This window comes from Microtus ochrogaster, unplaced genomic scaffold (genome assembly GCF_000317375.1).
Source record: "Microtus ochrogaster isolate Prairie Vole_2 unplaced genomic scaffold, MicOch1.0 UNK62, whole genome shotgun sequence".
NCBI classification, from domain to species: Eukaryota; Metazoa; Chordata; class Mammalia; order Rodentia; family Cricetidae; genus Microtus; species Microtus ochrogaster.
In genome coordinates, this window is record NW_004949160.1 from 982,084 (window position 1) to 1,037,200 (window position 55,117).

At 51.5% G+C, this 55,117-nt stretch overlaps 1 protein-coding gene across 1 annotated transcript; it reads right to left on the reverse strand.

The window, feature by feature from the left end:
• Positions 1 to 21,334: 21,334 nt before the first annotated feature.
• LOC102000029 (cytochrome P450 26B1) lies at positions 21,335 to 39,162 on the reverse strand. Its single transcript, XM_005369832.2, has 6 exons — positions 37,686 to 39,162; positions 34,214 to 34,438; positions 26,708 to 26,983; positions 26,382 to 26,537; positions 24,880 to 25,164; positions 21,335 to 24,505 (listed from the first exon to the last, which is right to left on the reverse strand). The coding sequence occupies exons 1-6, from the start codon at positions 37,887 to 37,889 to the stop codon at positions 24,113 to 24,115; spliced, it is 1,539 nt and encodes a 512-aa protein (XP_005369889.1). The 5' UTR covers positions 37,890 to 39,162; the 3' UTR covers positions 21,335 to 24,112.
• Between the last annotated feature and the right edge of the window lie 15,955 nt (positions 39,163 to 55,117).

The following is a 55,117-nucleotide window of genomic DNA, read 5'->3' on the forward strand; positions in this document are numbered from 1 at the left end:
TGGAGCCTGTCCTGGAACTAGCTCTGTAGACCAGGCTGGTCTCGAACTCACAGAGATCCGCCTGCCTCTGCCTCCCGAGTGCTGGGAATAAAGGCGTGCGCCACCACCGCCCGGCATTTCAAGTACTATATTGAATAGATATGGAAAGAGTGGACAGCCCTTGTCTTGTTTCAGATTTTAATGGATTCGCTTAGAGTTTCTCTTTGTTTAATTTGATGTTGGCTGTTGACTTGCTGTAAATTGCTTTTATTCTGCTTAGATATGTTCCTTGTATCCCTGATAGATAAATCATGTTAAATCAAGATGGATAGACCAAGATAGATAAATCTACAGAGACAGCTGAACCAAGCTCGTAGAAACTCATGAACTCTAGACTGACAGCTATGGAGCCTCCATGGGACTGAACTAGGCCTCCACATGTGGGAGACAGTGGTGAAGCTTGGACTATGTGAGGGGCCCTGGCAGCAGGACCAGGATCTATCCCTGGTGCATGAGCTAGCTTGTTGGAGCCCATTCCCTATGGTGGGATACCATGCTTAGGTTTAATGTAGGGCAGAAGGGCTTGGTCCTGCCCCAACTTAATGTGCCAGACTTTGTTGACTCCCCATGGGAATCCTTATCTGTTGGGAGGAGGGAATGGGGAAAGACTGGGAGGAGGTAAGGAGGGCAGGAGGAGGGGTGAGAGGGAGAACTGTGGTTGGAATGTAAATTAAAGAAAAAATAAATAATAAAAAAAAACTAAAAAAGCATTCATTCTGAATGTACTTTGAGAAATTATATAACTCTACACAGCCATTAATCCATGTTCACCTTGAAGGAGACACAGGTATTTCCATGTCCCCCAAAAATCCCCATGTGGTTTTCTGTGCCAGTCGCCTCTGCACACCCCCCCCACCCCCGGCCCTGGCAACCCCAGACTCTGTCACTGTAGGGCACGTAAATGGTGACTGCTAGAAGCCAGCTCTACCTAAGGCTCCTTCAGGAAGCTCCAGGCTTTCCTGAGAGGCACCTGTTTCACACAGCTACAGCACAGCAGCACTGAGCAGGTCCCGCTTTCCTGGCCCACTTGTTAGCTGCTGGGCATCTGGGCTGGGCATCTGGGCGGTGTCTAGTTTGGGCCATGTTGGAGTAAAGTGGCTATGAGAGCTCACTTGGAAGCACCTGCATGGAGGTATTCTTTCCCTCTTTGGTAAACGCTGGGAGGGGTTTGCTGGCCTCTTGGTCAGAAGTGAGCCACACTGCTTTGCACAGTGGGTGTCTTGTCTTATGTCCCCAAACAACATGTGTCAGCTTTTGAGCTTGTCCTCAGTGATGTTTAACATTCCTGGCTGTGGTGAGTGTGGCTGTGATTTGCACTGTACTGAGAGACGGTGATGTAAATCAGCCATGCCCGTTTCATTCAGCAGCCATAGGTCGTTTGGGAAGAATTTTCTCCTCAGATATTTGCGCATGATTTAAGATTTATTTTATCTATGTGTATGTGTATGTGTATGCACATGTATGTGAGGTGCCCACAGAGACCAGAAGATGGCGCTGGATTCCCTGGAGCTGGAACTACAGGTGGTTGTGAGCGGCCTGTTGTGGGTGCTGGGAACCGGAACTGAATTTGGTCCTTCCTTTGCAGGAGCAGTGTGTGTTCTTGGGAACTGAGTTGTCTCTGCAGCCCTATATTGCTCTTTTGTTTACCCCTCGAGATAATCCTGGTTGTCCTGAAACTCGCTTTGTAGACCAGGCTGGCCTTGAACTTACTGAGATCCTCCTGCCTCTGCCTCCCAAGTGCTGGGATTAAAGGCACATGCTACCATCGTCTGGCTACATTGCTCTTTTCTTAGACTGGGATAGTTTGGGGTTATAAGAGCTCTTGGATTATTCTGGATACAAAACTGGGGTGTTCCCTGGCTGGCCAGCCTAGGCGACTTGGCAAGTTCTAGGCCAGTGAGAGAATGTTTCAGAAAGAAAACCAGTATCTAAGGATAGAAACCTGGGGATGTCCTCCAGCTTCCACACACATGCACTAGAGACGCGTGTGTGCACTCAAGCCCACACTTACACACACGTACATAGGCAAAAAGAAAAAAATTGTAAATTTGACAGAAGTAGCTGAGCATGGTGGTGCATGCCTTTAGTCTCAGCACTCAGGAGGCAGATGCAGGGGATCCATTGCAGATGAATCTCTGTGAGTTCTGAATCAGCATGGTCTACATAGCTAGTTCCAAGAGAGCCGGTGATAAAGTAGAACCTTGTTAAAAAAGGAGGAGGAGGAATGAAAGAGGGAGAAGGAGGGAGAAAGGGAGGGAGGGAGGGAGGGAGGGAGGGAAGAAAACTGACCAAGTGGGCTACTGATTAATGGTGGGGTTTAAAAAAAGGAAGGAGGAATTGGGGGTGGATTGTTGGGAAGAAAGCTTGCCTAGTGCTTGCACAAAGCCTGGGTTCTATCCTCAGCACCTCATTAACTGGGCACCCATGTAATCCTAGCACTGGGAAGACAGGCAGAAGAACTAGAAGTTCAAGCCCATCCTTAGCTACACAGTTAGTTCGAAGCAGCCCTGAGCAACAGAGTGAAGCCCTATTTTAAAGAACAAAGGAACAAAAGGCATCATGCATGATGGGGGTCCAGGGCCCCTGAAGAAATAATAAGAAGGGGCCACTTTCATGCCGCTGCTTGGGCAGGGAGATGGATGCAATGACCAGGCACTGACAGGTGTCTTAGCTCTGCTCCCTGCTGCTGTGACAGATACAATCTCTGACTAAAGCAACTTAGTGGAGAGCTGGCTGACTCGGGCTCCCAGTTCCCACTGACAGCCTGTCCATTACATCCTCAGTCAAGAAGTAGGGAGGAGCAGATGCTTCGCTCAGCTCACCCTCTCACGGGCATGTCAAAGAGCTCTCTCCCCAGACTGCAGAGTCAGGAACAACTGAACTCTCTTTTACACTCATTTTATTATTCACATGTTGGGGTGCACTCCGGCAAGAGGACCCCTTGCTGGAACCAGTTCTCCCTTCCCAGAGTTTGGGTCCTGGGGGTCAAACTCAGGGTGTTAAGCTTGGCAGCAAGTGCCTTTTCATCAGTCCTAGACCATATGTATTGATTAGTCATTTCGCCCAGCGTCTGACCTACCTCTGTAATCAATAATCAGCCTCACACATATTTGGATCAGGGGCCCTACTTTCTGGAACTTTCTTCCCTGTAAGTCTGTTTTTGTCTTGTGTGAGGGGAGCCTTTAGCTGTGTTTGCTATCCGTAAGGCAAGCCTGTCTGAGGTGCATGCAGCAGCTCTCCCAGGGAACCGTGCAGGGATTCTGTCAAGACATTTCTAATAAAAATCTCACTCAGATACTGATTGGGACTTTGTCTAAACACAGATAATTAGAATAGTACATAATAAATTCTTCCTAATGTCCCTCTGTCCCTCAGTCCCCTCTCTTTGTCTCTGTCTGTCTCTTTCTTCCCTCACACAGGGGTTTGTGAGAGGGGGTGGAGGTGTGTGGAAATCAGAGGTCACCCTAGGGCGTCTTCTATCTGTTTTCTAGGCAGGGTCTGTCACTGAACTTGGAGCTCACCGTTTTGGTTCCGCCCAGCCAGCCTTCACCGACCTCCATTCCACTCCATGCCCAACACCAGGGGTAGAGAGAGGCATATTCTCTCCTGGCTTTTACGTGAATGCTGAGGATCTGAATTCAGGTGGCCATGTCTGTGCAGCAAGCATTCCACCCGCTAAGCCACCCCTTCCCCAGTCCATAACATCGCTTTTCTTCTGTAAGTTTTCTTTGGAGTTCTGCAAAGTCTTTTCCTTTACTTTCCATAGACCTCATATATCTCTTGTTAAGCTTATTCCCATAAATTCTGCTGTCGCAGTGACTGCAATATATTTCTGCAGTGTGCGCTAACAGTTGCTCATTGTCAAAGGTGTGGGGTTTTATGGCCATATGCCCCAGCTTCTCATTTGCTAGCTGGGTGACATTTTCAGTTGATTTTCTCATTCAGATGCTCAAATTAAAAAACCGTATCCTCTGAAAATGACGGCAATAATATTTTCCCTTTGGGAATATTTATGGCCCTTATTTTATCTTCTTCTTTAATTGCTTCACTAAGCTTGCAGAGTTAGCGGGTGCAAGCGGAGCAGGGCACCTTTGTCTGGGCCTGAGGCTGCCGTCTCTCTGGGAAGCATTCTTTATGCCTTCATTTCCAGAGACATCACCAGGAAAGGCTAGCCACGCCACAGAGCTTTCCAAAATTCTCACCTGCCAAGTCTTGTTTTATGCCTCGTTTTGTGTCAAGAGGTTCTCATTATTATTATTATTATTATTATTATTATTATTATTATTATTATTATTATTATTATTATTATATTCATGAATCCCTAACCCTAAAACACTTTCCGAACATGTGTTTGTGTGTTTGCAGATGGCAGTGAGGGTGTGCATATGATGGTGGTGATGAGGGTGTCTATGTGTATGTCTGCACATACTTATGCAGGCCAGAGGCCAGCACTGGGTCCTCCTATTACTCTCTGCCTTGTTTTTTGAGACAGTGTTTCTCACTGAACCCGTAGTTTATTGATTGGCTGAACTGACTGGCCAATCAATGAGTCCCAGGGAACCTTCTGTCTCTGCCTCCCTAGTGCTAGGGTTACAGCCACACACCTCAATGCCTGTTTTGTTGTTGTTGTTCTTTTGTTTTGGTTCTGTGCATGCATGTGTGGTGTGTGTGTGTGAGATAGAGAGAGAGTGTGTGTGTGATGTGGATGCTGGGAATTCAAGCTTAGGTTCACATGCTTGCACAACAAACATTTTACCCACTAAGCCATTGCCCCAACCTCCCTTTCCTGGTTTTACAATAGCAAGTATAGTCAGTGTTCCACAGTAGAGAAGTGAAAATGACCAGGATTTAATCTCAGACTTTCTGGGTTACAGAGATGGCTCAGCACCAAGGAGGGTGAAGGCAGGAGGATTAGAGGGGCTTGCCAGCCTAGACAAGAACTCTCAAGAGACCCTGCCTCAACAGCAGGAAGCTGGAGCATAATCAAGGAGGACACTCAGCATCATCCTCCAGCCTCTGCACCTCCCAGAAGCACGCACCTTGATGCTGATATGCTCGCACAACACACATTCACACATGCACACACATACAACACATACACACTCACATGAGCACACAACATAATTCACACATGCACACACACTCACATAAACACATAACACAACACACAATAAATAAATAAACTAACTCGGGCCATTTTCAGAATCTAAGGTCTCTCTGTAACGAGCTTAAGTGCCTTGTTGATCCGCAAACATAGCTGTTCACTATAAGCGATGTCATGAATTTAACATCTGCCTGGCTAGGCTCAGTCCTGTGGCACGTGGGGCATTACATGGCCATAGTCAGTTTTCCAATTGTCTGAGTCTGAAGATTTTTCAGTCTTTCTGTTGTTGGACTGGGTTTCTCCTGCCTGTCTGTTCGTCTGGCAGGCTTTGGCACTGAGGTGCTTGTCGGAGCTGCTCCTCTTTACCTCACTCTATCTACACAGAACAAAGGCGTCCGACCCTACAGGCTTGAAACTGCACTGACAAGGTCTGGGTTTGTTTGTTTCTTTCTTCTCCACCTTCTCTGCCGTCCCTCGGTTTATTAGTCTGTCTCGCCTTACGACCACTTCTTCAGTCTAAGTTAGCCATTTATATTTCCTAGAAAAATCTCCACTTCATTGGGATTTTCAGGTTTATTAGCAGGGAGATGAAAGCTATTTCTGCATTTTTTTATTTCACTCGCTCCCATTTCTCATTTTACACGCTCATATTTTCTCTCCCCCTTGATCAGGCTTGCTGATGGTTCCTGAAATTCATTGGTCCTCCTAAAGAGCCAGACCCTGCTTTTATTCATCAATTCATGTTCTATTTTCTAACCCATTAGTTTCATCGTCTGCTTCTCTCGTTTCCTTGGGTGACGGTGGTTGCTTGCTTCCCTCCCTCTTTTTCTCTCTGAAAAAAGTGTTTGGCTCATTTATTTTTCTAGTTGCCCTCACTGTTTATCACTCTGTTCTGGACAGCTGTCACCGAGTCAGTGAGGTGTACAGTTCCTCTTAGACATGGCAGGCACTAAGGAATCTAACTACCCATGTGGCTCTGAATCTCCCCTGTTCTTAAGTTCTGATTAGAAGAGGTACACAGTCCTGTGTGACATCCCAGAGGTCACTGATGGCGTGTCTCTGTGACCTCGTGCAAGCACAGTTTCTGAGCATGTCCTCAGCAGTGACTGGGGAGAACTTGCTGTCTCAGATGGCTCCAGAGCCCAAAGTGCACATGTGAGTGTATGGTGTGCATGCATGCACTTGTTTGTGTGCGTGTACCCGTGTGTGTGCATGCGCGTACCCACATGTGTGCATGCATGCGTGTACCCATGTGTGTGCATGCGTGTACCCGTGTGTGTGCATGCGTGTACCCGTGTGTGTACATGCATGTACCCGTGTGTGTGCATGTGGACTCGTGTGTGTGTGCATGCACATACCCACATGTGTGCATGCGTGTACCCGTGTGTGTGCATGCATGTACTCATATGTGTGCTCGTGCTTCAGCAGGAGAGAACAGGCTGTTTCCTCCTCAACTCTCAGAGTGGCCCATCACAACTATAGGCTACAGTGTGTGTTCGTCTCCCTGCCACTCTTGGGAACTAGCCTTGCTCCCTTTTGTTCACTAACCCTGTCCTCTCTCGTTTCCTCTTCTCCACTTCCCTCCCTTCCCCTTTCTTCCTCTCTCCCTCTACAATGGTTTATCTTCATTGTCCACTGGATCTGGAGTCACCTGGGAGACACAGCTCTGGGCACGTCTGTGAGGAAGTTGATGGAGAGGCCTAACTGAGCAGGGAAGTCCACCTTGAACATGGGTGGCACCGTCTCATGGTCTGGGGTCCAGGACTGGATAAGGCGGGCAAAGGGGGAAAGCCAGCATTCCCTGCTCTCCGACTCCTGGTCTGAGAAAGTGTCTGAGGTCCCAGCTCTGTATTCCGGCCTCTAACAACTGCCTATGCCCTCCCACCCTCTCAGACCTCAGATGGTGAGCCAAAGGCAGCCTTCTCCCTGAGGTACCTGCTGGATAGTTTGTCACCGTGAGAAAGGCAGATGAATACATGCTGTTTAGAAGCAGACAGTTTGAATGGACAGTGGGGACAAGCTCTTCCAGAGCCCCCCTCCTCAGGAAGTTCCAGCTCTTCCTCACATCATTGAACAGGGAGGACTCCAGGGATGTCATCAGGAACCACTTTGCCTTCCCCACTGTCTCTGAACTAATTACCTTGGGTGAGGTGTTTCATAGAATGGGCACTTATTTCCCTCAGTTCGGGAGCCTGGGAGATCCAAGATCAAGTGACCGTCAGATCTGGGATCTGGTGAGGGCTCCTTGCCTGCTCTGAAGAAGGGCAAAGGACAGCTGGATTCCCTGCACTTCTGTGAGGCACCGATTGGCCATGCCCGGAGGCCGTCTGTTTACAGCACTGCGCTAGGGAGAAGGCTGAACAGCTTCTCTGCATTCAAGTTGAAGCACTCACGATCAGATTTCTAAGCTCTTTGTGGTAAGGAGCCTTAGGCTTCACTGTTGGGCTGAAAGCTAAAATGGGCTTGCTTTCTTCTCTCACGTTTATGTAGAAAGGTCCAAATAATAGCATTGGGTGATTGTGGCTCACAGTCATTGTGATGACTAAGGCTTCAAAGGCGGTTTTTGTTTTCTTCTTTATCTTTATGGGGGTTTGCACAGTGGGCACTTTAGAGAGGGTGGCACATAGCGGGCAGCTGGGCAGGGTCGGTGATCGTCCTTTTCTGTCTCACACATTTATCTACCTCTTTCTGACCAGTAACGGTGACCTGTAACCCCACCAAGGTTGGGGTACAGTGGAGGAGGTGCTGGTCTCCAAGGACTGCTCTGCTGAACATAGACAGATGTGAGTTCATGGCCTGTTGAGACTCTGTGGAGAAGGCCAGATTGCACCGAGCAGCACCAGTCTCAAAGAGGGAGGGGCTACAACTTCTTCCGTAGCTCTCTTCCATTTTACATTGTCCTGATGTCACCAACTGGGCCCATCCTCCCTTTCCTAATGTCTTTTGGGCAGTCTATAGGCAGCTCCAGATCAGTTGATGGCTGCTGTTCTGGCACAGGAGAAGCTGGTGAATGCACACCTGCCTCACAGCTGGCTCACTCTGGCCTGCAGGGAAACCTAAAAGCCACAGCTCGCCCCACAGGTGTCAGATGCACTCGCCTGAACCTTGAGCTCAAGTAGAGACCTGAGTGGGAGTCTGAGACTCACTGGCTTTCATAAGAAAGTCTCCACTCAGACTGTTTTCCTCCCCCACACCCCCGTCATGCCTCTCCGCAGAGTGAGTACCTAGCCCGAGAGTAGCAGGTTGGAGCCAGCACCCCTTCACTAACTGTCTGCCCATTGTGTGCTATCCTACCCTAGATACAACAGAAATGACCCGTGGAGCTTTATGAAACAGTGGTGCCCAGCTCCGAGTCCCCGCTTTCCCCTTTGCTTAGTCTCCAGATTATTGCAGAGAACCCTCGAGAGTGAGAACTGACATCCTCAGGCCTAATGTGTTTCTGGAGGTCCTTGGAGGCCCCTGGACCTTCCCCAGCAGCTCTAGTGTGGGCTAGAGTCCCTACACAGCTCCTAGGAGGAGCTCCTTACAAGGAGCATTTCCTCTGCCCTAAGGCCCTGAGGCTGCTCACTCTTACAAACCCCAAGACCCCCACAAACACTTGAAACTTTGGTTTTCAGAACCTTGTCTCTTACCATCTCTAAATTCCCTAGCATCTGCTGGCCTTGCCTCTGTTCTGGAAACGTGAAGAAGGTGACTTTTTATACTTGGGCTGCCCTACGGCCTCTAGGTGACCAGAGATACCCTCCCAAGCTTCACCTACTCTGTCACAGCAACCCTAGTGTGTCCGGACACCTCCAAATGTCCTTTGTGGTCAGAACCAGTCCACGCCCCCAGCCAAGAACTGAAGGAGAGCCACACAGACAGACACCCAAATGGCTCACAGGTGGATTGTTAGTTCATGGAGCACCCGCCAAGTGACTTTTCTGTGATGAGAAACTCAGCAAAGAGCACAGGGAGTGAGAGGGAGAAGGGCAAATGCCCTCTAATGACTTACCATCAAGTCACAGCTAAAGCCTGTAAAAATAAATAGGCCAGAGCGAGATAAGGGGAGCAGGTGGTGGCTTACAGTGGGGTGAGGCAGCAGGGAAAGTCCCATCCCAGGGAGGCAGGGAAGGCTCTTTGCAAAGGTGACTTTTAAAGCAGGAAATTTTAGGGCAGGTGAGTCAGGGAACTCAGGGGTCAGGGTGGAGGGCAGGCAGCTGTAAGCTGAGAGGGAGCAGAGGCCTTGAGAGTGTGGGCTGGGCTGTGGCAGAAGTGTCTTCTCCTCTCTCCTGACACAGTAAAGACATCCTGCAGGCCTGGGAGACGCTCTCCCCTGTTCAGATGAAGCCGTGGCCCCTCCACTCTCACACCATCCCACTTGCTGTAGCTTTCAGTGACCTTTGTCTTCACATACGGAGAGCCACGTGTTCAAACTTCCACCAAGATGCGCGATTTCTGAGTTTCTTCTGTCTATGTCAGTTCTTACTTTCTGGGTTTTTGTTTTTTAATAATATTTAGGATGTGTCTTTACTATAGATTAGTGTTTTGAGAATAAAAATAACATTCTTCTTTTTTTCAGTTGCTTTTTATTTGTTTTCTATTACGTTATGAGTGATTGGCCTTCGCAGATGTTTATACCGAGTGCACACAGAGCCTGGGGAAGCCAGAAGAGGGCGCTGAATTCTGTGGAACTGGGGTTACGTTTCTTCGGGAGCTGTGCTCGGAACCAAACCTGGGTCCCCTGGAAAAGCGAAAACTGCTCTCAGCCACTGGACCATCTCTCCAGCTCTGCCCTCTTCTTTTCCTTCCAGCTGCATCCCATACACAAATAAGATTTCTTTGGTTTGTGTTTTCTGATTTTTTTTCATTTGTCTTTCTTTCCTTTTTTTTTCTTTCTTTTTTGCTATTTTTGTTTTTGTTGCTTTTAAGACAAAATCTCAAGATGTATCCCTGGCTGCCCTAAAACTCACTCTGTAGACCAAATTGGCTTTGAACTCATAGAGATCCTCCTGCCTCTGCCTCCCAAGTGCTGCAATTAAAGGCGTGCGCCACCACACCTGACTCATTTCTGACACAGGGGTCTCAGGTATAACTTAACCTGACTGTAAACTCACTCTGTAGCCCCCAGATGGCCCTCAACTCCTGATTCTTCTGTCTCCACCCCCTGAATTTTGAGTTTGAACCCAGGGCCTTGGGAATGCCAAGCAAGCGTTCCACTAACTGAGCTGTGCCCCTGCCCCTCATGTCATATTTTTTATACTTGCATGTCATCTCATGTTCTGGCAAGCAGTTTGTTTACGTTTTGGTCTTTTTTTTTTTATTCCACCTGAAATTTTTTTCACCTGCCCACAGCACTTTATGTTTGCTTTTGTTATGAAAGTGATGTGCTTGGTGCTGCTTCTAGAACATTCCATGCTTTGCATTTCCTTGCTTACTTTATGATTTTTCAGTCAGTTGCTTGTCCTCAGCTCCTTTGTACATGTTTGTAGGCTCTGTGGCTGCGGATGGAGGAGCCGATAGTCTCCTACGCGGTCTGAGAAGTCCATAGCAGGTATGGCACTGGGGGGATGGCTCAAAGATTAGGGGCGCTCCTGGGGCTCACAGCGCACACAGAGACACACAAAACAGTGCATACATGTTTAAACACATAGCACACGCAAGCGCTGAGGGGCCAGCGCTCGTCTGCTTCTCACATTCCTCTCAGAATCATCACACGGAATCTGCACGTCTTTTCCTTCAAGAATGGCTTTTGATGTTTGCGTCTGATTTCACAACCAAGGCTCTGAACAATGATTTAGACATCAGCCTCCTCCTCCAGCCGGGTTACTCATGCCTCTGTCCTTTGTCCCACCTCTACCATTCCTGGGTTCTTGCTTTGACTCATTTGTCAGCTCACTAGTAGATCTTTGACCATTATTTTTCAGAAGTTTACATAAGTCCTTACAAGTCTAAGAATGTCTCCTTCTTGACCTACATACGAGTGATATCATAGCTATTCTTTAAAATTTTGTTGATTATCCAAATAAGGCCCATGTTGATTCATGGTGAAATTTACAATTGCGTAAAGTGACGTCCTGGCAAAGCCAGGAATCTCGGTAGAGAGGCTCTTCCTCGCCTACTTAAAATGGCTTCCTTCAAGCTTGAACAAGAGACTATGTAGTTCTCAGCATTTTGGAGGCACCTCAACGTCAGTGTTAGGGCTTTTACCTTTCTTCAAATCAGAGAAATTATTTCCTGTGATTTCTTTTTGTTTGTTTTTGTTTGCTTTTTATTTTATGTTTTGATTATAGAAATAGAAACTAATAGCTGGGCATGGTGGTACACACTTATACTCCCAACAACTCAGGAGGCAGAGGCAGGCAAATTTCTGAATTTAAAGCCAACCTGGTCTACATAGCAAGTTCCAGGCTACCCAGGGCTATGTAGTGAAACTGTCTAAAAAACAAGAAAGAGGGAGTGGGGGGTAGTGAATATTTAAATATTTATTTACTTGTATTATTGTAAACTATGTGGATGGGTGTGCATACGTGCACGTGGGGCCAGAAGCCCTCAGCTGCCAGAGGAGTCAGATCCCCTGGAACTTGGAATTATTGGAGGCTGTGAGCTGCTGGACGTGAATCTGGGTCCTCTGCAAGATCAGTACACACTCCAAAGTGCTGAGCCATCTCTCCAGTACCTATAAATACAGTTTCAAGTAGAAACTTTTAATTAATAATTTAAAGAATTTCCATTGGTATATGACTCACAGCTAGATCAATAAACACATGATTTGTAGGTTGAGCCCTCCTCCATTTCCTCTTCCTCTTCTCCTTCCTCCTCCATTTCCTCTTCCTCTTCCTTTTCCCCCTGCCATTTTCCTCCATCTTTGCAGGGCTGGGGATTGAACCCAGGGCACCACACAAACTCAGTAAAGGCTCTACACTGAGTGGCACCCACTCTCAATCAGTGCATATTGACCAAGTAAACAAACACAGGCTGCTGGATTCTTCCCCTCATTCTCTACACCTCCCTGCTGGATGAACCCATTGCTTAGGTTCTGTCACTTCTCATTTTCCTTGGAAAGTCTCAAACTCAGTTTCCTATTCATTTGGTTTCCTGCTAATAGTGAATTTTCACATTAAAAACAACTTTTCTAATTTAGGGTATCTAATTCTTTCTTTCATTTCCTCCTCTCGTGCTGTGCAGCCACTATTTCTTGACACGGTGTTCCAGTCCTTGCATTCGCTCTGTTGTGGTCATCCTCCGAAGTGTGTCCTAGGGCCTCCCCTCTGGCGTCCTGGATGTGTTGTTTGCTCTGATGAACCAGTGACCCTCAATATGGAATGATGACCCTTAACTTCGGAGCCTAGGACCTGCCTCCAAGTTCTCACTTAGATAGTTATTTTTGAGTTCTGAGGATGCCCTGTAGCTAATCCTGCTCCCTGGAGGAGGCCCCTCTTGAAGAAAGGAACAAGCTCTCTTGCTAACATCGTCTTATGGCTGGACCACCTTGGGGATGGACCCTTCTGGTCCCTCCAGCCTTCTGGTGACAGCTAACCCCAGCAGCTGATTGGAAAACCTCAGACCCACATGGGCTCCCAGGCCAGAGATACTCTACTAGTGGTCCCCAAATTCCTGACTGAAGTGCGATGTCCAATGTCCTTTTGTATGTGTGTTGCTTTTACTGCTCTTTCAGTCAATGGCTTAGTAGAGTAAAGAGGTAAGAAATCTGGAGAGAGAGAGAGAGAGAGAGAGAGAGAGAGAGAGAGAGAGAGAGAGAGCGCAGTGTCTAGGAGATGTCATATAGCAGCCTAAGAAATAACATGTTGTATCGGTAAGCCACAGCTTCATGGCAATACACAGATTAATAGAAGTGGGTTAATTTAAGATGTAAGAACTAGTTAGGAATATGCCTGAGTCATTGACCAAAAACGGTGTTGTAATCAATATAGTTTCTGTGTGATTATTCAGGTCTAGGGGGCCAGGAAGCAAAAGAGCGGTCTCTGTTTACATAATGGTACCCAACATGGGGCTCAGACCCATGACCCTGAGAGTAAGAGTCTCATGCTCCACCAACTGAGCTATCAGTCTCTGTTTACACCTGACCCACTGAATAACTAGAGTTCAGAGGGTTTGCTGTCATTTAGCGCACCACGTGCTGGGCTCAAAATGAGCACAGACACAGCGTTCTCTCAAATAAACCGACTTTTTGAATAAATACAACTTTTCCTGCTTCCTTACTGTCAACGTTTTCACAGGTTCTGTCAGAGACGGAACAAAGCTTCAGCTTTTCTACTCCCTGGAGAAGGAGGCAAGGAAGGGGCTGCCATGGTGTTCATCACCCACCACAGGCTAAAGTGTCCAGGCAAGCAGAGGTTCCTAAGGCTCACAAAGCTTGGTTCTGAGTGCCTTGTCACAACATGGAAGGGCTTTCCCATGGGAGGCACAAGTCAGAGCTCCCCAGGATCCCCACAGTGCCCCCTCGGAAGATAGCTGATCTTTCATTTCAGCTGCTTCAGTCCTTGTCTGGCACCTGCACCACCCAGCCAGGAGTGTGAAGGCTCCACAGCTTCTTCTCTTTCACTGAAGCCACCCAGCTCATCAGACAAACTAACTAGAGATGTGGTCTTGGGGGCTACTGTTAAACAGTTAGAAAAACTCAGAGACAAAGCTTAGCATCACTTTGTATAGTCACACCTTCCCAAAGACTCTTTTACCTACTTCTGAGGAATCTGGCTTCCCAGAGCATCACCTTTCCTCCCTTAGACTCAGGTGCTTCATCTGTTAAGGGGACAGTGAGAACCAACACAGTGCATACCCACCTTCTCTGGTCTTCACAATCAGAGTATGAGGATCCCAGTAGAGGGTTACAAGTTGGGGGTCCCTGACAACCAAGGGGAGCACACAACAGAAGGCATATGTGTGTGGAGGGAGACAAGTCAAGGACCAAAGCACCCTGAGCAGAGGCCAGGCTCAGAAGAAGGTCACCCACAGAGGCTGCACCTGGCTCACTCTAGAACTGGGGTGGGAGCAGGTATGTTTCCATGAGCTGTGGTCTTACAGATCCACATCTAGAATCTGGCCTCAGGGCCACGGCCCAGCAGGAGCTATGGTCAACTATAGGACAAGGAACACTTCGTTGTTCTGCTGTGGACAGCCACAGCCAGGTAAGGCTAGCACCACTATAGGAGGAAACAGGAACCTGTGGGGAGCCATAGGTGGAGGAGCCTGGAGAACATTCTGGAAGGTGGTGTGCTCTCCCCAAATGAGGCCCTGGAATGTTGAATTCAGGTAGCCATTGACCTCTCCCTGGTGCTGACTACTCTATGACTCTAGAGTTTGAGAATATTCTCGTGTCCATTCTATTAGCTCCAGAAGATGCACTGGTTTTCCCAGACAAGAAGGACAGTCTGCTTGGTCCCAGCCTGAGTCCATCTCACCCTGGGCGGGATGTTTGTGTAACAGCTGGTGTAAAGTAGACAGCATGTGGCTGAGCCAAGAGAAGAGAATGGGAACTAAAGACTGACTTTTCTAAAACTGAAGGAATGAAGGAAACCATGGCTTCCTTCTCCTAAAACTAGTCCAGTGCCACGGAAACCGGGGTAATGGCTCCTGGCAGGAGGAAAACAGTCTGCTGAGAAAGACAGTCATCTTCCCCACCAGACCTTCCCACAGCCCTTGGTCTTGCTACCACACTGATCCCTGCTCCCTCTGGGTCCTTCTGTGCTGTTCCAACAACACCATCTCTGGAGAAGTCCTGTAGGCCTAGAGAGCCTGGTCATGTAATTTGTCTGTTCAAGGAGGAATAAGATGTTTTCCCACAGGAGGACTGCTCTGGATCCTCTCGTATGGAGACCCCCGTTCTACCACCGTCTCCCTCTTAAAACGTCTCCTACTCCCTTTAAGCCACAGGCCTTCCATGCAGCTTCCAAATCTCCCTCCCTTGACAATAGCAATCCCAAGACGGGTTCTGTAGGTTGTGGAAAGGGACTAGGGCTTTGTGATTGGCTGCTGGGTCCTTTTTCTTGCTGCCCTGGGGTACAGAGGAAGGGGAACATACTTGGAAAGGGGGAGGAAGGTAGGAGGTATTGAGATGGGCCTGTCCCTAGTATACTCCTAGGGTCCCTCCGAGCTGTAGCCTGAGTCTAGCTCATGGATCTCCCACCCATGGCATGCTGGGAGGTTAGTGGAGCATGATGGAGGAGGGGACAGAATAGGGAGATGCACTGGACTACTGGGGCACTCAGGGCGGGCCACCCTCAGTGCCACCCTTTCCCAGCACTTTCACTGTGGGTCCACAGCCTGTCAGTCAGCGACTGAGTCACAGACGCCCTGGGCTAGGGGCTCTCTGCCAGAAGCCTGACTCACTGTGGATGACTGGTTTGGCTAGCCCGTGCCTCTCCTTGTCACAACATGCCAAGGGTCTGCTGGAGCTCCCTCCTGGAACACCCCGCTCCCAGAAGCACCTCCCACTGGGGAACCCCTCTTCTAGAAGCACCCCCTTCTGGAGCACCCTCCTTCTGGACAGTTCCTCTCTCACTTGCCCTGTATCTGGTCTCAGACTGTGACAATACCCATTCAAGTATGCAAGGCCTATGAGGTGATGGAGGGAATTCATTCTCTCGCAGTCGTCTGGATGTTCATGAAGCCCTGCTTTATCCATGCAGCACCCCAGCCTCTTCAACTCCTTAGGGAGATAAAAAGCTACACTCTGGTCTGGTAGTAGTTCAAAGAGTAATTTTCCCAACACCCCCCTCAGTACCACCATTGGTCCTGAGGTAACGTTTCCTATTGAGAAGCAGCACAGACTTCCAGGCTAAGGAAGTGACATGCCCGTCTGAGAGCTGTGGCTTGGGAGTGAGGCCTGGGGCCAGGAGACTGAAAGCCAGATGCTTAGCCTCCACCTCCAGGGTAGGCATCACCCTGTCCCTCAGAGGTGAGGCCCTCAACCCTGGGAGTGGCACTAAGAGCCACAGAGATCACTTCCTGGCCCCCAGCCTTCCCACACCCTGTTGCCATCATTTCTAAGCCTTCTCAAAGCCAGCACAGAGCCAGCCCTGACCCCCAGGTCTTTTGTCAAGACTCCCCACCCTATATTCATGCTGCCAGCCGGCCCCTCGGGACACACCTTATGCTTAGCCCTTTGGTCGCAGCCCACACATGCCCCGACTTTTCTCTGCACTCACGTCACCCCTCCCAGCCTCCCGGGCACAGCTCCTAGTTTGCCATGCTAAGGTGCTGCAAGAGGCAAGATCACCTCTAGCCCAGGGGCCACCAAAAAGCCAGAACAGGGAATGCAGGGGTTCCCCCCGACCTCCACCGCTGCCCACCCTCTCAGAGCCCTGTCACTGAGGCCATTCTCTGTTGCCTCCCCCCTCTTGAAGAGGACAAAAGAAGACCATTCCCCCAAACTAGGAAATAATGCCAATGCCCCAGGCCCACCTGCAGTGGACTCCACTCGGCTGCCCGGCTCTACTATCTCCAAGCCAGGGGAGGCCCCCTCACTCTTTCCAAGCCCAGATAATACCTCCGAGAGAGACTACTGTGGAGGAATCCTGCCTTCCAGATGTGGGACCCTGGGCATGTGACCTGGCACTCAGAACCGTTGTAAAAAGGGACCTTGGAGCCAAGGGCAGAGGAAAATAAAGAATTAAAAGCCATCCCAGGGAGTAGGGAGGTAATGCCTGTAGCCATGCTGAAAACCTGAAGGTAAATTCTCAGAAGCTTATAATCCCAGAGCTGGAACGGCAGAGACAAGAGGAACCCTGGTATTCAGTGGCCAGCCAGCCCTGCCTACTTGGGGGTGGGGATGGGGGGTTCTAGGCCAGGAAAAGCTATGTCAAAAAAAACAAGGCCCCCACTAACGAAGTGACTCAGCCCTTAACTTGCTGCTCTTGCAGAGGACTTAAATGTGGTTCCCAACACGCCCATCAAGAGGCTCACAACTGTTTGTAACTCCAGCTTCAGGGATCTAATGTTCTTTCCTGGCCTCCATTGGCACCTGCACACACATGTATAAACACACACTATACACACAAGTAAGAATAAAATAAATCTAAACCAAAAAGATGTGTCAGGCACAAAGGTCTTTAATCTCAGCACTCAGAAAGCAGAGGTTGACTGGCCTCTGTGTGTTCAAGGCCAGCCTGGTATATATAGTTGAGTTCCATGTCAGCCAGGGATAGATAGTGAGACCTTTTAAAAATAAAAATTAAGATGAATGGCTCCTGCGAAACCATACATGAGGTTGACCTCTGACCTCCACGTGCACATGCATCTACATACGTGTGCACCTGCACACACGTGTGTGCTTTATCTCTCACTATTCTGCTGTTGCTGCCCAAACCTAGAACCCTAATGAATCTCTTCGGGACCCTTTTGAGTTGTTGTGGAAGCCAGGAGCTCACCCCTCCAGGCAGGAACATGCAAAAAACCAGGCCTCCCAAAGTCACCTGGAAGCCAAATTGAGACCCCCTGTTCTACAAAAGCTGTTCAGTCCAGACTCAGCCCCAGGCTCTAGCCAACACCAGCATTCACAGACACTCAGAAATGTTTCTGCCCTGAAACTGACCCTCCCAGGGGTACTGCTCTTGGGACAGAAGCTCTGTGCGTCCCTGGGTCTGACGCCAACCATGACTTGGAGATGGCAGAGCCCGGAATGCCTTTGGGTGGGTCATTCTCTGAGGACTGTGAACACTGGCACTCTCTAGAAGCTGTCTGCCGGCCACAGCATCCACACAGGTCCCTAAGCAGAGTAGGGGTCCTCAGAGAGACAGCTCCAGGACAAATTGCTCATTGTTTCTTTTTTTTTTAAAAAAGCTGTGTATGTGTGTGTGTGCACATGTGTCCATGCGTGTGTGTGCTTGCGTGTCTGCATGTGTGATGCAACCAGTCTATGGACACACGTACAAAGATAAATGCAGGCCTGGGGTGTGGTGTTTATTCCAGCTTCTTCAAGCATGGACCCTGTTGTAATTTCAAAGTAAACACAAGGACAATAGCCACAAGGCATTGTCGGGATCCAAAAGAGGTGACGTCAGCATGAGAGCTCTTGCGTGGGAGCTGTGGCCTTGCTCTTCGCACAGTTGTGCACACCCTGGGTGAGTCCTTAGTATTATACTTCATTTCACACACATGGAGGTCGGGGAGATGGCTCAGTAGGTAAAGATGCTTGGCCTGAGTCCCGTCTGTCGGACTCACGTGGTGAAAGGAAAGAACTGACTGACTCTTAAAAATTGTCCTCCAACTCCCACGTGTATACTTGCAAAAAAAAAAAATTAAATAAATTTGAAGTCACATGTATTTGAGTGTGTTAAAGTTTCAGTTCCCTATCAAAACCTTCTATGTGTGCATACATATGTAAGTGTGTACGCATGCGTGTGCTTCTGTGATTCAACCTTCTGGGGCTCTTTAATCCTGCTCTCTCTGCAGCACTGGGAGTTGCTCACAGAACTGCGAAACAGTTTCAAAGAGAGGCCCCCATCCCCAAGTGAGAGAGGAACTCTGAGATGGAAGCCATGCTGGTGGTGAGGATATGTTCTCTGCAATATAAAGGGAAGTAAGGTCCCCAACCTTCAAGTGTTGGGATGAGGACAGAGGAGGAAGGGAGGAAGAAGGGAAGGAGCGGGGTGGGAGGGAAGGAGAAGGGAAGGAAGGCAAACAGACAGGATGTCCAGAGGTCAGAGGCAGAAACAGGAGGGGCATTTCTGCTGACCCAAAGGGAGCAATTGCAGTCTCGTTGGTGCTGGGTTGCTCTGTGGTAAGTTGAGAGGTAGCCTTTGGGACCAGGCCGCTGTTGCCCAGCTCTGAGAACCTGAATTGTGCCACTGACCACTGAGGCCAGGGAGGAACAAAGGAGCTCGGAAAGTGTCCTCTGGCCTCTGCTTCAGGGTGTCCATCAGACACTGCTGACTGTCCCTACTCCGGGGGTCTGATCAGAAGAAGCCAGCTTGCTGGACAGGGGTCGGTGTGATTCAAATGGGCTAACAAAGGTTCTTGTAGGGCAAACCTCGAAGGCTTCTGAGGCTATTGGCCTCATTCACCCCAGGGTCACCAGTCACCCTATGCCCTGCTTACCTCCCATCTCTCTAAAGCCAGAGTCCCAGAGCAAGAAGCTCTGAGAAGGAAGGTCTAGAAAACCTAGCCAGATAAGACAAGGAAAGTTTCTATGGGTGCAGCCAGCATCCCAGCTTTCAAAGCACCCCTATTTCCTCCGAGGAAGCGTATACCCTAGGTTAGCCAGTACCCTAGCCATATGGCCAGATTAAGGATCTGGGAAGCCCAAGAGAGCAAGGCTAGTGCAAGGTGAACCCTGGGCCAGATCAGCTCTTCCGACACACATAAAATTGGTTGCGAGATAGAAGTGGGAACCAAAGACCTCAGGCTGCTCTCCCCATAGCTGTCCCGGACTCAGAGCCTAGAACCTCAGCCAGGAAGGAAGCCTTTGCTCACTGTCCCTCTGCTGCCTCCTCCATCCCTTCCCCCTCTCTCCATCCCTCAATCCTTTATTTCTCTCTTTCCCTCCTTCCCTCCCTCCCTGCCTCCCTCCCATCTTCAAGGCTTATCCAACTGAGCATACTGCCTGCTCCTCACCTGCCTTGTTCACTTCACCCTACTGGCCCTGAGGCCCTGGGCAGCCCCCAGCTAAAGCCAAGGCGGTTTCAGGAAAATGCTGGAAGGTGACTGAATGTGCACCCTCCAAGTTCTCTCCAAACTGGCACCGCAGTCCAGGAACAAACAGTATCACTGTTTGTCGTCCAGGGTCTGTGTTCTCCTTTCAGACCTGGGCATTCCAGCTGGCAGCTGCCTGGAGGCAGGGGAGTAGAGCTAGTGCCATTGTCTCCCTCCCCGGCCCCAGTGCCATGAGAAAAAAGCAAGGGCAGAGGTGATGCCAGGGCCAGCTCCCCATTTGCCTCTTTGCCAGCCCAAGGCAGGGCAATCAGGTCATGGGCACACCCGGGGCTGTGCTTCCCTTCCCTTTGCTGCCACTGGGATGGGTAGAATTTACACCCTGACAAACCACTGCCTCCCACACTGCTGCTACTGCTGGCAGAGTCTGGGCCCAAGGGAGCTGCCGTGAGCACTGTCCACCAAGGTGGGCACCCATCCCTATGCCACCACCTTCTCTCTTTTCTTTGTGGCCTTCAGGAGGTCACCACCACTGCAGGATTCTGCTTTTGTGGAACAAGGTTCCCCTGCCTTTTCCACTCTGAGAAAGGCAAGAGGTTGTGGGTGAGCAAACCCAGGGATGGAAAGTGGGGAGATTGCATTCACCATACAGAAGAGCAGGGGGCCAGGGTCTGTTACTGCCTTGCCCTAGTGCCACTGTCAGCTGCCGGGGTGGCCAGTGTCCCAGGCAAACAAGGCCCTGTGTCCCAGCATGCCTGGGTCCCAGTGTGCCTGGACCTGGGCAGAGCCTTGGTCAGACTATTAGAAAGAACTGAGGTGACCATACAGTGACTTTTGTCAGGCCAGCCCGGCAGTAGCCATCCCAGGATGGAAGAGGACCAGAAGTAACACCAACAGAGCATCCTGGCTCCTAGCATCCTCCAACATACCCACAGCCCTGGCCCTTAGAATCCCTATGGGCACTGTTTGTCCCAGCCCTGCAGGCTGTGCCTCTGCATGCTCCACCCCTCAGGTCTCTGGGACAGTCCAACTGTGGAATAGCTTAGGAGTGGGACATTTCAGCTATCAAAGTGGCTTGCAGAGCACTGTAGTCTGGTGGCATATTGACCCCTATGACCATCCTGGGGCTCAAAACTTACAGTGCAGGAACCTGGTTTATTTTGTTCGGTCCATTTCCCAAGCATAGGTGGTTGTGGGATGTACTAGATTCCATAATGGTTGTGAAAAAGATTTGGAAAATCACCTGCCCAGGCAAGAGGCTGAGGTCAGAACAGGGACCCGCTCCTGTACCTGCCATGGCTATGCATTTCAGCCATCCTTGCTCAAACTGATGGATGAGCCTTGGGTCTCTGGTTCCAGTGCAAAATCCTGGCATACCTGATCATAGTCCCACCCAATGGGTGTGGCCTCCCTCCCAGCTGCCAGTTTCCCCATCAGGCCCTAGACCTTGCCACAACCTTTTCCATGTGTGGGAATGTGGGGCCGAACTCCATCCACAGTCTAGAACTTCCTGACAGGTTGGTTTGGGCATTGCTGACCCAGGAACCTCCCACTGACTCTGAAGGACAAGAGACCAGACAGCCAACAGAGACGAGGGTGAGTCCCCACAGTTTATTATGGAAGCCAATAAAAGAGCCACATTGAGTATTTCACAAAATGCATGACATTCATTGTTGTGATATGCAACATGGAATATTATATACACATCAAAACCACACGACAGGCAAAACACACACGCGGCACCAGCTCATACCAAAAAGAAACACACAAGTGCTTTATCAATATTAAAACAACTGTGATAAAAACATATTAATATTTTGAACCAAGTTTACAATAAAGAACAATTCATATTTTACTAAATAACAAATATTTAACAGCAAAAACTTTATACTAAATATCTATTTTGAATTATAACAAAAATAGTACTTATAATAGTTTATAAAGACAGACACAAAATTATAACATTTATGAAAAAAATGTGTATAAAATAATAGAAATCTGGGCAGGGTCAAAATGGTTGCCCAGAACGCACACGCCAGCGCCTAACTTTGAAAGTGCTTCAATCTGCAAGCCCGTGGCAGGAAGTTCTGTGGGGTTTAATTTTTTAATGTCAAGTTACAATAGTTAGGAATGTGAGAGAACATCACCCATTAATGCTACCACAATGAAACACACGAACACGGGACAGACACACCTACAGAGGGCACCTGGGCTAGGCCCCTTTGCCTGTCACCTCTGAGACCCATCCAGGCAGATCGTCTTTTCTTCCTCCCACCCTCTCCACACCTCCTGGGCTGGCCCCCCAAAAGGGAAGACCCCTGAAGCCTGCTGGGACCCTCCAGTGCCCCTGCCCCTCGCCAGGGCCAGGGTTACTGCATGCATCTTCAGTCCAAACTGGATGGCTGCAGGCAAGCGGGGCTAGCGCGCAGGAAAACGAACCTTCCAGGCACTGAGCTGGTTTGGGGGGCAGCATGCACCTATGTCATACACTTTGATGAGTCTTTACACATTTTGGTCTGTTTCAGATCTGGGAAAGGAAATTGGGGGATTATACTTATTTTTAAGTCCACGTTAATTTTGCTGCTAACATCTGTGCTAATGTTCTTGCTTGTGTCGGTTCTGTCAGGAAAATGCAGGAGACCACTGAAACATCTGGGAAGCACAGCTTACAGAGGAGTCCCGCTTGGCTGGTGAGACATGACAGTGGTCATCTAGGGTCAGGTTGATGTGGGATGTCATTCTGTGTTTTTATTTTCTTGCGAAGAGGACCCACTGCCTTTGTAACATACAAAACAATGGATGGAAAACAAAAGCAAATAGAAATCTGAAAACAGACAAAATTGCCTAGAGACTCACCAGAGCCCCACACCCTTCCAAAAGGGGTCCTGAGTGGCCAGCCCTCAAAAAGGCAGAGGCAGGAGCCCCTCCTCCTCCACCCAGTTGCCCCCACTGGCTGCTCTGCAACTGAACCACTTCTGACAAATCACACCTATGCCTGTCCTCTTCCTCCTTCTGGTCTCCTTCTCCAAGGCTTTCTATGGCAACCTCCTTGCAGTGTCTCCAGACCCCCTGGGGCCTGAGCCTTTGCAGAGGGAGGGCTCTCTCTACCTTACCTCTTCGCTTTCATCTCTGCCCACACCCTGAGCTGGGCTTGGCAGACAGTGGCATGGGGGTGGGGTGGGTTTAGGATGGGGGTGGGGCAGGGAACTCTCCCAAGAGCAAAGGGACAGAGAGTGAGGGTTAAGGAAGGGGAGGCAAGAAGTCCCTTCAGGAGAACCCGTATCCTTATACATCCTCACTTGGGAAGTGGCTGGCACTGGGGCAGGCAGTGAGCGAACAGGAAGTAGTGGCCCCAGATGCGCAAGCCCAGGGCTTTAACAGATGCGAGGAGGTGATAAAAACCACCAGGCAGAGACATTGGGTGTCTGACTCTGACATTAACCCTCAACAGGGAGCTGGGTTAGACCAGAGACCTGTCTGCTTGCCTCACATAAACCCTGAAAAGGAGAGCCAGGACAGAGCTGGTGATGTGTGGGGTGTGTGCTCCAGACCTCAGTGTAGCCAAGGTCAGTGAATAAATACGGGCTAGGGAGCAGGGGTGGGCAGCTGTAGCCAAAACCCACCTGGCTCAGTGGGTCCCATAGGGGAGGAGCGCCAGTGTGCCTGCCCAGGGCCACCAAGAAAGATGCTGGGGGTTAAGCCTATAGGCTCCTGTACCCCAAAGATGCTGGGGGTTAAGCTATAGGCTCCTGTACCCCAAAGATGCTGGGGGTTAAGCTATAGGCTCCTGTACCCCAAGGTCAGAAGAGAGAACAAATAGCAGCAATAGGTAATTTCCAATGTCCAGACTGGTCAGGCTGGTGCAGGGCACCCTCAAGGCTGGCGGCAGCTCTTGCCCTGCCCAGGTTAGCTTAGGTGAGAATCCCCAAGATGCTGTTCTGGACACATTTGAGCAGTGAAAGGAGGGTGAAGGGTGCCAAAGAGTGCTCCAAGGGGTCCCCCTCTTGTCTTCACTTCTGCCTTCACAACCACCAGACCACCAACAAAAAGACAGGGGGTAAGAGGAGGGAGCGTTCAGAGGCTATATAGCATACTCTGCTCTGCGGCTCAGCCAACTGGCGCTAACACTGTCGTGGGCACACAGAGCCCTGTCCCGGCCCTGTCTCAGGAGCTAAGCTAGGGGGCAGTGGAGATCCAAGAGAGCAGGAGGCAGGAGGAGGCGGGGCCCTTGTGGATTTGGGGAGGGTTTGCCAGAGAAGAGGCCAGAGGAGGACAGCATAGGGGGACTGCTGGCCTCCCACCCAGCCCCCCTCCTCACCCCACAGGTTTCTGTCTCTGTCCCCAACCCCTCTGCTGGGCTGGGCTGAGACCAGAGTGAGGCTACACCGTAGCACTCAGCATGGCCTCTGTCTCAGGCAGAATCTCATTCTGATTGGAGTCCAGACCAAAGAACTTGACACTGAGGCCATCCACAGGGTGCAAGACAGGGACCAAAGTGATGCGGGGGAAGGTCCGGGTGGCCAGCTCGAAGCGGCTGGTGCTGGCCAGCTCCACTGCCAGCACCTTCAGGAACAGCTTGGCCAGGTGTTTGCCCAGGCAGGTCCGCACACCACCACCAAATGGGAGGTAATGGAAGCGGCCATCCTTGTCCTCGCTGCGTGCCTGGCTGAAGCGGTCAGGGTCAAACACGTTCACATCCTTGAACACAGGCGCTGTGTCGTGAGTGTCTCGGATGCTATACATGACACTCCAGCCCTTCGGGATCTGGAAACCCTGGAGGGCGATGGAACAGGGGGTGCAGTGGTGAGAGCCAGAAGAGGCCCACTTACCTGTACTCATCCTCAGCTGTTCACAGCCTGTCTCTGACCAAAGGCATGCCCCCCCCACTCCCCACTCCCCCACCCCCCACTTGTTAGTTCAAGTCTCCACATGGTCACAAGCAGTATCCCATGTGACACACAGGTTGGCTTCATTTAGCTCCACATTTGGGGTCTCTCCCACAAGCTTGAAAGCTACTAGAATCAGGCACCGTTCCCTGCCTCCCACCCCCACCCCCATGCTGAGGACCCCAAGATGGCCACCTTTTCCTGGCGTTTAGCCAGAGCCCCAGCCACCCCACTACCACGGTGACTAGAGCCCAGTCTCACATCCAGTTCGAAGGTCTGCAGCACGGTACGGTAGCCACCAGAGATGGGCGTGAAGAGCCTCATGACCTCCTTGATAACGCAGTCCAGGTAGCGCAAGCCGCTGAGCGTGTCCAGGCGCAGGGTGCCCTCACAGGGGCAGCCACCACCATGCAGCAGGCCCTGGGCCCGCAGTTCCTCCCGCAGTTTCTCCAGCACAGCAGGGTGCTTCAGCAGCTGCATGATCAAGGATGTGCTGGCACTGGCTGTGGTGGCATAGGCGGCGAAGATCAGCTCCAGGGTACCATCCTGCGGCAACAGAGAGACAGGCACACAGGTTAACCTACGCAGCTGGCTTTCTCTAGAGCCCATCTGTACTGGGCCTTACCTTCTGGCAGCCAATACTTTTGTTCTGAGCTTTATTCTCAAAAGGCTCCTGGGGGACGCAGCTTGACCCCCAGCCTGACTGGAAAAGCATTGCTATGACTTAGGGCAGGACACAGGCCTGCTGGCTCCAGAGCTTCAGTCACTTTTTGCTTGGTGCTGGGACTCATGGCCAGCACCAGCAGGGCTGCTCAGTGAGCTCACAGGAAGAGAAAGGACATGCTGCAAGGGCTCTGTAGTGTGTGTGTGTGTGTGTGTGTGTGTGTGTGTGTGTGTGTGTGTGTGTGTGATGGGTAACTAGGTATCTATACCCCCAGTTTCTTCCTCCATCACCAGAAGAAGTGGTCAGAGGGCAGGCAGGATCTAGAAGCAGCACAATGCAGCAGCCAGGAGGACCCAAGAGGGGACTGCAGTGGAACCCAGAGGTTCCATCATCCCAAGGTCTGAGTACTTGCTAATGAAGCTACAGCAGCTTCTCCCCAGCTTCCTGGGAGAAGTCTAGATACCAGGTAATGGGGTGTAGAATGGGGGTGTGGATTGGGCATGAACAAGCCTTCCCAAGTGGAAGAGTTCCCCAGACAAGACTCTCCCTGCAGGACCAAAGATGGAGGCCAGCTGTGCTCAGACAGTGGAATGGACAAGAGTACCAAGCACGGCTGGGTAATCGGTAAGAACAGGGAGTCCGTATTACAACCAAACATCTCTAGAGTCTGGAGCTGGCCTCCAGGGAGTGGCCTCTGGGCATGTGTTTTCTCAGGACCATGGAATGAACTGAGGAGTAACCCAGCTCAATGGGAGATGCCATCAAGCCTCCGCCAGTTGGTTTGTAGGCCTGAGGGTCAATGTTCCAGAACATCTTAAGAACAAGAGATGGATAGGGGTATGATAGAGCTTACAGGATAGACCCACCCCAGCACATAGTGCTCACAGTCCCAGGCCATGTGCTACCGTGAATAGAGCAGCCCCAGGCATCCTTCAGAGCAAGGGCAAGGATGCCACTCTGCTGCTTCCGCTATTGCCACTGAGGCAGCTATTTCCACTGCTGCTCAGAAAGCTGGAGCAAAAGCAGCCAGACAATCCCGCACTCTGGGTGAGGGATGAGCAAGGGAGTTCCACAGTGGGGCTTGGTACTGCCCACCCACCTTCAGCTCCTGCATGGTCATTTCCTTGCCATGTTCCTTGCTGCTCTCAATGAGGATGTCCAGGGCATCCGAGTAGTCTTTGCCCTGGGTACACTGCAGCTTCTCACGGATAGCCTTCTCGAGGCCCTTCTGAAGGATCTGCCGAGCTTGGATGCCCTAGGGGAAAGCGGATTGTCAGCTCTTCCCAAAGGCAGGACTCTCTCTAAGCCTCCAGAACATAAGAAAGGCTCCAGTTCCAGCCCATTGCCACCTCTGCCCTCGTCTACCTGTTCCTATGTCCTGTGCTCCCTCCCAGCACCCTCTTTTTGCCTGCATCGGATACTCACCCTTCGGTAGCCACTGAAGGGAAGGTCCAAAGGAAGAGAGAAGACATTATCCACAAACTGCTGGTAAACCTCAAAGAGATGGCCCAGGTCCTCCTCAGGGATGCTGAAGCCCAGCAGCACACGCACGGCCATTCGGAAGGTAAGTCGCTGGGCCTCCTGATATACATTGATGGCCTCCGGCTGGCTACTCCACGCTCTAAGTGTGTCCTGGATTACCAGTTGGATCTTGGGCAGGTAGCTCTCTAGCGCCTCATGGCTGAAGATCTTGGAGAAGACCTGAAGGGCCCAGAGGCAGGTGGTAAGGGACCTGCAGCCAGGGGGAGTGCTGCCCATACTCCTCCTACCAAGCTCCCCGAGGGTGGCCCCAACCCAGATCCCTGTGCAGTTCCCTGCACTGAGCTATCACTTTACCACCTGTGTCTGTGAGAGAGCGAAGGCTCTCCAAGCCTTGGGCCACCACAAAGGCTAAGGTGGGGCCACACAAAGGAAGGGAGTATCTGAGTCCTAGGACCTTGGGCAGAAGTGTCAGGAGGGGGGGTTCACAAGTGTCTGTTTCTAGCACATATACGGCTCTCCTCTGCTCCACTATGGGCAGGCAAGAGAACCTATGGCGAGATAGAAAACAGGACTTTCTAGGGACCCAAACTGTCATCAGTCCTCAGGTAATGACTATGGGTGGAGATTTTAGGACGTGTAGAGGCTGAACCATTCAAACATCCACTGTGTGGCCAGGCCTCGAGGCAGTAGTGTTCTACCCAGGATATCGCAAAGTCAGACCTTTAATTCTGAACATCTTCTAGGACTCTCAAGGTCCCTGTTCCCATCTCCTGGCCTTGCACCCATCCCCCTGATTGGCTGGGCAGTGCCCTGCCTCCACCCCAGCATCAGTATGTTTTCACACATGATGGCCAAGAGAGGGAGGGTGTCTGTTTATTTACTTACAGCCTGTGGGTCTACTTATATCCCCACATACAAATCCAGAGCAGGAGGCACCCCCAGAGCTGGGGAAAGAGGAAGAGTGCAGGCAGGACGCCCACCCGCCCGTGCGCGTGAAACCACACAAGCACACGGCCCTCCCGTTTGCCCCCAAACACAACCACCGCACAAGCTGTAAATGTGAGAATTTCCCCTGCAGTCAGCTAATGGAGGAAAAGGTAAGATTTTCCTGGCCTGTGCCCTGCATGGCTAATGGGAGGGCTGGTTTGCAGAAATAACAGTGCTGGCCCTTCAGTGGCCCAGCCATTTCACACAATAGCACTTTCATTCCGCGGTTCCCAGTGGGCAGAGGGAGGGGAGCGAGGCCAGTGAGGGCCGGAGGACCATGCTGCCCAGGCCAGTTTCACCGCCAAGAAACAGCCTAAAGGAACAAGGGTGACAGGGGGTCTTCTAGGTCACTCACACCTTGCCCAGTTTGGGGGTTCTGGAGAATTTCCTGGCAGGGGGCTCCAGAGGAAGACTATATTGGACGCTGGAGCCCTTGTCCTGGTATTCTTAGAAGCAGGTTCAGCCTTCGGATAAGGGGTCTTAACGGGGAATGGAAAAGTGGACCCTCGCCCTCAGGAGTCCAGTTAGTGACTACAGACCAGAAGAGGGTTCTACAGAGAACAGAGCTCTGTGGGGTCACCAGAAAACAATGGGAGACCCAGAGGAAAACTCTTGGTGACAAAACACAGTGAAGAAGCCAGCTACCGGGCAGGAGGGGACAGCAGGGCCACACTGGCTGAGAACCAGCAAACTCCTGGAAATGGGATAGGGTAGGAAATGGCCCAGTGGAGATCTGGGCCCAAAGATGGCATGGGCAGGAGGGACAATATCACCAGAACCAGACAAAGCCAAGCAAGTAATCGGGAAACAGCAAGAAAATGGTAAGGAAGGTCAGATTGGGTGTCCAGAGAGGCATAACTTATAATAAGGGATTTGTCAGTGTGTGTCTAGGGTCATGATGCCTACCCTTTGACTTCCTTATCCATAAGATGGTAAGACCTACCCAAGAGACCTCTGGGATGTCTTCAAGACACAGAGCATCTTAGAACCTATTCTACTTTCTCAAGAAGAAGCCCTTCCCAGCAGCACAGCCCAATGGCACTTGAGCCCTGTGGAGACAGCCTGGCACCCCATACCTCACACTGCACCAAGGCCCTGGGGAGCCAGCACAGGCTACCCCAAAGGCTGACAAAAGAAGGGCTTTCTGAGAGGGGCCCACTGGGATAATGGGCGAGCCCCTTGTGCCCCTTAGGTTACATTCCCTGCGCCATCTAGCGACGGCTAACTGAATCACTTCTCTGGCCTGAGGGGCCCAGGAGGGCAGGCACAACCCAGAAAGACATGGAGAGGTCTGGGGCTGAGCAAGGAACTCTGTGGCAGGGGGTCCATACTTGTCCCCAAGTGGGAAGGGATCCTGAGAAAGGCCAGAAACCACTCTCCCCCTGGAGTCCCAAGAAGAATAGTGAAAGATCAGGCTCTTGCCTAGACCAGTCTCTGGCTGGCCACGCCTCTGCGTCTAGTTTCCCCATTGGTTTTCTGAAGAGTCCATCTAGATGTTTCTAAGTCCCTTTCTACCCAGATGCCCCCCAGTTCCCTCCTGCTCCCCTTTGAAAGGTGGAGAAAGCATAGGCATGAGGACCAAGCAAAGGCTGTTAGCAAGCATTCAAGCAGCAGCCTTTGCTCAGAGCCTCCAAGTCCATGGCCCTGCCTCTGGTTCAGCTGCTCTAGAGATTCAGGGGCCTCCCAGGTTCTGGGACGACGCCAGGTCTGCATCTCTGGGTCTGTGCCCAAGGCTAACAAGGCGGGCACTTCCCAAAGCGGGGCAGCCCAGAAACCACCAGCCACCTCGGAGGACAGCAGGAGGTGCCTGCCAGGGCAGGGAGAGGCCTGGGCCCCATCAGCTTGTTGGATCTGAGGCTGCTGGCCACTGGGGTCAGGCCTGGGGCACAGGGGAAGGTGCCTGGGAGCGGCTCAGTATGAAGACAGTTCTGGCCCAGGAGCACTGGCCCTGACCACAGGCAACACAGTGGCCAGGTTGTTTTGTGTTTCATGGGGTCTTCCCTGGGAATTCCCAGAATGAAGCCAAGAATGCCACACAAATGTCCATGGGAAGCAGCCAAACCCCAACAGAGCTCTGCCGATCAAGCAGCAGGTATGGACTTGGCAAGGGAATGGGTGCAGGGAGGGCAAAGAGAGAGGATCCTGGAAGAGACTTCAGAATGCCTACCCCAGTATCCCCATAGACTCACAAGACAGCCTGGAGGGAGGACTATTCTAAACATCCCTGAAGAACATTCCCTGGCCCTTTCCATCTCCCCAGTAACACAGTTACCTCCATTGTCTGTCTCTCCCTGTGGAAAGAACTTGATTGCATAGAGCCTAGAGTGTTCACCTCAGCTTGTCCAAGCCTAAATCCTTTCTAATTGTTCTTACAGATATCTTCTCTCCCAGCCAGACTTTCTCTTGCCTCTCTCTAATCTGGTGTCTCTGGGAGGGGAGGTGACCTTGTAAAAGCCCACAGCTCCACAGAAGCAGTACCGCCTGATCAGCAAGCAGTTGAGGGTGGATGGGCAACTCGACGGGCAGCCACAGCAGCGGGCAGGGCCTGAGAGGGAGCCCACTGCCCAACCAGTGACTCAGCTGAGGAGGAATGGAAGCTGCTGCCCAGGAGGGGTGGGGGCCAGGCAGGCCACCCAGCCAAGCCACCGGATCCTCGGCCTGTGGAGTGGAAAGAATAACGGAAGGCCGGCAGCGGCCTGCAAAGGGGCGACGCCAAGGTGTGTACTTTAGATTCCAGTAAGGAGGGGGACCAAAGAGGGTGTCATTCTCCAGTTGTCTGCAATGCCACCTGGCTCCCCTTCACCTACATCTGTCCTCACTCATCCCTTCCAGTCAGACAGGGTGAGCCAAGCAGCCCTCTACCCTACCTGCACACGTCTCCCTCCCCATGTGAGTACCCTGCTACCTAAACTCTGCCACAGGCCCCCAACCAAAGTACTAGAAGGGTGGGGAACAATTGGCTGCCCAGTTGCTTACCATCTTCCAGCTCCAAACCCCCCTTGGAAAGCTGAGAGCCAAGAGAAGGACTTTGGAACGTCATAGAGTACAGTCTTCTCCCAGCTGTAAGGATCCTTAAGGCCCTGGTTCACACCAATCTTTTAGGCTTGGGGAGCCCAGGATAGCTACAATGAATGGCATCAGGGCTCAGGGCCAGAAAAAGACTCCAGCCAAGCCTCCCCTCACCACACCAAGGTCACATTTGCTTTTCAAAGCTCGCAGGGTGAGGGGCTATCAGCAGGACAAAGTGGGACTGCAGGAGACATGAGGGGAAGGACAGAACGGAAGGAATACAGGAAACAGAAGCCCCACACTCACCTTGCCTGCTTCCCTGCACAAGGGCAAGCAGAGGGAGGTGCCCACACCCAGATGCCCTGGCAGCTGGCCTGGGCTTCCTCCCCCACTGACCTTCAAAGAGATCCACTCCTGCCACCCGCCTTCTCGGCAGCCCCTGGGCCCACTTGCTGGAGCTACCTTAATTTCTGGATGAAGGAGTTCGTCTAGCAGGACAAAGGCTTCGTTCCCTTGCGGCTGGGCTGTCTGGCTATGCTACCTACCTCCCTATGGACCCGGAAGCAGTTTGAAGCTTCTGCCCTGAACCAAGCCTGGATCCATGTGAGCATGTCTATGGCTACAGCCTGTGTGATGAGCCAGAGGTATCCAGAGCCTAGTAGGGCTGGGCTGGCCTCCCCCATGATTCTATTACCATCGATCACTTTGGGCTCTGCCCACCTGCTGGACAGGAAACCGGCTTTGCACTCCGTGGGCTCTTGGGTCTCCTGTCTCTCAGTGCTAAGACCCAGCTCCATCTACAGAGAAACGTGGCTGGAGAGCAGGAGGCTTTCCAGAAGAGCTACCTTCTTTTTCTCTCTTACAACTTCTTACCCCTACCTCCTCATCCAGACTCCACCTATCCTTCCTGGGCAGTTGGCCAGCCCCTCTGTACAAGCTGTCAGATAGGATCCTCTGCCCCAGGTTGGGAGGGTTTTCAAAGGAAGAGTCAAGGAGGGAGCGTGAGGCCTGGCTTCCAGGGGTGATGCAATCAGCCTAGGGGGACACTCTGGAGTTCTGCATGCAGTCCCACCCCTGCTAGCCCTAGACCACCAGGGCAGCCAGGGCCAACATGTGGAGTGCATGCAGGGATGCCTGTGAGAAGCCCTCTCCCAACACATCTGGCTAGACCTCCCAGAGAAGGGGTAGTCACCCACCTCGATGGAAACAGTGACTCTTCTAGTTCTCAGCCAGCCATGTCCCAGCACACCTGGGCCCCACTTCCTGCACATTCATCCTAACCAGGCTGGGGCGTGGCCCTCACTGTAATGTGAGCTGCATCACCCTCACTCTGGCCATAAGGTGCCCTCCAGGCTTTTGCATCTTCAAAACTGACCTATCTCTTCAGGGCAACATGACCATTTAGAGACATGGCCCCTGAGTATTCAATTCTTGTCCTTCCTATCAGGTTCTACTTCCTGAGGGCAAGGATCAAGCTCCTCACTTCTTAGTACCTATGAAATTAAGTAAACAGGATCCCAGAACACATTTCAGGGTGACTTGAGAAGGATCCTACCTACGTGACCACCATAAAGCAAGCACGCATACAGAAACCCCCTCTGGATTTTGTTTCTGGAGCTTGGGTCAATATGTTCTGGCCTCTGACCACTCTCTATCCCCAAGAGCAAAAAGGCCAGGAGCTCAGAAGAAGGGACTCCCCCACAACTCCCCAGGCATACCATTCATCTGTCCCGTTCCCTTCCTTGTCCCCTTGCTTCATTCAGATGGACAATGTGGACTTAGACCTTGGCTTTTCCTGTCCAGGCCTTTCCCACCTGACTCCTGGAAGACAGGGCAACTCCGAGCTGTAAGAGGGTGAGCTTTCACTGCATTGGCCAAAGCCAGAGCCCTGTGTGAGCTGAGCCCTGAGGGGAGCTGGACCTCACTCTGGTCCTGGTCAAGACTTTTTCCTTCCTCTCAGCACCTTGCCCCACCCCAGCTTCCTGCAGCCCCAATAGGCAGGTCCTGGTAGTGCTGCAGGCTAATGTTGCAGGCTGAGTGATGACTGGGGGTTCAAATCTCAGTCTAAATCATAGATCCCTCTGCACCAAGCCTCTGAAAGGAAGTGAGGAGACAGTAGCATGGAGTTGGATTCCCAGAGATTGCAGCTCTCTTTCTCTTTGCTCCTTGCAAAGAAGCCTTGATGGGGGTCTCAGAAACTCAAGCGGATAACCACTGCCCCCAGCCCAGCCCCCATTTGCCAGCAAGCTGTGTTAACTGCTGCCAGCATCCCGTCAGGCCTTAAGAAGCCCTTATGTAGAATTCTTGGGAGACCTGCACATCTTCCTTTGAATTTTTTCTCGTGTGTGTGTGTGTGTGTGTGTGTGTGTGTGTGTGGTTTCTTTCGTGCCTGCCAGGGAGAACATCAAAGCTCAGAAGCTGCATCAATGATTGTCCCACTACTCCCCAGTTACCCAGACCACCTAACAGTAGGGCTGTTGGCAAAGGGCATGATCCCCGCGGTCCCGTCCACCCGTTTCCTTGTTCCAGTGCTCCTCCCCAAGGCAAGAGGCCCCTTTCTTCTTCTTAGGTTCCAAACCTGAACGAGTCCTCTGACCCAATGGAAAAAACAGAGTGAAGGAGCCTTGCAGCCTCCCTTCTGGCGGCTTCCAGCCCAAGGCCGGCGCCCCGCCCGCCCGCCGGCCGGCTCAGCCTTCGGGTTACTGCAGTTCAAACAGCACGTGCCGCCCGCGCTCCCAGCCCAGCGGTGGCGGCGGCGCAGCTGGAGGGGGCGGGGAGGCGTGCTGCTTGCGCTCTGGCTCGCCCGCTGCGCGTCTCTGCTCTAGCTCGGGAAATCCACCGGATAAACACCCACTTTCTCTTCCTCTTTCTGGAGGCTGGGTGCGCTTTGAACCTCAGCGCACCTAGACTGCTCTCCCAGCCCTTGTCCTCCCCGCCCCCACCGGCCTGCAAGCCAGTCAGGGCAGGGGCCCCAAGCCCACCCAACCTATTCCCGGGGCTAGGTAAGGAGACCGCTGCCCACAAAGTATCTCCAGTCCTGCAACACACGACAGAATCGCCTTCCAGGCAACCTGTAGCTGCTCGGCCAGGTTTGGTTTTAGCATGATCGGTCTTTGGGGCTTTATTGGGGGAAACTTTGAGAAATAGGTTTGAGGAGTGGAGGGTGGAACAGCCCGCCCCGCCCCCTTCTTTTTTTCAGTATTGTGGCGCACTGAGCAACCGCATCCATCACTGCAGACCCCACACGTACAAGCTTTGTCCAGACCATATCCAGGCAGGCCCCACTGACCTTAGTGGTGCCACCGTGCAGTGGGCCAGCTGGTCAAAAGGTGCATCAGTGTGGATCAAGAGGAGGCCCAAGCCGAGCCCGGATTCGGGCAGGAAACCCTCTAGGCAGGGAAACTCAGATTTCTGTGCTCCTTACCCGAGAAAGGCAAGGGTCTGCGCTCTTACCTTGCGCTTGTTGCGGTGGATGTCGCCAATGGAATTGGCCACCGTGTTGGGGCCCAGTAGCACACGTGCGCTCCGCGGCCATTCGGTGCTCACTAGCTGGTGTTCACCCAGGAGGATCTTGCGCACGTTCTCCGCACCGGTCACACGGATCAGCGGCCGACCAAGCAAGTGTGTTTTGAAAACGTTGCCATACTTCTCCCGGCGCGACGACTGGAAGTCGGAACCCTGCGGGAATACACCAGAAGCCTCTCAGGGCTCACAGAGACTCTTTGATGCCCTTGCATCCAGCCCCACCCTAGGCACCGGCCATCCGGTTCCTGTCATCCCCCAATATTCAACGCAGGCGCACATGTACCACACACACACACACACACACACACACACACACACACACTTATGGGTTTTATTTTTCACAGCGTGCATTAGGACTGGGAAGTGGGACCTGAAGAGAAATAAATAATGCGGGAGGACTGAGATGCAGGGGCACCCACGGAAGGCTGTTTTTGGTAATGTTTTTTTGGGGGGGTATCCCCGACGACTGAACCTGAAGCTGGAGCCTGCTCCCCCACCCCTGCTCGGCACAGTCTCTCGGAATAAATATTTCCAGGCTCTAGGCCACGGACTGGCGAGACCCCGCAGGGTGGCCGCAGGCCAAAGATTATTTATAGCGGCGAGTTGTGCATGCCCGAAGGCTGTCCCCAGAGAAGGGGGTTGGAGTTTCCTCTCTGCTCCGGTGTGGCCCTCCGTGGGCTCCGCAGGGTGGAGTCTTGGGCCCAGAGCCATGACTCTCTTGAAACATTTGTCCTGGGAATAACTGGGACGAACTTTTGTCACCGCCCTGAAATTTGGAATTGGAGCACCAGGAAGGTGCTTCTGAGGGGCGGTGGGTTGAGGCGCGGTGACCCGCGCAGGTAACTGGATCGCGGGGCCCTGACCGATCCCTGTGCTCCACGTCCAGCTGCCTGTAGTGCCGGAAACCTTCATATTATTCGCCACCCAGCCCGCCTTAACTCTTCTCCCGCCAGGGTGCACCCGGTGCAAAGAGGCTGAGAGCCACCTGTGCAGTCTTTCCCGCCGGACTGCAGAACTGTGGCCGGGGCTCTCGCCTTCGTGTTCTCTCAGGAACGCGTCGTGGCTCCCTCCACCCGGAGACAGAACTCTCCCCTTCTCCCAGGTTGTGTCCCCCGCCCCACTTTCCTTTCTCCAAGGGAAACTATACTCCAGTTAGAAGTGAACACGCCCCAGATGCGAAAAGTGACTACAGAACCCAGATTCCTAATGGCTTTTCCACATGCTTCTGGGCCCGGCTCGCGACAGGGAACGAGCCGGAACCCCCGCGCCACCTGGAGGGGCTGAGTCGGGGACGCCCCCATCCAGACGCCGGTTTAGACGGCGCCGGCTCCTTTAAGAGAAGTCGGGCGGAGGTGGGGTGCGGCAGAGGGGGGCACCGAGCGGGGTTCCCGTCTTCGTCTGCCGCGCAGTCTCCCTCGGTCGGTCTCACTCCGTCTCTCCTCTCCCGTCTTTTCCTCTGTTTTTCTTTTCTTTCGACACAAAAGTTGGGTTGTGAATTTTCCGAGGTCGCCGCCGCCTCGCCCCCACCCCCGCCTCTGATCTGCCTAACTATAATTAAAGTGCGTTTTTTGTGGCTTTAATAAAGAGTTATTTGTCCGCCGTTTCCACGGCCTTCACAAAGAGGACTTTCATAGGGGCGGCCGTTCGGGCCTCGAGTCCAATTTATACAAAAATGTATTTTTAGCCCTGGGCTCTGTTTAGATGGTGCTTAGTGGAAACCGAGAGCCCTTGGAGGTCCCCCGTAAAATCTGATAAATTACTCCGAAAAAAACACCGGATTCGGAGGGTTCGCTTTAACCCCTTAAGCACCCCTGATCCCTACCCCCGGGGGATCGGACCCCCAGAGACACGGATGCCCTGGCGAAGGGTGCCTCTCTGACTTCTGTGCTGGCTGCACCACACCCGCAAGGGCCCTTGTGGGACTGAGAAAAGGGGCAAGGGACATGGGGGAGGGGCAGGTCAGGAAACAGGATGGGAACGATGATTCCGAGGCTTTGCTTTAAGCAGGGGGGAACCGTTGCCCACTTGACTTATTTTATTTTCTAAATTCCCGGCTAAAGCCTGGACCACCGCCACAGTTAACCCTTTAAACGTGGAGACAACAAACAGACAAAAGAGATTTTGTCTCTAAGGATCGTCCGATTGGTTGACCCCACCCAATTGGACAAGCAACCCCCCCAAAAGAGATGGTCCTACTGTGAGGCATGGAGAAATGGAGGGGGGAATCTCTCAAGCCCCCTCCATACCCACTCCTCTCCTGTCACTCGACCTCCGATTGGGCGCAGTGGTGTGTGTGTGTGTGTCTGTATGCCCACGCGCACTAACTGCACGCGTCTATTAATTTCAAGCCAAGCTTTCGCACGTCTAAACCCATAGGTCCCCTCGCACGCGCGCTCATCTTTCATTTCTCCTTTTGAGGGGTTGGGGTTGTCTGTTTAGGGATATTCAGGCTGTCCTTAAGTCCGTGAAGCGATCACCCGCCTGACAAACTCACCTCCCGCTGTTACACCAGAGGTGCACCCCCCCAAAAAAAATCCCTGGGGTGTATCAAATTGCAAAAGCGATTGTCTAGCACTGGACGAGGTTAACTCCAGGTTAATCTGCCTGCTACTTACCTGGGTCTGGTCCTCAACGAGCCTGGCCCCAACTGTCACCAGAGTGGAGTTGTGAGGCGTCCAGTTGCATAGGCACACTCTGGATTTCTTGCATAGCTTTCCCAGTTTCCCTCTGCTAAACTGTCCCCACCCAATAAGCAAACAGACCCTTTTCCCCGAAAGCTGAGAGCTCTCAGCTCTCTTGCCTCGAATTTCCCTTAGGTTACCTTTTTCCTCTCCCACCATAACACACAGACACAGACGCGCGCGCGCACGCGGACACACACACACACACGCACACGCACACGCGCACACACAGAATTGTGAGTAGCACCTTATATCAGTCCAATTGTACCTGAGCCGGATACACTGCAGAATGTTGCCCGGGTCTTAGTGTGGGCTATTCCAAGCTGCCACTGGCCCTCTCTTTTACCTCTCAGAGTCTAGGTAGATACCCAGGACGCTAACACAGACTGGAGCTCAGAGACAGAGACGAAAGCTAAGTGACATCGGTGACTCCAGACTTGGGCGCCAGCAGCACAGGCGCACCACACTTGGGAGCCATCTCTGCTCCTCACGACCCCAACCCCCATCATCTGCCCTCTGAACTAGCTCACCCGGCGCCCGAGGACTCCGAGCCGCACTGCTGGAGAGCTGGGGAAACCCAGGCGGCGCCGACTGAGGCAGAGAGGGGCGGGGCGGGGACCGGCTAGTCCAAGCGTCCGAGTGTCCGAGCTACCGGCGCCCCCTGGCCGGGCACCCGTGGCTAGCGGACTCTAGGAGCAGCTGGGCGAGAGTGCGCTTACCTGTAGCAACCAGTGGCCGGTCTCTCCGATGAGCGGGAATCCCATGGAGCCCTTGGGGATGGGCAGCTTGCAGCTCTTGTCGCGGGTAGCCGCCCAACGCAGCTGCCACAGCTGCTGCGACACCGCCAGCAGCAGCGTCACGGACACCAGGCACGCGGCGAGGGTGGCCAGTGCCGACACCAGCTCCAAGCCCTCAAAGAGCATGTTGGCGGTCGCTCGGGGGATTGGCTGTGCGGGCCGCGAAGGGGGAGGGGAGGGCCGGACTAGAGTGACGGGGGAGGGGAGGCTGCGGCCGGGGGTCCTGGCAACCCTCGGGCGAAACCCAGGAGATGGGGCCCAGAGAAGGGGTCTGAAGGCTGCGAGGTGATCGAAGAGAGGGAGGAAAAAGATTTCCTGGAAGAAGAGAGGAGACACGAGGCGACTCGAGGTGTAACTTTGTTTGTTTGTTTGTTTGTTTGTCCCTTTACGCGGGCTTAGGGCTGCTCTGGGGAGGTGAGATGGAGCTGAGTCAAGCTGGTGAGCCTGCTCTCCCCTCGACCATCACACTAGAAAAACTTTGGAAAACTTTATCCACCAGAAGCCTCTCGGAAGCTCCCTACCCTGCTCAAAGCGAGGGGAGCAAAAAGAAGGGGAACCGAGAGCTAGCGGAAAGTGCGGTCAATTTATCAAAAGTATACCTTCAAAATTTCTAGGTGCATAAAAAGGAAAAAAATCGGAATGCAAAAATTCCAACGAACCCAGAAACTTTGGGGGCTTGGGAAAAGGCTCCCCAGATGAGACGAGTGCAGAGGCTGGAACCGCCGCGGCACCCGGAGGCGGGCGAGGCGGGCGCGTTGGCCCGAGCGCGAGCGCGGAGTCGGCGGGACGCAGCCGGGAAGGGACGCAGCCGGCGACAGAGCCCCAGGCGGGCGCTGGGGCGGCGGCGGCGGGCGGGAGGGGTGAGGCGGGGTGGGGTTGGGGGGGGAGGTGGAAAACCCGAGCCCGGCTATCTATCAATTAAGAAAAGGCAGTCTGTCCCGGGACGCAGTCTCTCGGCTCTGGCTCTGGAGTTGCTGTTGGGGAAAAGAAAAGAGAGGAGGGGGGAAAAAGAAAGAAAGAAAGAACGGCAAAAAGGGATGAAAGAGGGGGAAAGCAGGAGGCAGGACTTCAGGGCTGGTGGTTTGAAAAGCGTCTCTCAATCTGATTTGATCCAAGGCAAGGCGATGCGTGTGTTTATATAGAGGCGGGAGGCGCGCCGTGGGCTTGCGGCCAGCTCCCCCCCTGGGCGCGCTCACAAAGCGGGAGGCGTGGTGAGAGGCCGGCCGGCTGCCGAGCGTGTGAGCTCCCGCCGGCCTCCCGCCCAGCCGCCCCGCCCGCCGCCCGCCGGGGACCCACTTGTAGGCGCCTCAGGATCAAACTCAGTTCACCTCGCGCCTTCTTTTCCTTCTCGCCCGCGTCTCACCGAGTCCAGCACCTACGGACGGATGAGATGAGACACACACGCCCCCGCGCGCGTGCACACACACACTCTTGAGCGCGCGAACACACGCAGCGCGCGCACACACCACACACACACACACACACACACACACACAAACACACACACTCCAGACACACAAGCGCGCGCGGTGCTCACTCTCTTGTTGCCCGTTTGGCTACTAAGCTACTTCGCTCCCGCCTTTTCTCCCTCCTGGGTCCCCGAACCCGTCTTCCAGCTTCCCGCAGTCCCCTCGTGGAAAGCCCTTGTCGGATTGCCCACATAGGTTGGGGCTTGCCAGAAGTCTACCGGTAGCCTATCCTGCGGGATTCCGCGGGTCCCCGCAGGCTGCAAGTACCACGTAGGTGTCATTCCCTCCCAATTGCCTCTGAGCTTCTCCAAACCTCAGTTGTCAAGATCCACATGTCTCTTACCATAGAAGGCCTGGAGGGTCACCAGTCTTGTGTCTGTCCCGGGCTACCGACGCTGAACTCTTCTCCAACACCTCCGAGGACACCCTCCCACCCCAGTCGCCCCCCCCCCCAACCCACGCATTATGTAGTTACAAGTCAGCAGCCAGCATTGTCCTAACTAATTGCAATACTGGTCCCGGAAAACGTCCAGTGCCTGAGACAAATGCGGTGGCCCCTGCAACCAGGAGGCCTGTACAAACGTTCATTGATACGTTTGAATAAGTAAACATGTTTGTGATCCCGGCCACCTTCTCAGAGCCTGCTCAGAGCCGGCCACAGGGAGCCCAGAGCGTGAGTCTGTGTGATGTGTGATTGTGGCTCCAGGCCGCACCTGCATGTGCTCCCGCCTGACGTCGACCCGACGTTGGTGGAGAGTTGGGAGTCTTTCCTTGTGTCTGCGCATCCATGGATCTGCCTGTTACATGACCTCTCCTGAGAGCCTGGGACGGAGTGTGCACACCAGCGCCCCGACATCTGCCTGAGTAGCGCGTAGCTCTCCCTGTCCCGTGCCTCCAGTTTTTCCCCAGCCCTCTTGTTCTCTCGTTCCACTCCCACACTCCCAGAGAAAATAATGATAAATCATCCTAGGCACCCCAACTGTGGTTTAGTGCTGGGTTTGTAAAGAAAACTAACCCACCCTTCCCTGTTAATCGTCCCCTGCATCCAGAACTTGATCTGCTTTAGAGTTCACTAGCAGAAAATGCGCTAAAGTCGCTAAGACGCGCGCTCCTGAGCTGCTACGAGAGCGCTGCCTACTCTGACAAGGCGGGCAACGGGCGTGCAGAGCTCGGCAAGCTCCGCTCAAGCTCCTAGTTCTGGGTCGGCTCACGCTCACTCTTTGCCCTGGAACCCCACCTGGTGGATAGTTGTAGTACTACATCTGCAGGGGACAGCATCCCAGCTTCGTTCACTAATTGTCTTTTCTTAGCCAAACACCAGCTCCAAACTGCCAATTTGAAGGCATTCCTAGAGGTCCAGTTTAAAAGTACCTAGGCTGTCCACCCCACAGAACAGCTGGAACTTGGACACTCAGTTCTATCAGGACCAATGTAGCCCCAGAAATAAGAGAGCTGGGGGGGGGGGGTGTGTCCATGTAGGGGAAATTTGACTTTACACGACTGCTTGGCAACCAAAAGTAATGAGGCCAGCAGCATTCCAATCTCTCTGTCATGGTGGCAGAGTTTGGTTGGGGAAATTTCAGGGGCCTTGCTGTCTTGAGGTACCCTAAAAATATGGCCAGGTTCCCAAAAGTACCATCTTCCATTTTGCCTGATGAAACAGGTGAAATGGCTTTCGGGAAAACCCACCACTGGGCCATCCACCTGTGGGCAGAGGGACACTGGCATAGGCAGAAGGAGGTACACAATGAGGAGGCATGGAAACGGGTACTGAACCTATACAAGGGCATACACACGAGAGCCTATCCATAGCCAGGAAGTGCCCCATTTAAGCCACCAAACCGAAACCACAGGACCGGCCCACTCGGGTCAAAAGTCCACTCTCTCCAGTACGTCCTCCCACTCTCTGGCTTTGGGAACTCTTCTGCTCCTCTCTGCCTGGCCTTTCGTCCCACTCAAGTGTGAAGTGGGGCGGGAACATGGAGGGAATTCTAACTCCTTGTGGCTGAGCTGCCAAGTGAGGTCCTGGAGAGTGTCCACGGGGACACTTAGCCCACAGCAACAGCTGCAGTATTTCCTAATGGGAAGTGTCTCTCTTCACGTCCCAGTGAGTACCGAGGAGAGAGGCAGAAACACAAGTGGTGATATACACGGCTTCTTGGAGGTGCTGCGGGCTGGCCCGAAGGTTGTGCCTAGCACTTGTGAAGAGGCTAGCTGCACAGAGGGAGGCCACGAGCCACCTCTGCTGCTCACACTCACAGAAGAGACAATTTGGTAGTGCCCTGGCTGGACTTCTGATGCTCGTGCCAGATGGAGGCTCACTGCACAAGCCTTTCCTAAAACAAACCTTTGACCATATTAACCCTGAATCCTGGTCACAGGTAGACACTGTCTTTGACCCCAGGCTGAGTCTCTGTACAGACAAGCATTTCCAGGTCCACTCTAGACCACAGAGTACAGCCTTTGCCTTCCAGACTGTCCCTAAGCTAGGACTCAACCCAGAAGTCTCCTGAGGCAGGCTAGGGCTCTAGGTGAGAACACTTCTGTTATCGGGAACTTGAAATGATCTGCTTGTATCCAGATGGGCAGGCCAGTGCCGGTAATCTCTGTATGGCTCACAGAATCCTCTCCACAGTCCTGGCACATCTAGGGCCTCTAACTCTTGCCTGCAGTGCGGGGAAGCCTGGATTCAGGGAGTGTCCCCAAAGCGCCCCAGGTAGTTTGAAATCAGCCAGAGCAAACGGGAACCTCAGTCAGGGAACACTGGGTCTAGGGAAATTCTGCCTAGGTGACATTTGAAGGGCTTGGTAGAGAGGCCTGAGAGAATGTGGAGGGAGGCCTCAAGTACTGTTTGAGTCTGAAGACAAGGAGCAAGGCAAATTCCTCTAGGACTCAAGAAGTCCCTGTGCACAGATCTATTTCAAGGCCCACTCCTCAGAACAGAAAGCTACCAGGGTGGCTACGTGTCCCCAGCTTTGTGCACAGAGAGGGGACAGTGTCCCTTCCGTGACCTTCTCCGTGTGCATTCCTATTACCCAGCAGCTCCCTTCCACACACTGCACACGGTGCTGCAAGGTAACACCATTTTTAAAGGAATTTGTATATCCGCTTGCAGAGAAAAGTGCCCAGTTTGCTCTACACCCTCTCCTACCAGTGCACATGTCCCCTGAATTGGGACACACTCTATTGGACAGAGGAAATCCTCCATTTTATACTCAATTTGCATAATGTAGGCCCTGACTTTTTTCTTCTGGTTGATGCTTTAATTTCTTCACCCCAAAACTTTTCATTTCTCTAGCCAGCGATGAGTAAAAATGGGAACAAAGGGAAGCTGGGGACAAAGAGACCAGGCGATGGCGGTGGAAAGCACGCCTGGGCACTTAAGGACCAACTGTGTCTGCCCCGTGTCTCCCAGAGGTCTGGGACAGTGCATCCGGAAGGATAAAAGTGGCGACTCTACCCCAGAGTTCTCTCTGACTATCCGGCTAGACCCAAGGAGCCCTGGGGAAGCTCATCTCAACCGCGTCCCTTTCTCCTCCCCAGGGTCTCAGGCTGGCTCTGTTTTGTTCTAAGGTCCTTCTGCACCCTGCTTAAAAGGGCCCTAGTCCCTTGCCTGTAACAGTTCTGGGAAAGCAGGTCCTGCCCAACCCTTTTGTACAGCTTAGGTGGGAACTGCAATCCCTGTAAATAAGAAGCGGCCCCTCGCCCTGGATTCTTGCTCTTGCCCCATTGTTCTCTGTGCCTTTGCCCACCTTCCAGCCGCTCTGTGCCCTCCCTCAGAACAGGCGCTACAAGGTCAGTGGTAGCCTTCTGGTGCCCCAGAAACTCAAGGACAGGTTAGAGGACATTTCATGAGCGTGCCCTTGCTCTTGAGGGAGGGGCTGGACCCCTGCTGTCCAATATATTATGAAAATCACCCCCAGTGCTAGGGACTGCCTCTCTGGAGCCTGCAGAGCTAAATGCTCCGTTCTCCAGCATGGCTTTAGGGTGTCTGGCTATGCAGAGAACTCAAGGATCCCTTTCAAACTACCTCCTACCTGCACCCCACTACTCCCCAGACTCTTTGGAGGTGCCATCCTGTTGATCACTGCCACCAAGTCCAAGGGTGCGTTAAGTTTCTGCCGATTTATCACTAGGCCTTCTTTCCTTATTTTTCTCTGTCCCTTAGGAGACTCGCCCCACCCTGCACCCACACCCAGGTACCTCCAGTTCTTTTCTTGATGTTTTTAAAAAATAAGTAACAGTCCACATGCAAAAGGTTCAACCTGGCAGAAGCCTGACCCCTCACTCGCAACTCCGCAGACAGGCCTGGCTAGAAGGAGCCCCTCACCCACCCACATATAGTCCCCTGGGGAAGAACTTTCTCTTTTCCCTTGTAGGCAGCAAAGTCACTGCTCGCCTCACCTGGGGAGGCCTCAGCTCCAGACACCTTGCCCAGAAGGAACTATTATAGAGAAGTGGTAATCTCCCCACCCTCTCACATCAGAGCCCCCAAACCCAGACCTCCCTCTGCCCCACACCCAAACCCAGTCCAAAGCAATATGAAAATGGACTTGCCGATGGAAGGTTCAAGGAGCACAACTGAGAGCTGTGTCCGAAGGAAGAGCCTGCCCGATGGCAATGGGTATGGGCAGTGCCCCAGGCTGGCTGTGGCTGGCAGGGACACTGTCGCAGCGATGGCGCTCCCTCAGACCCAGGGAGCCAAGAGCCCTTTATAGCCCGAAACCTGCCCTGGCACCGCCCACTGGGAGGCTGCAACCAGGGCCTACAATGAGGGGAGTCCCTGGGAGCTGGGAGGGCATCTATCCCAGGACTTCAGGGCCAGGACCCATGAACAAAAGTCTGGGATTCCACTTCCTTCCACCCTAGGCAACTCTATGTCCTGGTATGCATATGAGTCTCTCTCTCTCTCTCTCTCTCTCTCTCTCTCTCTCTCTCTCTCTCTCTCTCTCTCTCGTGTGTGTGTGTGTGTGTGTGTGTGCGTGTGTGTGCGTCTGTGTGTGTCTGTGTGTGCGTGTGTGCGCGCCTGCACGCACTCCTGCTTAAAGTCCATTCAAAGACATCAGATCTCTTTCCCCTGTGCTTTCTCTGGCAACGGTTTTTGAAAGGATGGGGACAGTAGTGTGTTTCTGCTCAGTTTATCAAGTTACACTTAGTGACAAAGGACTGAAGGACAATCAGGATCCAAGGAGAAAAAAGAAAGTGTGACAGGGAACCCAGAGCTTTTGTGGAAGGTAAAACACCAGCAGAAAAAGGCTGGACAGACCGTGAAGTGGACCTGCCTGCACAGTGCTTGGCGTTACAACCTGCTTCCTCCACCCTCCTCTGGAGCTGCGGAAATCCCAGGGCTCCCAGAAATACAAGTGTGCTGATTTGTAAATGAACTCTGTTCACTTGGGCACAGGCTGAATCAGACAAGCCGGAGTGCAGCCTCCTCCCTCCTGGGCTGTCAGGATTCACAAGCTCTCCTTCTTGGTCCCTGTGCCAGGGGAGCATCCTCAGAGCGGTTACTCCATTGCAGCCCTTCTGGCCAGCTTCTCTTTAGGGACATAGTGGGGACAGAGATGGGGTGGCTTCTCCCTGCTAATCCAGGTTCTGTCTCTTACCAAGATGTCTGAATGGACAGGCACGGACTGGCAGGGTTGGTTTGTGGCTGAAGGAGGGTACGTAGAGCCCTGAATTGTTTCTCAGTAGGGACAGAGGAGATAGTGGCAACCAGATGCAGACAGACAATCTAGGAGAAAAGCAAGGGAAAGAGAAACAAGGGCCCCCCCTGCTTCCCCCCGCCCTGCTGGGTGTTGTTCCCAAGCTGTTGTTCCAAGCTAACTCATTGATTAGTATCCTTGCCCCCAGCTAAATTGGAGATCTAGTTGGCAGGTTCCTCAAATTTACAATGCCCACAGATTACTTCTCCCACTCTCTACAATGCCCAGTCTCTCCAACACTCCATAGGGGAAGAGGGCAATGGTGCTAATAAGGAAGCCAGCCACATTGCCTTTGTCTCCTGAAGGCCCAGCACAGCCCTGGAAGCGGCCTCTCTCCCAGTTCTGTTCTGAAGCAGAGCCCCTTCCAGGACCAGCAAACAGCCAGCGCTGCTCAGCTTCTGGGGACCCCTAGAGCATGCATTGAACAGACTTCTCAGGTGTGGTAAGCCGCCTATGGCCTCTGTTCCTGCAATCTCACCCCTCTCCCCGCCCCTCTGTCAGAATGACGTGGAAAAGCGGAATCCCAGACATTATGGTAACTCAAGCTCTCCCACCCCAGCTCCAGTCTCACTTGAGTACCCAAGGCTCCAACTTTACCTAATCCTCAACAGACGCTGGTGTGGTGGCCAAAGATAAGAGGAACCATACTTAGTAAGTTCCCCCATTACCGCTACTCTTGCTGCATCTGCACCATTTTAAGAATGCCTGTGATTCTTCCAAGGCCACACTTGTCAAAACGGTCTTGGAAGGACTCCAGCCTTTCTACCACCTGTCTCCTCCAACATCTCTAAACTCCATGTTTCTTATGCAGCTCCTCCCCCACTTCCTGCAGCAACACTGCCCAACAACAGCCTTTCTCTGCAGGCATCTGGGGCCTCTTGGACATGCTCATAAAATTCTTAGTCTGGACAAGTGGTGGTGGTGTACTCCTTTAATCCCAGCACTCGGGAGGAAGAGACAGGCAGATCTCTGTGAGTTTGAGGCTAGCCTGGTCTAAAGAGCTAGTGCCAAGACAGCCAGGACTACACGGATAAACCCTGTCTCAACCACACCCCTCCCCAAACAGTTCTTATTCTGCTGGCCTCATTCCTTCTTCACTGTTCTACTGTTCTGCATCCATGTGTTCTTCATGCTTACAAACAGGTGGGTAGCTTGTCTGAGAGCAAGAACACCAGAGTCGTTTGGACCTGGATTCAAAACCCACTCTGCCTCAGCAGCCTGAGCAATGGAGACAGTCTGCCTCATCTACGGGAGATTCAACAGGGCAGAGAATGGATAGAGGAGACAACAGCAGTAGTCATGTGACAAGAATAACTTAACCCCAGCACACACAACAAAGTGCTGGCCTGTGTGCCCTGTAGGCTTTCGTAGACTGACAGTAGCCTGGAGCTAGAGACACCAGCAACCCCACCTAACAGAGGGGACCCAGGCTAATTCAGCAACTGGTCAAAGTGGCTCTAGCTGCACTCCTGGGGCTCTGGACCAGAAGGTGGGCTTAAATCCAGAACATTGAACCCAAGAGCGGGTCACAGTGAGGACACAGGAGAGGGCACGGGTTCCAGAAGTACGTTCTGTGAGCACATCTGGTAACTGTGGGGAGACGGAGGAGCCCTAGTTGGGGAACTGGGTGCCTGGTGGCAATAAGATGTGCAGAGCTAGGGAATTTAGGGTGAGCAAGGTCATGAGTTTGATTTGAGTCACAGGTTCTCAGTGGCTTCAGGCTACTCCAGCGGTGCTGTCCGAGGGCTTCAGAGGTCTGGGGCATGGAAGACAGATGGGAGAACTCATGTGCACTTGGTTGCTAGTGAGTGGCTGCTCCCTGTGTGGAGGAGAATGTGGCATTGAAAGAGTCCCATCATTGATCCTCAGCTCTCTATTGCAAAGTTCTTCTACCATGTAGAAACTCTTCTCATCATTTAGAGACTAGAGGCGGGAAGCCCCACAAGGGAGAGGGAAGGGATGGTGATACTTGAGCAAGGCTTCTACAAGATGGTACTAGCTACTAAGGTCCTGGCCCCAGGCTGGGTAAGGCCCGTGAGAGAGACTAGGCACTGTCTGCAGGGCAGGTGTCAACCCTGGGGAAGAGATCTGGGCCCTGCATCTCTACAGGACACCATGTGCTCACTGGCATCCCTGCAGCTGTTCACGAGATCTCTGGATTTCTGACCCCTCTCTCCCTCTTTGCAGGCACTGGTTCAGGGACTGAGCTATGTGGTCCTATGTCAGTGAAGTTAGCCTACCAACCTGGGCCTATCAGCATCTGCCACTTACGGGCTTCACAGTCCTAGACATGTCACTTTACCTCCTTTTTGAGAAAAGGTCTCATGGAATCCAGGCTAACCTCAGACTTGCTATGTACTTTAAGATGATGTCCAATTTCTCCCACTTCTGCCTCCAGCTCCTGAGTGCTGGGATGACAGATGTGTGTGGCAGGACCTAGTTTCATTTTATTGTAAAACTAGGGAAGATAAACCTTGCCTCTAAGGCAATAGGCTGTTTGGGGGTATTTTTAGGATACTGAGTGCAAACCCTTTGGCTCAGGGTTAATGAGCCTGAAGCGTTAGGGACCCTGAACAGGATCCTTCCATGGCCCCAAAAGGTTGCTAGTAGGTCATAATTCTGCATAATTTTCTTAAATAATGTCTTTCAAATCAAACAAGCATCAGGGTCCATGAATTATAGCACCCGAAAAGGAGTGCCCAGTTCTGACCGCCCACCCCATTCTGCACCTCCTCATGCCTCCCATGCGCAGGAGTGGCCTGGCTGCCCAGCATAAGTTACAACGAGTGCTCTGCACAGCCTTCGCCCTTTTCCACGGAAACGGGGCTGAAGCCTGGTCTCAGTGATTGGAACTCTGTCTCCTACCCTCTGCTTGCTGTGGTTTACCACACCTGAGAACTTCTGGATCCCCAGAAGCTGAGCAGTGCTGGCTGTTTGCTGGTCCTGGAAGGGGCTCTGCTTCAGAACAGAACTGGGAGAGAGGCCGCTTCCAGGGCTGTGCTGGGCCTTCAGGAGACAAAGGCAATGTGGCTGGTTTCCTTATTAGCACCCGTTGCCCCCTTCCCCTATGGAGCGTTGGAGGGAGTGGGGACCGGGGCTCCCTCTTTGGTGTCTGAGAGATGGATGGGACTGATTTTTTTCCCAGGATTCCTCCTCATAAATCTGATTTGGCCCCTCATCCGTCTAGGCCAGTCTCCATAGAGGTGTGTTGTAGTGATAAATGGGCTGATTCACTAATGTGACTGGAGTGGCAGGGACTTGGGGAGGGCCTCTGATCTGATGGATGGTCCCCACGAGAGCATATTGCATTAGGACCCCTTAATGCAATCAGCAGGGCCATTACCATCCCAATTTGTAGCTCCTCCTCTCCAGGGTGGGGTCTCAGAGCTGGAAGATTAAGGAGGGTGTCAGGACTTTGAAGACACCTGGGGGTTTGAGGAGGGGGTCAAGATTTCCTTCCTGGGGGCCATTATTAGGGAAATACAGTAACATGGAGGCAAAGAAAGCACATACTCACAAGAGAAGAGAAAAGCACCAAGCCCAGAGAGAAGGTATAACCTGGCCAAGATCACCTTTGGAGCCAAGGTAAGAGTCAGGATTAGAACCAGAGTAGCCAAGTCTGGAGGAGAGATGGGGCTGGGGTGGGGAGCACCATCTCACTGGGGCTGCTGTGTTATTGGAAGTTTTCATAGCCCTTGACGTCATCAAAATGGCGAATGTCAGTAACTTCTTCCTTTCCAGCAGGAAGTGAATTTCTGTGGGTTCCGGCACTGGTTTAGAGGGTTCCACTCTTGGGCACCCACCCACCCTATCTCTGCTTTATCATCTGTAGCTTTGGCTGTCATTTTACAGCAGGCTCTTAAATATCTGGCCATCCCAGTCTTCCATAAGCCCCTAGGCTACCAGAGATCCTCTGAAATAGTATTCTGTCCTGTTTGAAGCCATGGGAGCGCCATGCTGATCTCAGGGACCAGATCACTCTTCTAGACTGGTGTCTGCCAGCCTTCTCCTGGTCCTCGCTCTGGACCCTGTCACTTACCAATGCAGCCTCTTCAGTAGGACAGGAGAGAATGCCCTGAACTCTGTTCAGCATGTCCTGTTGGGGCCTCAGATGGGACATAGATCTTTATGCTCCTCTGTGTACACTCATTTCAGCAGGACACGTGTCTTCGTGGTCTTCGACTGCCAGCCTTCGTCCCCACCTTCAGCTTCCCCTGCAAACAGGCTCTATGTGTTGGTATACGTCCTAATGATGGATTTGAACCTGACAACTGTGTTGCTTGTCTTTCTGACTTACATGGTGACCTGGTACCACAGGTATCATTTGATTCAATTTTGATCTTTCAAATTAAATAGTGGGTTTTGGTGGCAGTGGTGGTGGTTTTTGTTTTGTTTTTGTCTTTTTCTTTCTTGTTTTTTTTTTTTTTTTTTTTTTTTCCAGACAGGGTTTCTCTGCAGATTTGGAGCCTGTCCTGGAACTCCCTCTGTAGACCAAGCTGGCCTTGAACTCACAGAGATCTACCTCCCAGGTGCTGGGATTAAAGGTATGTGCCACCACCGCCTGGCTTGTTTTGTTTTTTTCTAAGGCAGGGTCTCATGATGCAGCCCTAGCTGCCCTAGGACTATGTAGACCAGCTGGCCTCCAACTCAGAGATCAGTCTGCCCTTGCATGCCAAGTGTCTTAAACAGTGTTTTTAAGAACTCTCTATCCACGTTGTTTTACGTATGTCTAGTTGACTGTTTGTGATTACGGCACACTATTTCAAAATATCCGTCTACCACATTGTACCCTGCAAAGACTCCTAGAGTCCTCTGTTGCTTGCCACAGACTGGGTAAAAAATGACATTTTCTCTGGGTTTTTGACCCAGAGTGAGCTCATGGCACTCTAGGAGGTGTGCATATTCAAATAGGTTTTATTCTGCTGGATGACTCTTCAGAAGTACTGGCTAGCCCACATTTACCAAATTGGGGCAAGGGTTTCCCATTCTCAGTCCTGTATGGCTTTGAGTTTGCATCTGCTCAGTGTGGTGGGTATGGCATGATTCGAGCCTTCACACCACTGCCTCGAAAGCCGCCCTTCACATCCCTTTACTTCTTTTCACTTTTGCTTCCCTTCTTCTTGCCTATTGTTAAACTCTCACTTTTTAAATCCAGTGCTGCTATCCCAGCTTTTCTGAATAGTTCCAGATTGCTCCTGGCATCTAGAACATTTGGCACAGACCAGGCTGGCATTTTTACCTTCCTCATTCATGCAGTGACCTACCTTGGTGAACTATTGGGGAAGGGGAGGAACGAGGGACGAGAGGAACGTGGTGGGTTAAGGTGAGAGCTGTGCAGCCAGGCCATTTACTTTGTATTCTTGTCTAGTGAGGGACTTAAAAGACTTCAGGTACGTAAATGACATCTCTCTATGGTCATGACACATGTTCTTCTATCTTTTGGATACTCCAGGACCCCACTCATTTCTATTTAAATCATTTTATCTATTTCTCAATAGGTGTTTCCTTCAGCCTCTAACCAAGCCCGTATCTGTTTGCCTGAAAATACTTCCTCTAATGTCGATGAACTCTGGACCCACAGTTTGTAGGTATGTGTGCGGGTTAGGGGTAGGGTGTACGAGTGTGTACGTATGTGATGTGCAGACCACAGGACACTCAGATGTCATTCCTTCTCAGATACCATCCATGTTGTTTTTTGAGACAGGGTCTCTCATTGGCTGGGAAATTGCCAAGCATATGGGGCTAGCTGGTCAGCAAGTCCAAGGGAATCTGTCTCTCTTTGTTGCCCTGACACTGGTGTTACAAGCATCTGCCACCATGTCCTTTTTCCTTTTTCCGTGGGTCTGGAGATCAAACTTAGATTCTTGTGCTTGCAAGGCAAGCACTTTCCAGCTGAGCATCTTTCTAGGTCTGAGCTGGCACCTCACAAAGGACCAGATATGAGGGAAGATGAAGGCAGTTAGGCTGTGTCTGTGTTTTGGGCTTTTCTATCTGTACAAGAGGGAAAGATGACTGGACAGGGTGATCTCAGCAATGTGACCACACCCTACCCCCTTGCTCTCTAGCCTAGACAAGCCTTAATGCCCTGATTCTCTGGCTTTAGCCTCCAAGTAGCTGAAACCTTCATCAAGCCAGACATCTTCTTCCGAAATCAACATTACTTTATCATTTTCCTGCCTTCTGACTGTTGAGTTAATCAGAAATGTCTATGTTTATTTTTGTGTTGCTCAGGATAGAGCCAGGCCCTTAGGGATGGCAGGAGAGCGCTCTACCCCTGACCTATGTCCTCATCTTCATGCTGTTTCTGGAATGTAACCTCTATCCCTGTCCCCACCGCATGGATCCTCAGGCATCTTCACACTGTGGAAGACTTTGTTTAGAGACAGCACACACTCAATTCTTTCGTCTCTCATTCCTACAGCTTTTCCTCCTCCCCTAGTCCGATAGCTGCAGGAACCACAGCCCCTCCCCATCAGCCCTCACACAAGGAAGTTAGCTTCTCATACTCCATCAAGAAATAGATAATTCTTGGTACACTGAAGCAAAGGGTAAGATTTCTCAAGCAACAATAACTTTCTGCACACACAGAAACACATAATTGCATACACAAAATTCTGTTGTTGAAGACACCAGAAAGCACAGACAGTGCTTTGTGTGGTGGTGCATGCCTTTTACCCCATTATTCTGGAGGTAGAGGCAGATGAATCTCTTTGAGTCCAGCCTGGTCTACATATCACATTCTAGGTCAGCCAGGGCTATATACTGAGACCCTGTCTCAAAAGAAGAGAAAAAGAGGAAGAGGAGGGTGCAGATAAATCTTATCCTTTAATATTTATACAAAAGCCCTATTTAATATCAACAAACAACAGCCAGAAGTTCACCAAGATAATAGCACCTTGACTAAGTGGGGCAAAGCCATAAGTGAACTAACAGTTGCTTCAGCAAAGGGACATTATTTTACCAGCAGACATTTCTATGTCAGGCTGAAAGAGCACTGCTAGCATTCAGTGGAAACTTCAGGTACTAACTTACATGGCTGGGAGCAAAAGAAACCTCTTAACTTGATAGACTCTAGGCAAGCCCATCATTAACAGGGGCTAGAAGCACTTTGATTGCAGCCCAGAACATGCAATCTGGACTATTATTCTATTACTGCATGTGCTCTTGTGGGTTTTGTCAAGTAGATAGGGAAAACATTCAGAAATGTGAAAATAATCTTTAGCCACAACTCTGAAGCAGCTTTCTTCCTCTTCCATTCTGCTTGGCTTTGGGGTTTTCCTCTATCTTCCTGGTTCAACTTGCATCATGTATTTATGTCTTTCTCTACATATGTATATACATTCAGTTCTGACACAAGTAATTCAAATAGTATTTTTCTTAGGTTCCAGATATATTTCTACAAATTGTATAAAACATCCTTCACATTATTTATGTTTTAATTTATTGACAATTCCTCAAGTCTGTGGCTATTTCCAGTTTTTGATTCCCAATTTTGTCTATTAATCTGAAATGTCTCTGTACTTTTTTCAAGGATTTTCCTCTGTAAAGTGATTTATCCTTTGTGTCCCCCTACTAATACTCAGTTCTTTGATTGAGAAAGGAATTGGGAACTGCCATTTTCTACAGACCACAAGGACCAGTGGTTAAAATCCTATCAGGTCTGAAAAGCGTAGTAATCAGTGTGTTTAGATACTACACAACCATACTCAGCACCTCTCTTAGATGCTAACAGCAGCACACTCTTTGTGGGTACTGTGACTCTTCATGTGAGTTCCCAGGAGCAAGGCAAATTCATGAATAATACAAGACTTATTTGAGAACAAACCATGCAACTTATGAATGATATAAAGGAAGACCTAAAGAGGGACTGACCGTATTCAGTGTCAGTGCCCACCAAAGTGAATAAATTCAATGCAATGCCCATCAAGAACCCAGGCAAATTTTAAGTTCATTTTTACAGTTAACTGTGATATACTTCTGTGAAGCTAAACACACAGGAGGGCTGAGAGGCACTTAAGAGGGGTTACAGTGGGAGACTCTCTCCTGGATACCACAGTGAGTTAACAAGATCGCACACTGGCTCAAAGACAAAGAGACTTCTAGAATACAGGGCCAGCAAACAGTCTACAGGCACCCCCAACAAGAAAAGGACTAGTAAGAGTTGGTATCTAGGGTCTAAGATAACCACCATAGAAAAAAACGTATACCTGCATTTTCTATGGCTCAAAATAAAATCCAACTAGTTTGAATATCTGAATATAAAGTAAGACTAAAATCATCCCAGAATTGGGTTGGGGGGGGCTTTGTAGGCAAGATATAAAACTCAAGGGTATAAAGGAAAAGACTAACAAACTACATAAAATTTCAAAATTCTGGATAATGGAATCTATTCTAAATAATAAGTAAAATTAGGCCAAGAAAGATGACATAGTGGGTCCAAAACTAATTCGTGACATAGGCCAGACAATCTGAATTCAGTCACTAGATCCCAGAGCAGAAGAAAAGCAACTCCTGAAAACAGTCTTCTGACCTCTGCCTCACACACACACACACACACACACACACACACACACACACACACACACACACAGAGAGATATACAGAGACAATACACACACACAAAGAGAGAGAGAACACAAAAATTAAAATCGGTGTTGGAGCGGTGGCTAAGTGATGAAGAGCACTAGTTGCTCTTGCAGAGGGCCAAGTTTAGATGGCATCATTCACACCAGGTGCCTCATAACCATCTGTAACTCAAGATCCAACGGTTCTGACACCTCTGGCTTCCTTGGGAGCCCACATACAGATAGGCACCCCTGTACATAACTAAAAATAAGTCTTAAAACATTAAAAAATCAAATGAGATTTGGCTCATTCAGGGTGGTATACGCGACCCTAAAGGAAACATACCACTCCTCCTTCCAAGGCTCAGGAATCACTGTGGAAGAAAGGGCAGGCAGAATGTAAACGCCAGAAGTAAGAGGTCACTATACCACAATGAGCTCACGGCAGTTGTGACAACATGCACAAAATGTGTTCAAGCTGAAGCCTAGAACAATTCCCAACATGGACAGGGAGTTGGGCTCAGAATTCCATCCCCAATCAATAGCTCCCGGGAGAGATAGTTTACCCTAAGTGTAGCTCCTGAACTCCAGTGGAAGACTACATTTCCAAGACTATTTGGGCAGCACAAACTGGTCTTGAAGAATTTAAAAAAAGCTGGGTGGGTAGGGAAGGAAGGGTGGATCTGGGAAGAGTCGTGGGAGAGAGGTAAATACGATCAAAATATATTGTATGAAATCTTAGAGAACTAATAAAAAATTAAAAATCAAAATCTAGGTGAAAGTGAAATCTATGAATCAACAATTCTGAAAACTGTATTAGGACTGGATAGATAAGTGCGTGGCTGGGAATGAGAGACCAGAGTCCTGGGGTATGTGTGTGTGTGGGGGGGGGGGCTATACTTTCTAGTGCATGGCTGGGAATGAGAGACCAGAGTCCTCGGGGTATGTGGAGGGGGGGGGCTATACTTTCTAGTGCATGGCTGGGAATGAGAGACCAGAGTCCTCGGGGTATGTGTTGGGCGGGGGGAGGGGGGGGAGGGGGGAACTATACTTTCTAGTGCATGGCTGGGGATGAGAGACCAGAGTCCTCGGGGTATGTGTGTGGGAACTATACTTTCTAGTGCATGGCTGGGAATGAGAGACCAGAGTCCTCAGGGTATGTGTGTGTGTGTGTGTGTGTGGGCTATATTTTCTCACCATACATAAAGTCCTGAGTTCCATCCTGGTGTGCGGGACACACATATGTAATCCCAGTACCAGGGAAGTAGAGGCAGAAAGATCAGGAGTTCGAGGTTAACCTTGGCTTATACAGTAAATTTGAGGAAATTCAGGGGCACGTGAGACCTAGTTTCCAAATAAATAAGAAACGCTTGAGTAATTGTTGTAATGACAGATTAGAGCTGGTGACACCACTATGAAGTCATTGTACATACTCAAAAAGAGACACGTGCAAATATATACACACCTACAGATGCACATGGATAAGGAGTCCACTAGAGATATTTGTATTAGTGTGGGTTATTACATGTAACATTATATCTAGCTCTCTCTGCTGAGAGGGGAAAAGCAATGATTCCCCAATAATTCCCTCATTACCTGGATCTTGCTTTTTTTTT

Coding starts and splice junctions, on each gene's coding strand:
- LOC102000029 (XM_005369832.2), bottom strand. CDS start 37,889: ATGCTCTTTGAGGGCTTGGAGCTGGTGTCGGCACTGGCCACCCTCGCC. Junction 26,538..26,707: donor CCTTCAGTGGCTACCGAAGG/GTGAGTATCCGA, acceptor GCTTTCCCCTAG/GGCATCCAAGCTCGGCAGAT. Junction 24,506..24,879: donor TGCAGACCTTCGAACTGGAT/GTGAGACTGGGC, acceptor ATCGCCCTCCAG/GGTTTCCAGATCCCGAAGGG.